This window comes from Salvelinus namaycush, chromosome 12, assembly GCF_016432855.1.
Source record: "Salvelinus namaycush isolate Seneca chromosome 12, SaNama_1.0, whole genome shotgun sequence".
In the NCBI taxonomy this organism is placed as follows: Eukaryota; Metazoa; Chordata; class Actinopteri; order Salmoniformes; family Salmonidae; genus Salvelinus; species Salvelinus namaycush.
Window position 1 is genome coordinate 40,553,841 of NC_052318.1, and position 66,592 is coordinate 40,620,432.

Below are 66,592 nucleotides of genomic sequence, written 5' to 3' on the forward strand. Positions count from 1 at the left end.
GGATTTTTAAGTCTCGAGGCAATTCAAATCAAATCAATCAAATGAAATGTTATTTGTCACATGCGCCGAATACAACAGGTGTAGTAGACCTTACAGTGAAATGCTGAATACAACAGGTGTAGTAGACCTTACAGTGAAATGCTGAATACAACAGGTGTAGTAGACCTTACAGTGAAATGCTGAATACAACAGGTGTAGTAGACCTCACAGTGAAATGCTGAATACAACAGGTGTAGTAGACCTTACAGTGAAATGCTGAATACAACAGGTGTAGTAGACCTTACGGTGAAATGCTGAATACAACAGGTGTAGTAGACCTCACAGTGAAATGCTGAATACAACAGGTGTAGTAGACCTCACAGTGAAATGCTGAATACAACAGGTGTAGTAGACCTCACAGTGAAATGCTGAATACAACAGGTGTAGTAGACCTTACAGTGAAATGCTGAATACAACAGGTGTAGTAGACCTTACAGTGAAATGCTGAATACAACAGGTGTAGTAGACCTCACAGTGAAATGCTGAATACAACAGGTGTAGTAGACCTTACAGTGAAATGCTGAATACAACAGGTGTAGTAGACCTTACAGTGAAATGCTGAATACAACAGGTGTAGTAGACCTCACAGTGAAATGCTGAATACAACAGGTGTAGTAGACCTCACAGTGAAATGCTGAATACAACAGGTGTAGTAGACCTCACAGTGAAATGCTGAATACAACAGGTGTAGTAGACCTTACAGTGAAATGCTGAATACAACAGGTGTAGTAGACCTCACAGTGAAATGCTGAATACAACAGGTGTAGTAGACCTTACAGTGAAATGCTGAATACAACAGGTGTAGTAGACCTCACAGTGAAATGCTGAATACAACAGGTGTAGTAGACCTTACAGTGAAATGCTGAATACAACAGGTGTAATAGACCTCACAGTGAAATGCTGAATACAACAGGTGTAGTAGACCTTACAGTGAAATGCTGAATACAACAGGTGTAGTAGACCTTACAGTGAAATGCTGAATACAACAGGTGTAGTAGACCTTACAGTGAAATGCTGAATACAACAGGTGTAGTAGACCTCACAGTGAAATGCTGAATACAACAGGTGTAGTAGACCTTACAGTGAAATGCTGAATACAACAGGTGTAGTAGACCTTACAGTGAAATGCTGAATACAACAGGTGTAGTAGACCTTACAGTGAAATGCTGAATACAACAGGTGTAGTAGACCTTACAGTGAAATGCTGAATACAACAGGTGTAGTAGACCTTACAGTGAAATGCTGAATACAACAGGTGTAGTAGACCTTACAGTGAAATGCTGAATACAACAGGTGTAGTAGACCTTACAGTGAAATGCTTACTGACAAGCCCCTAACCAACAATGCAGTTTTAAGAAAAAATGAGTGTTCAGTAAAAATAAATAAATAAATAAATAAAAATAACAAGTAATTAAAGAGCAGCAGTAAAATAACAATAGCCAGGCTATATACAGGTGGTACCGGTACGGAGTCAATGTGCGGGGGCACCGGTTAGTCGAGGTAATTAATGCAATATGTACATGTAGGTTAAAGAGTTAAAGTGACTATGGATAGATAATAAACAGAGAGCAGCAGAAGCGTAAAAGAGGGGGGGGGGGGGGCAATGCAAATAGTCTTCTTATGGCTTGGGGGTAGAAGCTGTTAAGAAGACTTTTGGACCTAGACTTGGCGCTCTGGTAACGCTTGCTGTGCGGTAGCAAAGAGAACAGTCCATGACTAGGGTGGCTGGAGTCTTTGACAATTTTTAGGGCCTTCCTCTGACACCGCCTTGTATAGAGGTCCTGGATGGCAGGAAGCTTGGCCACAGTGATATACTGGGCCGTACGCACCACCCTCTGTAGTGCCTTGCGTTCGGAGGCCGAGCAGTTGCCGTACCAGGCAGTGATGAAACCGGTCAGGATGCTCTCGATGGTGCAGCTGTATAACTTTTTTAGGATCTGAGGACCCATGCCAAATCTTTTTACTCTCTTGAGGGGGAATAGGCTTTGTCGTGCCCTCTTCATGATTGTCTTGGTCTGTTTGTACCATGGTAGTTTGTTGGTGATGTAGACACCAAGGAACTTGAAGCTCTCAACCCGCTCCACTACAGCCCCGTCGATGAGAATGGTCTCGGTCCTCCTTTTCTTGTAGTCCACAATCATCTCCTTTGTCTTAATGACGTTGAGGGAGAGGTTGTTGTCCTGGCACCACATGGGCAGGTCTCTGACCTCCTTCCTATATGCTGTATCATCTTGTCGGTGATCAGGCCTACCACTGTTGTGTCATCGGCAAACTTAATGATGATGTTGGAGTCGTGCCTGGCTATACAGTCATGAGTGAACAGGGAGTACAAGAGGGGACTGAGCACGCACCCCTGAGGGGCCCCGTGTTAAGGATCTGCATGGCGGCTGTGTTGTTACCTACCACCTGGGGGCGGCCCGTCAGGAAGTCCAGGATCCAGTTGCAGAGGGAGGTGTTTAGTCCCAGGGTCCTTAGCTTAGTGATGAGCTTTGAGGGAATTATGGTGTTGAACTCTGAGCTGTAGTCAATGAATAGCATTCTCACATAGGTGTTCCTTTTGTCCAGGTGGGAAAGGGCAGTGTGGAGTGCAATGGAGATTGCATCATCTGTGGATCTGTTGGGCAAGTATACAAATTGGAGTGGGTCTAGGGTATCTGGGATAATGGTGTTGATGTGAGCCATGACCAGTCTTTCAAAGCATTTCATGGCTACATGTGAGTGCTATGGGTCGGTAGTCATTTAGGCAGGTTACCTTCGTGTTCTTGGGCACTGAGTCTATGGTGGTCTACTTGAAACATGTTGGTAATTACAGACTCAGTCAGGGACAGGTTGAAAATGTCAGTGAAGACACTTGCCAGTTGGTCAGCGCATGCTCCGAGTACATGTCCTGGTAATCTGTCTGGCCCTGCGGCCTTGTGAATGTTGACCTGTTTAAAGGTCTTACTTACATTGGCTACAGAGAACGTGATCACACATTCAGTCCGGAACAGCTGATGCTCTCATGCATGTTTCAGTGTTACTTGCCTCGAAGTGACCATAGAAGTAATTTAGCTCGTCTGGTAGGCTCGTGTCACTGGGCAGCTCGCGGCTGTGCTTCCCTTTGTAGTTTGTAATAGTTTGCAAGCCCTGCCACATAAGACGAGCGTCGGAGCCGGTGTAGTATGATTCAATCTTGGTCTTGTATTGACGCTTTGCCTGTTTGATGATTTGTCGGAGGGCATAGCAGAATTTCTTATAAGCTTCCGGGTTAGAGTTACGCTCCTTGAAAGCGGAAGCTCTACACTTTAGCTCAGTGCGGCTGTTGCCTGTAATCCATGGCTTCTGGTATGTACGTACAGTCACTGTGGGGACGATGTCATCGATGCACTTATTGATGAAGCCAGTGACTGATGTGGTATACTCAATGCCATCAGAAGAATCCCGGAACATATTCTGTGTTAGCAAAACAGTCCTGTAGCTTAGCATCTGCTTCATCTGACCACTTTTTTATTGACTGAGGCACTGGTGCTTCCTGATTTAGTTTTTGCTTGTAAGCAGGAATCAGGTGGATAGAATTATGGTCAGATTTGCCAAGTGAAGGGTGAGGGAAAGCTTTGTACTGTACGTGTCTCTGTGTGTGGAGTAAAGGTGGTCTAGAGTTTAGTTTTTTTCCTCTGGTTGCACATTTAACATGCTGGTAGAAATTAGGTATAACGGATTTAAGTTTCCCTGCGTTAAAGTCCCCTGCCACTAGGAGCGCCGCCTCTGGATGAGTGTTTTCCTGTTTGCTTATGGCCGTATACAGCTCATTGAGTGCAGTCTTAGTGCCAGCATCGGCTTGTGGTGGTAAATAGACAGCTACGAAGAATATAGATGAAAACTCTCTTGGTAAATAGTGTGGTCTACAGCTTATCATGAGACATGGATTGTGTATATGTGCCATTCAGAGGGTGAATGGGCAAGACAAAATATTTAAGTGCCTTTGAACGGGGTATGGTAGTAGGTACCAGACGCACTGGTTTGGGTGTGTCAAGAACTGCAACACTGCTGGGTTTTTCACGCTCAACAGTTTCCCTGTGTGTATCAAGAATGGCCCACCACCCAAAGGACATCCAGCCAACTTAACACAACTGTGGGAAACATTGGAGTCAACATGGGCCAGCATCCCTATGGAACACTTTCGACACCTTGTAGATGTTTTGTACAGGGATGCTGGTCCATAAAAGGATTTACAGATAGATACACTGCTGTCATGAAGGAATGCACCTGATTGGCAATAATGTCCAGATATCCTGTGGCATTCAAACATTGCTCCACTTTTATCAAGGGGCCCAATGTGTGCATGAAAACACACCCCACACCACCACCAGCTTGCAGTGTCGTCACGCGGCATAATGGATGCACGTACTTGTGGTTTTCTCCATACTCTTTCGTTCCTTACCCCACTGCACACAGTTTCTTGCTTTTTTTAAGGTCACCATCCCTATTTGTGCCAAGGTACGACAAGTTCTTTCTTTTGGGCACCAATGTTGTACTGGACTGTCAGTTGACTAACTGTAGCCCGTCTGTTGCTCTGCACAATTCGTGTCAGCCTCCTTTCTCCTCTTTCATCAATGACCCATTTTCCGACCACTGGCCTTTCCGACCGTTGGCTGGATGTCCTTTGGGTGGTGGAACATTCTTGATACACACGGGAAACTGTTGAGTGTGAAGAACTTAGCAGCATTGCAGTGCTTGACACACTCAAACTGGTGCGCCTTAAACACTTTTCTTTCTCATTCACCCTCTGAATGGCACTCATACACAAGCCATGTCTCAATAGTCTCGAGGCATAAAAATACTTCTTTAACCTGTCTCCTCCCCTTCATCTACACTGACTGAAGTGGATTTAACAGATCAATAACATCAATAAGAGATCATAGCTTTCACCTGGATTCACCTGGTCAGTCTGTCATGGAAAGCGCAGGAGTTCCTCTGAATAGACCTGTTGACAGTCCTCTCACGTCAGAGTTCTTAGAGATCACATTATGGTGTCCAGATGTTTTCAATCTCATTCCAAGAAATGAATCATCATGCTGTTCGTGAAGTGCCAGCCAACTAATTGTGTTAATCTCTCTTCTTCTGTCACACAAAACAGACAGTATGACAGCTTCATTGATTTTCTCAATGAATTGTTTTACTGGATCTCTTATTCTCTGCATAATTCAGCCTTTGTAACTTAGTGTTGCACTGAAGGGTTAAACATAGATCCATCCTAAAGTCATCCAGCTCTCAAAGGGTGTTCAGTCACAGTGAAGCCTCTGTCAGAGCCCTGAGGAGTTGACAGACTAGCAGGATGAATACTCTCCGAAAGATGAATTGTTTAGTTGCATCTTTGATTCAATCTGACAGTTGGATGAGATGACCGAGGCAATGTCATGTGTCCACACCGATAGCGGGACCTGAACAGGGGTGCAGTGTCCTGCCGCTGCACCCGTCCATCTGTCTCCGAGCATCCGTCCTCAAACACTCACCCAAACGACACTCACCCAACCATCAAGGCTTTGTCCTCTACTGTTTATTCATGCGCCAAAACCAGTCAGCGACACGGGCAACTGTCCCTCTTCCAACAATGACAGAACAGGTCACTGTTTTTTTCTGTGTGCCTGCGCTGCGTGTGAATGTGTTTGTGTGTGTGATTGATTCATAGTTTGATGTCGGGTGTTATTATTTCATTTGATTTCTGCAGTTACACAGGGTTTTCATGATTACCTCTGTAGCGTCTAAAAGTAGCCGCTGTAGACATTCCTTGGTCCATACCACTGCAGTAGCCTATACATATTGTACATATTGTAAAATTGTAAACATTTTCAAGTTATGATTTTCTTTTTAAAATGAAAAGTTTGTGAGGATGTTGTGATTTTGGAATGTGACCTCTCCTCTGTCATGGTCTGGCTTATTTCCACTATAATCATCTCTCTATCACTATAACAGGAAGATGCAGTGCCTTCTGAAAGTACTCAGACCCCTTGACGTTTTCCACATTATGTTACGTTACAGCCTTATTCTAAAATGTATTAAATTGTTTCTTTCCCTCATCAATCTACACACAATACCCCATAATGACAAAGCAAAAACAGGTTTTTAGATTTTTTTTTACACATTTCTCAAAATAAAAACTGAAATATCACATTTACATAAAAATTCAGACCCTTTACTCAGAACTGTTGAAGCATCTTTGGCAGCGATTACAGCCTCAAGTCTTCTTGGGTGTGACACTCCAAGCTTGGCACACCTGTATTTGGGGAGTTTCTCCCATTCTTCTCTGCAGATCCTCTCAAGCTCTGTCAGGTTGGATGGGGAGCGTCGCTGCACAGCTATTTTCAGGTCTTTCCAGAGATGTTCGATCGGGTTCAAGTCCGGGCTCTGGCTGGGCCATTCAAGGACATTCAGAGACTTGTCCCAAAGCCACTCCTGCGTTGTCTTGGCTGTGTGCTTAGGGTGGTTGTCCTGTTGCAAGGTGAACCTTTGCCCCAGTCTGAGGTCTTGAGCACTCTGGATCAGGTTTTCATCAAGGATCTCTCTGTACTTTGCTCTGTTCATCTTTCCCTCGATCCTGACTAGCCTCCCAGTCCCTGCCGTTGAAAAACATCCACACAGCATGATGCTGCCACCACTATGCTTCACCGTAGGCATGGTGCCATGTCTCCTCCCGACGTGACGCTTGGCATTCCGGAAAAACGTTCAATCTTGGTTTCATCAGACCAGAGAATCTTGTTTCTCATGGTCTGAAACCTTTAGGTGCTTTTTTGGCAAACTCCAAACAGGCTGTCATGTGCCTTTTAAGGCCTGATTGGTGGTGTTGCAGAGATGGTTGTCCTTCTGGAAGGTTCTCCCATCTCCACAGAGGAACTCTGGAGCTCTGTCAGAGTGACCATCGGGTTCTTGGTTACCTCCCTGACCAAGGCACTTCTCACCAGATTGCTCAATTTGACCGGGCGGCCAGCTCTAGGAAGAGTCTTGATGGTTCTAATGCAACTGAGCTCAATTTTGAGTCTCATAGCAAAGGGTCTGAATACCTATGTAAATCAGGTATTTTTTAATTTTATTTTTTATACATTTGCAAAAATGTCTAAAAACCTATTTTTGTTTGTCATTATGGGGTATTGTGTGTAGATTGATGCGGAAATAGTGTGTATTTAATCCATTTTAGAATACGGCTGTAACGTAACAACATGTGGAAAAAGTCACAGTGTCTGAATACTTTCCGTAGGCACAGTATGATATCAGCATTATCTCATTCCATAAAGCCATTTCTCTAGAATAAAGTGAATGGATACCCTTTGTCCTAAAACATCAGACCTAAAGTTTCCCTGTGATTCACAGTACTAGCATTGTGCTGTACTGTTGAGCACTATTTGGTGCTTAAATAATAGATCCTGTTGTTTATTGAAGCAGTAACTCTGAGATAAGGGATTGAGACAACAACGACCGTTGAGAGCTCCCCCAAGTTAGAAGTTGCTACCAGCTACATTCCAGGAATGTTTCAAGGGGTGTGTTATCTCACTAATTGGCAGATAAAGCTACCAGACACGTTGTTTTCTCTACACCCAACTCTCTCTCTATCTCTCTGTATCTCTCAATCCCTATTCCCATTTCTCTTTTTCTGCACAACCCTTATCCATCATTCTCCTTCATCCATCTCTCATTCTCCAAGTTAAATAAAGGTTAAATAAATAAAAAAATTCAACCTTTCTCTCTTTGTTGCCGTATTCCTCGTTTTGGGCATGGTTGTCTTTGCACTGATTTATTTGATAACGTGACAACATCCTCTAATACTAAAAGCCTATAGGATTCTGTTCTACCCACACAAATACAGTCATACATTCACACAAATTAATCATGCACCAACCCACGTACACACGCTCACACACTACCAGGTGCAGACCATCAAATCTTGACTACGGTGGCAGCCATGTGTCACATACCTGCAGGACTCCTTGCTAGGTTAATTCAGCCTGGTGGCAGTCTGTGGTGATGTCATAGAGAAAGAGAGAGAGAGAGAAGAAAAAAAAGGCCAGGCATTCTGTAAAGTAGTAATCCCAGAGTTGGATGAGCGACAGAGCAAGATAATCTACCCTGGACTGGGCGTGATACCAACCCGAAATAGAGCTGAACCCAAATCCAAATTCCATTAATTACACTTGGATTGAGTCACATTGGATCATTAAATGTGGGGAACCGCAAGTCTCTCTGATTCATAATAACTCACAAGGGCATTTGACCCTTTTACAAAAAAGAGTGATGGACAACTGGACAGCTATTCATTGAGTGAGCCTCTCTTTCTCACAAAATACACAGTATGCAAATCACCTGGCCGATGTCTTGCATACTAAACATCGCTCCTTTTCAATAAAAGGGGTTACACACCTGGACAAATAATATCTTTGTGTGTTTGTTTCTGAGAGGGGTGTATAGCTGTGGGAATTGAACATCTGTGTGTGGAGCTGAAAGAGTGTGTATCAGAGTGTCCTGTGCAGTGGGTATGATGCGCAGAGTTAAGCGTTTGGATCAGGGCCGGCTCCAGGCATACCGACATAAGCAGTTGCTTAGGGCCCCCAAAGCTCTTTTTTCTATATATTTTTTTTGGGGGGGGGGGGGGGGGGGGGGGGACTTAGAATAGTAGAATACACAAGGTGCAAGTTCGAAATTGAGTTGTGCATCAGCAATTTTTATCTTGTTATGTCAGCCACTCAGTTAGCCATGTCAGCTAACAATTTTTTTATTGTTAAATTATTCTTGCCAGCTATCTAAACGTATAGTAATCATGGCCGAATACCGTCACGCAGGACCCGTGCCCAGGGGCCCTGATTTCCAGGTGGCCCCCATTTGATTTTGTTAGTCACTCTCACTCAGATATCATTAACATGGCATAAGTCGTGGCAAAATGAGTGGAATTGCAGGAAATTAACTTTTAAATGGTACATTTGTCTCTCTGCCCTCAAGAGGGGGAGCCACTAAAATGTTTTACCTGCGAGGTGGGATGGCCCCAACCAAATCTCGCTTAGGGCCCCCAAAAGGCTATAGCGGCCCTGGTTTGGATGTGGAGAGCACACTAAAGCCCTGGCCCCTGACTGTTTCCAATCCGTTGCAGTTTCCCCTGTACACCATTGCAGGTAGGCCTGGGCCAGACAGGGAAATCAATACCAAACGTCAGCTCCAAATAAGCCTGGCACTGGACATAATCCATTGTCACACTGGCTCACCACCACTCTCTAACCATGCTTTCATTTTAATATTTCTCCCGGTATTTGTCTTTCCCTCTGCCAATTTATTTTTCTGCCTGCCTCGGGGTGTATTTTCTGCGTCTGTGTTTGTGCCCATCTGCTTTTCTGTCTTCCTCCAATTGATTCCTGTCTTTTCATTTCCAGTCTAAGAGGGTTTATATTTGCTGAGGTTTCAATAATGGGGATTTGTTGGATTATCTCCCCTGAAGGCCGAGTTAGAGGCTGTGGTCTCCCATATTGATATATCTGATGCAATACTGGCCACTCACAAATGGGATGCAGCCTCTCCGTCGTAGATATTCAAAGGAACATTTAAGACGGTTTAGACAATCATCCAAATTCCAGGGCGTCAGCTATTCAAATCCATTCAATTCCAGGGCGTCTGCTATTCAATTCCATTCACTTCCAAGGCGTCTGCTATTCAATTCCATTCACTTCCAAGGCGTCTGCTATTCAATTCCATTCACTTCCAAGGCATCTGCTATTCAATTCCATTCACTTCCAAGGCGTCTGCTATTCAATTCCATTCAATTCCAAGGCATCTGCTATTCAATTCCATTCAATTCCAGGGCGTCTGCTATTCAATTTCAAGGTGTCTGCTATTCAATTCCATTCAATTCCAGGGCGTCTGCTATTCAATTCCAGGGCGTCTGCTATTCAATTCCATTCAATTCCAAGGCGTCTGCTATTCAATTTCATTCCATTTCAAGGCGTCTGCTATTCAAATCCATTCAATTCCAGGGCGTCTGCTATTCAATTCCAGGGCGTCGGCTATTCAATTCCATTCAATTCCAGGGCGTCTGCTATTCAATTCCAGGGTGTCGGCTATTCAATTCCATTCATTTACATTACATTTTAGTCATTTAGCAGACGCTCTTATCCAGAGCGACTTACAGTAGAGTGCATACATTTTATTACATACATTTTATTACATTTTTACATACTGAGACAAGGATATCCCTACCGGCCAAACCCTCCCTAACCCGGACGACGCTATGCCAATTGTGCGTCGCCCCACGGACCTCCCGGTTGCGGCCGGCTGCGACAGAGCCTGGGCGCGAACCCAGAGACTCTGGTGGCGCAGCTAGCACTGCGATGCAGTGCCCTAGACCACTGCGCCACCCAGGAGATTTTAATTCCCGGGTGGGAATTCAATTCCAAGGCGTCTGCTATTCAATTCCATTCAATTCCAGGGCGTCTGCTATTCAATTCCATTCAATTACAGGGCATCTGCTATTCAATTTCATTCAATTTCAAGGCATCTGCTATTCAATTCCATTCAATTCCAGGGTGTCTGCTATTCAATTCCATTCAATTCCAGGGCGTCGGCTATTCAATTCCATTAAATTACAGGGCGTCTGCTATTCAATTCCATTCAATACCAAGGCGTCTGCTATTCAATTCCATTCAATTTCAAGGCGTCTACTATTCAATTCCATTCAATTCCAGGGCGTCTGCTATTCAATTCCAGGGCGTCGGCTATTCAATTCCATTCAATTCCAGGGCGTCTGCTATTCAATTTCATTCAATTTCAAGGCATCTGCTATTCAATTCCATTCAATTCCAGGGTGTCTGCTATTCAATTCCATTCAATTCCAGGGCGTCGGCTATTCAATTCCATTAAATTACAGGGCGTCTGCTATTCAATTCCATGCTGAATAGAAGGAGCTGCTGTTGGAGAGCAGGGGAGGAGTCTTCCCTCAGCCAGCAATGAGGCTGTCAGTAATTGGCTTGGAAAAATTGTTTAAGGGGAGAGGGAGCCTGAGTGTGTCTCTGGGTGGATGGCAGCCAGCAGCATTCATATGGCAACTGGTCCAATGAGTCTGACCCAGGGAGACAGTTGTGCACATCAAGCATTCCCTTTCCTATATATTCAGGCCAAATGTTGGTTTATGGTTTTACAGCAGGCTCATTCAAGGTCAGGCCCTCGTCTCGTCTCCCAAACCCACAGGAGCTCTGTTAGGAGCCTTGGATCCAGCCGAGTTCCAGCATGAGTTTCAAACCATCGCCTTGGAGATGATGACCACACAGAGCACCAGGGAGCATGAGCTCGACCTTCTAAAATGCTAATATGAACACATGAACGTCTACAGGAAAGCATTGACATGTGGAAGTGCACTTTCATATGCTTCTCGTTATTCTATGAGAGAATGATCTAAACAATGTGTTTTGGCAATTGAGCATAATCCATACCACAAGATATCATGTTTTGTTAGAAAAATAGATATCCTGTCAAAATGTTGCACAAGCCAACAGCTTGGAAACAACATGAACATGATAATCTCCCTTGCAAGGGTCAGAGAACTGTGAGCATGAGAGAAAGGCTGAGGGATGAGTAAGAATATGAAATATTGCCAGTTGTATCATACTTTGCTATTCAAAGCACTGGAGCTCTCAAATGGAAAACAGTGAAAGCATATGTATTTGCTTCAGTGTTTAACATGGCACATAAGGGTTTCCAGGAAATGTCCCTACCAATCAGCAGCAAGGACTTTCACAAGAGCAACACAAAGACTGTGACCTCAACATCTACAGTCAGAGAAAAGGCCAATACGAAACAGCCACAGCAGACAGAGACAGCCATAGTGTTCTGTCCAGGAGCCAAGCCCAGTCAGGGTTCAAATTCCTGTCATCACTAACGGCCCAAACTGACTGTCGCTGTAATTGGTGTATTCAAGGATTGGATCTACTGTCTAATTCAGACATAACTTTCACGTGTTCTCTTTGTGCTACTGGGGTAAGAGAAGATTCAAGGTGAGCTGTTAAAGCATTCTAAGAACACTGAGGCAACGCTGGTGGAAGAATCACTGCATAAATACCGAGACACACTCGGTCATAATAATGGATGATCATCATGTTGATGACGATTGAGGAGGAGGATGAAGGTGAAACAGTAATGGGTTTCTACGGGTTTTTGCATTTCTTTATCTTTCTATGATAGTCACTTTCTACAAGGCATAAACTTCCAAAATGAGGATGCCACAAATGTTACACTTTCCCTGACAGGCCAACTGCCGTCTACTCAAAGTGTAATATCGCCTCCAGGTGTTTAGAATGAGCACTGCATGGCAGGCGGAGACATGGCAATCGACATTTTATTTCACATTATCAACCACATTATGACTGTCCATAATATATCTGCTGTATAAGAGTGTGTGTTTGACTAACGTACACTGTGCTTAGTATAGCGAGACCTTGGGACTAGAAAGTTCTATTTGACATTTTTTGGTCAAAAATGAGTTAGTTACATATAATTGATCTTAAGATGGTCCCTCATATGTCAGTGAAGTTTTTTGAAAAATAGAAAGTCTTGTTTGCATCAATCCATTTGAGTGTGGCACTATAAGGTTCTATATGCAATCCAATCACAAGTCTGAACAAATACATCTCCCTTTAAGTATGTTTTAGGCTAGTCTAGCCAGCAATAATGGCACACGCCGTCAGAAATCTTAAAGGAACCTATGTTGTCACATCGTTGTTCAGTGACGACAGTATTTCATCTGATGATCATAATGCATTTCTTAATATAGTTGAAGATGTGTTCTGACTCTATCTTGATAAAATAGTTTCAGTCTATCATTGATGCATTCAAATAGCTACAGTTTTCTTAACTGAACATGTCTAGTTCAGAAGTGTCAGACAGAACCTTATGGTTGAACCCAGATTGACATTTCAGAGCCATAAGGTTCTATCTGTGATTGCACCCCCCTAAAAAATGGATTTACAAATGTCTCAGCATTTTGATACTCTGCACTTCAGGTATCTTTAAGGTGAGGACCTTAATGGGTTATGAAAGAACAATTCACTACAAAACAGTTCTGAGATCTGCGATGTGAAAAGTCTTATGCTCAATATCTCAGAACTATGCTTTGTGCAAATAGAACCTTATAGTCCCCAGTGTGCTGTCAATCTCTATATGGCTGTGTGTGTGTGTGTGTGTGTGTGTGAGGTTTGCATGTGGCATTCTCAGGTTAGATAACATGTAACATGTGAGGCTCTGCATGTTGTCTTCATCAAGGTCTCTTCTCCCTATGTATGAGTTGTTTGCCTGTGTGAATGTGTGGTTAATAACCCCTCGTCTGTGCTGGAGGTCAAGAGTGTGTCTCTATGCTGAAGAGGCTGTTTCTCTCATTTCCTGAAGCATTTGGTATTCTCCCTCCACACACTGCCATGACAACGGCAGCCCTCCAGGCAGCCAGATAATAATGCTTCAGTATGTCACTATACGAGCCCACTGCTAGCGTCTGGACCTCCGCTACTCAAACAGAACACTCTCAACACGTTACATGCAAATGAGGCCATTATTAGGCTAAACTAATTTCCTCTAAAGTGTTCCACTTATCCCTGAGCAAAGTCCTCCTTGGACAATCAAATGTGCTCTCAGACTGTCGTGTCAGACAGTTGATCATTTGCAAAGTTACGTCAAAGATACTGGCAACTAACCCAAGATACACCACCGGTGTTGTTTCCAATTGGGAGCAAATTAATCATAGTGGGCAGAACAAGCAAGGATGTGGGCACAGCCAAGAATGAGCTAGGGAGATCCCATTGGTGCGTTCTAGCATACATTTGCATTTTTCCATTAGGGAAGGCCTACTCTGTGAAGTGTGCGTGTGCAATAACTAAATTCACCCTTGTACTCCTAAACAATTACTTTTTGTTTTTAGTTTTAGAAAAGTAAAAGTCTACAAAAGTCAGTGCAGTCTGTTCGTAACAGATTCTAGTTTTGGGAACAGAAAACTGTATTGAGATCGAATGTTTCATTGATTAGAAAATGTGCAGAATGTCGGCCAAGTTTAATCTAGTTCCATCTCCTCCTACCTCCCGTCACTGGACTTCCTCTCATCACCATATTTGGTGGTGACAAGAAGTTCTAAACGTGGTTATGTCCTGCTGTCTGGGCTGCAACAGAATTAATGTACAGTATGTACAAGTCTTGACTGAGCATTCACTGTTGTCATGTCAAGATTTTGGTATGATGTGGTATCCTGGATACAAACTTCCCATGTATGATGGAACCTTGAACACTAACAACTGAGCGAGTCATGTCATGATGGCATTTTCAGGTTATTTGAAACCTGCTTTGCGTCTACAGTATATGTACTCCTTTATGGACTATGACATATTGAATTTGAATGACTTTCAATTGGAAGGACAATTGAGAAGGGATTAAAGCAATGTGGTGTGACAGGATTTGTGTGTAATCCTTCTCTAGAGGGAAAAATACATCTTAGAATGTCGATTGAAATTGAGGAATAAGGGAATATGTGGAATGGCTTCAAAGTAAAGTGACCTGAATCCCATTTGAATGAATTGACCTTGAGATAGAAATGGAAATTATTGAATTTGAATGACTGGTATAATGAGCCAGCACATTTTTATTTTGGCAAATCAAGTCAATCGGGAAATTAATAGCCAACAATTTGTAACATTATACTCTTGCAATCAAACGTTTGATTGAGTTTCCCTTCTCATTCAAACACCAAAATACTAGATAACAGATAGGCCTAGAGCTGTTCTCAATCCTGGTCCTGGGGACCCAAAGGCTGCGTTTACACATGCAGCCCAATTCGGATATTTTTTAAACTAATTTGTCATTTGCCCTATCTGATCAGAATTGGGCTGTCTGTGTAAACGCAGTCAAAGGGGTGCATATTCTTTATTTTGCCCTAGCACTCACACACTTCGTTCAAATAATCAACTCTAGGGCAAAAACTAAAATGTTCACCCCTTTGGGCCCCTAGGACCAGGATTGAGAAACACAGAGTACTGCAACAGGGTGGAGGTACCATTATTAGAGTAAATTAATTTGACGTTGGTCAAAGTTCAGTTCCCGAAGTCTACGCCCCTTAGTCAGGGATTGGTCAACAGTAGGGATTCTTCAATGAAGTGTTTGTTGTCAATCAACGACAGACGACTAGTTTTCATACACATTTTAGTTCATATTGCACGACTAAGAAAACAGCTAAATTTTCAAAATGAATTACAGATTTCTTGATTTATTTGAACTGTACTTGTTAGTACGGCGTCTCAAGAGGGACAAACAATAATATGGCCACTTTTTTCAAGCAAATGTATTTTAAGGGAGTAGGCGAGCACAGATGTTCACTTTGCCGAGCCGAGTTCTGCTAGGAGCAATTCGAACCTATGTATGCGGACGGCTTAACCCTAACCTTAGCCATAACCCTGACCTTAACAGTTTTAAATTTCAACTTCAATTGGTTGACTTCAGAGTTGGAACTTCCCAAGCATCCTGTTTTCCATTTTAATGTAGTCAATTTTCTTCTTCTTTTGTGTTTGAAAAAAGTGTGAAGCTAATTTTGGTGATTTTCAACAACATGCAGCGCTGGAATCCTGAACCAAATTTTGTCATTCATTTATTATGGCCACTAAATGGCGGCAGTATAGCTTAAAGTAATTTACAAACCATAGGACACAATTTGAAGAAGTTAATGTTCTTCGAAGAAGGAGACAGACAGTAAATGTATTTGTGTTTCGTTGTGTATTTGTACAAAGGTCTGCATAAGGACTTTAGTCTTTGATATTTATCCCTACTTAAAGTATTGTGTGAAGTTTGCCGTGCCTCCCATTAAAGAGCACCTGCATTTAAAAAACAACTTCTCACTTTGAAAATGGCTATGTGGCATCGATATGAGTCATAAACATTTATTCTAGTGTCAAAATTTACTACAAAGTGTAAATAGGATAATTTTGTTCATAAAGTCAGTCTCGTCCAAAACTGAGATTTGCGAGATGATAGGGGAAATTATGTCACGGAATTACAGCTTTCCTTGGATTGGGTTTATTTCAAGCCTGCCTACAAGCTCACAGCTGGCAGCACCCAAGTAAACAGTGCAGCTGCACGTGACCCGATTGCAATGCACGTGGGAAATTTGGTTTGACTTTGGATATCCCTATGGGGCTAGTTGGGGACCATAAGTAAATTACACAATCTTAAAATTCCAATAACTCCAAATTTCAGTGACTTAAAAACCTCAAACCAACTATAGATTGTAGAAATTAATATACAAATATTGAAAGAATTTAATGAGAAATCTAAAAGGTGTGCAACATGAAAATATATTCTAATTTACATTGTGTCATTTATTGACGGTCCCTAACTAGCCCCAGAGATAGGCTATCCAAAGTCAAACCAATTTTTCCACGGTCACACACCAGCCACTGAAGCGAATTGGCAAAGGAATTTGGCTAGCTCTTCGCACCTGTGAACACACACACGACTCGCACATCACACCACATCCAGAAACCAATTAACGTTTAAATTCAGTCATGGCGCTAGCATTTCTAAATGACCCAAATCTAAAATGAGGCCAAATCAGGAAGATCAGCCACCCTTTAAGATTTGCTTGGCCTTTTGAGATACAATGTTTACTTGAGAATTGAATATTGCATGTGAACACTGAATTGTTGCCTTTGTACTGAAGACTTGATACCCACTATTAATTACCTTTTCAAGGTCATCTACATATTCCAAGCACACGAGCTACGGCCCTAATTGAATCTTAATTCTTTGTAATAAAATCTATACTTTGTGATGATAACCATGTGTTGTGAGTGCCTGTAGTACTCAGTTCAAGTCTTAATTTACTCTGCCCAACTAGTCTGTGTTTACACAGGCAGCCCAATTCAGATCTTTTGCCAATTATTTGCACATCTGATACTTATCTGATCTTTTCCAAAATGTGTGATGATAACCATGTGTTGTGAGTGCCTGTAGTACTCAATTCAAGTCTTAATTTACTCTACCCTATCTAGTCTGTGTTTACACAGGCAGCCCAATTCAGATCTTTTGCCAATTATTTGCACATCTGATACTTATTTTATCTTTTCCAAAATGTGTAAACAGCAAAAAACACACTGGCTGTATTTACACAGGTAGCCCAATTCTGATCTTTTGCCATAATTGGACAAAATATCAGAATTGGGCTGTCTGTGTTTAGAGAATCTGATATTTTGACTTCCAATTTATACCTCCTCCATATGACTTTGTTTACACAGGCAGCCCAATCCTGATCTTTTACCCAATTATTGGCAAAAGATCTGATCTGGTTGGTTAAAAAACCAACAGTTGGGCAAAAGATCAGAATTGGGCTGCCTGGGTAAATGCAGCCTTTGTGGATTTAGATCATGATACAAACCCGATCCTCCATATGTCACCTCTGTCTGGATGCTCAGTTCAGATTTTTTTTTACTCTGGAGTGTTTTTGTGTTTCTGCACATGACCTGCCATTACCAGTGGTGGAAAAAGTATCCAATTGTCATACTTGATACCTTAATAGAAAATGACTCAAGTAAAAGTGAAAGTCACCCAGTAAAATCATACTTAAGTATAAAAAAGTATTTGGTTTTGAATATACTTAATTATCAAAAGTCAATCTAATTGCTAAAATATACTTAAGTATTAAAAGTAAAAGTAAAAGTATAAATAATTTAAACTTCCTTATATTATGCAAACCAGATGGCATGATTTTCTTGTTTTTTACATTTACGGATACCTAGGGGCACACTCAGACATCATTTAAAAACAAAGCTTTTGTGTTTAGTGAGTCTGCCAGTTCGGATGCAGTAGTAGTGGTGGAAAAAGTACTCAATTGTCATACTTGAGTAAAAGTACAGATACCTTAATAGAAAATTACTCAAGTAAAAGTGAAATACTACTTGAATAAAAGTCTAAAAGTATTTGGTTTTAAATATAATCAAGTTTCAAAAGTAAATGGAATTGCTAAACTGTACTTAAGTACCAAAAGTAAAAGTAAACTTCCTCATATTAAGCAAACCAGACAGCACAATGTCCTTGTTTTTTTTTAATTTATGGATTAAAAACAACATTATTTTCTTTAGGAATGTAGTGAAGTAAAAGTAAAAGTTGCCAAAAATATAAATAGTAAAGTACAGACACCCCAAAAAATAACTATATAGTACTTTAAAGTATTTTTACTTAAGTACTTTACACCACTGTGCAGTAGGGATGGCCAGGGATTTTCTCTTTAAGTGCGTAAATTAGACCGTTTTCCTGTCCTGCTTAGCATTCAAAATGTAACAAGTACTTTTGGGTGTCAGGGAAAATGTATGGAGTAGAAAGTACAATACTTTCTTTAGGAATGTAGTGTAGTAAAAGTTGTCACATATAAATAGTTAGGTAAAGCACAGATACCCCAAAAAACTACTTAAGTAGTACTTTAAAGTATTTTTACTACTTTACACCACTGGCCATAATCATGACAACCACCCCAAAATGTAAAGGAACAGAGACAAGAAATGAGCATTGTGTCTGTGTGCTACTTCAGAGACTACATCAGTGTGAATACCCAAATCTGATATGGGTTGTTTGAAAATGATCTTGGACAGTCAGAAAAAAAGATTGGGTAGAGAAAGAAAATCAAATTTGGGTTCTTAGGGTGGCTGCATAAACAACCCTCGAACCTTTGGGTGTTACAGTTATGTGTATAGAGTATCTCTAACTATCCGGATACACTATCCAGATACATGGGCCTCCCCTCAGTCTGGTTCCTCTAGAGGAGGGATCATCAACTAGATTCAGCCAGATTTTTTCCTTGAGTGGATGGTCAGGGAGCGGAACATAATTACATATAATTTGTAGACTGCAAATGGACAGCAAGAAGCCCAAACATACACTACCGTTCAAAAGTTTTCGGTCACTTAGAAATTTCATTTTTTTCACTTAGAAATATTTTTTTGTCCATTAAAATGACATCAAATTGATCAGAAATACAGTGTATGTCAGGGTGGTGTATTAGAGGCGAAGTCAAGTGCAGGAGAGTAGATATTATGATGAGCAGGCGCACTTTATTATAGTTCCAAAAACGAGAGCACTACATGAAACAAACCCGCTCAAAAAACGGAACATAAAAGTAGAGCGCGTAAACTAACACCACCTAACCTGAAAACAATTACACACAAAACATGACGGGAAACAGAGGGTTAAATACAAGTAGCTTGATTGGGGAAATGAAAACCAGGTGTGTATGTAAACAAGACAAGACAAATGGATATACAAAAATGGAGCAGCGACGGCTAGAAATCCGGTGACGTCGATCGCCGAACGCCGCACGAACAAGGAGAGGGGCTGACTTCGGCAGAAGTCGTGACAGTGTAGACATTGTTAATTTTGTAAATTACTTTTGTAGCTGGAAACGGCAGATTTTTTTATGGAATATCTACATACAGTTGAAATCGGAAGTTTACATACACCTTAGCCAAATACATTTAAACTGCGTTTTTCACCATTTCTAACATTTAATCCTAGTAAAAATTCCCTGTCTTAGGTCAGTTAGGATCACCACTTTATTTTAAGAATGTGAAATGTCAGAAGTTTACATACACTCAATTGGTATTTGGTAGCATTGCCTTTAACTTGTTTAACTTGAGTCAAACGTTTCAGGTAGCCTTCCACAAGCTTCCCACAATAAGTTGGGTGAATTTTGGCCCATTCCTTCTGACTGAGCTGGTGTAACTGAGTCAGGTTTGTAGGCCTCCTCGCTCATACACGCTTTTTCAGTTCTGCCCAAAAACGTTCTATAGGATTGAGGTCAGGGCTTTGTGATGGCCACTCCAATACCTTGACTTTGTTGTCCTTATGCCATTTTGCCACAACTTTGGAAGTATGCTTGGGGTCATTGTCCACTTGGAAGACCCATTTGCGACCAAGCTTTAACTTCCTGACTGATGTCTTGAGATGTTGCTTCAATATATCCACATAATTTTCCTCCCTCATGATGCCATCTATTTTGTGAAGTGCACCAGTCCCTCTTGCAGCAAAGCACCCCCACAACATGATGCTGCCACCCCTGTGCTTCACGGTTGGGATAGGGTTCTTCGGCTTGCAAGCTTCCCCCTTTATCCTCCAAACATAACAATGGTCATTATGGCACACAGCGTTGTACGAGATCTACAGTTTCTTGGCAATTTCTCGCACGGAATAGCCTTCATCTCTCAGAACAAGAATAGACTGACGAGTTTTAAAAGGAAGTTCTTTGTTTCTGGCCATTTTGAGCCTGTAATCGAACCCACAAATGCTGATGCTCCAGATACTCAACTAGTCTAAAGAAGGCCAGTTTTATTGGTTCTTTTATCAGGATAACAGTTTTCAGCTGTGCTAACATAATTGCAATAGGGTTTTCTAATGATCAATTAGCCTTTTAAAATTATAACCTTGGATTAGCTAACACAGCGTGCCATTGGAACACAGGAGTGATGGTTGCTGATAATGGGCCTCTGTACACCTATGTAGATATTCCATTACAAACCTGCCGTTTCCAGCCACAATAGTAATTTACAACATTAACAATGTCTACACTGTATTTCTGATCAATTTCATGTTATTTTAATGGACAAAAAATGTGCTTTTCTTTAAAAAACAAGGACATTTCTAAGTGACCCCAAACTTTTGAACGGTAGAGTATAATATTTGACTAAAACAAACTTATTTCAAATCTTGCTTACATTTGTATATAATCAAGTTGTGTCTCTCTACTATGTGTGGGAGTACTTAGGAAGAGCTTTCTTAAATTAAAATCACTTGGAGCTGATTTCCTGTTTCTATTTTACAGTCTTATGTCCAACAAGGAAAATTCCACACACTAAAGTACTTAAGGGGCCAAATAAAATCGCCCTCGGGCCATCAGTTTGCGAACCCTGTTCTAGAGGTTTCCTCCTTTCGTTATTCCTTGGCACTGCTGTTAAGGGATCTCCGCCTAGTTGCTGTAAAGCCCTTTGTGACAACTGTAAATGGGGCTTCATGATAACATTTCTTTAACTTTGTCTCATCTGTGGACACGTGAAGCGCCACAGTCCTTATTTGGGGAATTTGACAACATCACCGCATGTCTTCTTCAAAATTCCGTGGCCCTTTTGTTCTGTTTCCTTAAGAGTGACAGTGCCAGCGTGCATCGTGGCACGAGCTGTATCTCGTCCACTGAGGACAGTAGGAGTAGGTGAATTCTGCGCCATAGACGGGGGCGTTCGTATTGAGTGGCTCCCATCAGTGGCTTTACAACTGCGCAATAGGAAAGCTGAATCACTCATCCCGACTGTTTCGCTACTCAGAATGTTTTCCATCTTTGTTTGTCAGAGGTAAGCTGGAGGGACAGTTATCGATAGCTATACTCTGCCAGGCTGTTTGTTTGAAAGGCTATTTGTTTTCTATTTAAGCGACGGACCTTGTCTAGTAAACATTCTAATTCGGAAGCTTCTCTCTGCGCCATAACTTGATTATTGAAAAGCTTACATAATGCGGTTGAAAAGCCAACGATCAATCATATTTCACTCTTAATGTGCTTGAGAAGGGATATATAGGTATCTACAATCAAGCTATAGACATGTATCCTACTTATTCAAGTTACATAAAACTATTAATTTAGACTATAATGCACATGTCATTGTAGTCTACTGGGCGATCCACCTTTGTGGTTTTATTTTAGTATGTGAATTTAGTTAACCAAGTTCCCCCCTAAAAATATAACTTTTAGAGGACATTTCCATAGGTGGTCATGCTATAGTGTTTTTTCTTTAATAAATTATTTGGCTATTACTTACTCATTTTATGAATCATTACCATTCTCAATATGTCCACTTGGTTCTGTAAATATGGTGTCGCATTATCACGTTTAAATGCCACGTGAAGTTGCGGCGGGAATTGGGAAATTAACTGAATGCCGAATTGGCATATTCCCACTCAATCTCACACACGCACACACACAATATTCCCAATTTGTTTCACTAGTTTCTGTGATGCAATATGGATTATTGTCCACAAGGTGGCGATATCTGTACATGGATGATATAGCTGACTACTTTTGTGTGGAGGTCTATGATTAATTTTCGTACAGTTACCTGTAGGTCTGTTTAGTGTAGATGATTGAATGTGTTATGGATTATTGTCTAATGTAGATTATTACATGTTTATTCTCAATTAATGGTTGTAATTCACTAGTAATTAACTACATTTCTCAGGGTTTGGCTATTGGCCAGTTGAGCCATAATTAATTTTCTGAATAAGATACTAGATCATATACCTTCAGTCAGTACCAATCGAATCAGGTCTCAATTTAGTAGTTCTCTATTTGTTTGTCATATAAAATGGACTCCGGGGAGGTGATCAGTGGGGTTACAGAACGTTCAGATGAATGGTACATGGAACAGACATGATGTATCTGTCATGTAGAAAGTGTGCCCTCCTTAACATGAGCCAGCTCTCAATCTGTGTTACTCTCTGATTTAAATAATCAATGCAGTGTTTGCTCTAGTCAGTTGCATGCTATTAACACATGCTAATCGGTTTTTCATTTCTCTTGACAGTGGGTGGTGGCAGGTAACGAGAGGTGAAAAATGGCACCGCCTTTGTAGACACCCTATCAGACACCTACAATTGAGTAGCACTTTCTGTTGGCCAATAGCAGAGAGCGATGCATCCACACCTAGGACAAGGGTGGGCCATAGGAGAAGAGGACAGAAGATGAAGTGTCAGCTGTAGCCAATGGAAGGCATGGTTTGATTGACTTGCAGAAGATGAAGTCCAACGAAGCCAGTAGCCTCCAAGATGAGGTGGGTTTCCAAATCTGCTCAGCCAATGGGAAGGGAAATATTATCACACGTTAAAGAGATAGCTCAACCAAATTATGAATAATTCAAATAGTCTTTGAGCGCGAAGAGATTGTCTGGTCCACATTCCTGTATACATAGCCACAGCCACTATTTGCATCCTTTAGCATAGATAACCAAAATAAAGGAACCCATGATAGTAAATCGAACATGCTCTTATTTGCATTCACAAATCATCTCTTGCTACAAGTCTCAATGCTTCGATTACAATCGAGTCCCCGCCACAGATTCTTAATGTTGTATCTGAATACACAGCACTGTACCATCCACATTATGCAGCCACAGCACACGCCATGTCTGCCATTATGTTGTATGCAGTATGTATAGCGTATACAAATAAGTAGGCAGTGATTTGCTTTTCAAGATGCCCCAGTGGTAGAGAGGGGCACACAGCATTCAAGCTGTGTGTATGTGTGAGAGCCAGGGTGAGTGTCCATGTTACACGACTCGTACATGGAGGGTGTAATGTTCAGTTTCCATGGTGAAAATGGAATCCAGCTCTGTGGCAGTGCCTGCTGATTGGCTCACATGGCCACATGGGGTTGTGCTGTGAGCAGATGGTTGGCCAATGGGGTAGAGACAGCATTGGGGCTGTTGCTAAGGAGAGTCAGCTGGACTCTTCTCTCTCTCTCTCTCTCTCTCTCTATCTCTCTCTTTTTTTCTCTCGCTCTCTCTTTCTTTCTCTCTCTCTCTCTCTCTCTCTATCTCTCTCTCTCTCTCTCTATCTCTCTCTCAGATCTGTCCTTCAGACTGTCTGTGTCTATCCACTGTCTCTGGTGTATTGGTTGATTAAGGGTGAAGTGAGGAGAGGGGGCCAGTGAGAAGCAGCTCTACTGGGTGTGGGCTTTGAGTCACGTAGGCAAGACCCTCCCCACATAAACCCAATGCCCCCCTGCCCCACCTTCCCCAGCCCATGTAACAGCCAGCTGACGTCCTGTGGGTCCAGTGCTGGGGTCCAGTGCTGCTGGCCTGGTTAGTTGTCCTCTACGACCCGTTGGTCATCCCTCATTCTAATGTCTGTCTGTCAGAGCCTCGTACATAATCACCACTGTCCTGATTAATCACACAGATATCAATTATTACATACGTCAGGGCACAGTCTGTGCAGCATCCTACTTTACCATTATGACTCTATATTCCTCCAATATATTATCATTAAGAGGATACAGTCTGACATGTTTCTGTCTGTTTTCTGCAAATGATTTATCACACATGTAATGTCTTACCCTCTGACATAATTGAAATCCCAGTCATTCCATGGCACTACTTTTCTCTTGTGGTGCTTTTAAACTGCAGGTTTTGTGAGCTCTTGCCAAATACAGGGCATGTCAGTTTAATGTCTGTAACAAAGTGCTTGTTTCATACAGTATGGAAGGAGAGAGTCAGTCCGCCTGATTGGAGCACAATGCAACTGATTCCAACATTTTGAATACGGTAAGGGAGTATTTAGTAGGAGTATTACTGTCAGTGCTTAGAGTGCAAGTTCATAACTATCAAGCCATTCCTGGAAACCTTTACAGTTGCCAGTACTAAGTATGGAGGATGCAGTACGATTTGGGGAATATCTGCCACAGAGAAAATGGAGTCTTTGCTACCTCACTGTGGTGGTTTAAAAATAGCTGCTAGTTCTGTTGGCTTTATTCCAACACACACACACACACACACACACACACACACACACACACACACACACACACACACACACACACACACACACACACACACACACACAGAGGGTCGGGTGTCTCTATCTTTCACTCTGTCTTTGTCCCCTCCTCCTGTTTAGCATAGGAGGATTGACATGAGACCCTCCTCCCTTATTGGCTGGTGTGAATTAAATGGCGGTGTGGGGGCCCGCCCCTTAGGTCTCTGCACGTGGATCAGTCTGCTGTTAGAGCCTGAGTATCAGAGAGGAGAGGAAACCAGGAGCAGAGGAGAGGGAAGAGAGGAAGAGGAGAGGACTGGGGGAGGAGAGAGGAAAGAGGAAAGGGAGAGGAGCCAAGGGGTGTGTGGAGCAGAAAGAACGAATAAAAGAAGAGAACAAAAGGAGAGTGCAGGTAAAACAAGGAGAGTGTGTCTGTCTGTTTCTTTGTGTTACTGTACAGAAGGGGTGCAATTGTGTACACATTTGTGCAAATATTGTTATGAGTCATATATCAGTGCATGTTAGGACATGTCTTTTGTGTTGATATATTACTACTGCACATACTGTACTATGCTGTATGTCTGCAGATTGTGTGGCACAGTTATGCACTACACACACTGTACATAAACACAGTCAGCTGATTTGTGCTGAAAGATTTTTAGAGTAATGGTTATTCCTGTCGTGTTAGTCTCTTTAAGCCTCTGTTTAGACTCAGGCTTTAACTTGTGCTTTACAGCAACGCAGTGTTTGGTCCGTGTTGATGTGTGTGGTTTGGTTGCTGTGATACAGTAGTAAAACAGAGAGTAACCTTACATTTCCGTGCTGGAGCGAGTCCAGTGATTGCAGCGCGTGACCTTGCGTAGGTATTGATAAACATTGTGTCAATAGAAAGTTTTCCGATAGGGAGTGCTGCTTGTCAGTTTAAAAGATGTTATTGTATTCCGAATTTTTTTATTTTATGTATTGAATAAACCCAGTATATTGTTCCGAATTTTTATGAAAGTGCAGGCCTTTTAGATTGAAGCTTGCCAGGGGTTTTCCTAGTGTGCAGAGCCCAAACAGGGAGCCTGGTAGTGGGCTAACTTGTCCTCCTTGTGCTAAAAATGGCCGAGCATTTTTGACCCACATTTAGTGCTGTATTTATACAGTACAGTGACTCACTCTGGCAGCTGCAAATAGAAGGAGTAAAGAACAGCCTTGTTTGCCCTTGCTAAGTTACAATAACACACCCATGTGGATACAAACACATACTAACACCCTAACACACACACACTCTGGGCATCAGGGTGTATTTCTTCTGTGGTTCACCACTGTTCACCAACCAGTACACCCAACCACTTGACCATGCTGATTCTATGATGAAGTTAATGTTCAGTACACACAGCAGCTGCCTGTTTTCCTCCCAAATAGGTTCCAGGTGGTCGGATTGGTCCGTGTGTTTCATTGGAGCAATTTAGTGGTAAATATTTCTTTGTTATGAGAGACTCAGCAGTAGGCCAGGGTTAGAGGTCAGGGGTGAGGGGTCAGTGTGACAGCTTTCTGATGAGGTCCCTGCCCCTCCACCGCCCTGCGGGGTCACAGATCATAAAGTTCCTGCCCTGCTGATGCACTTGCCTAGTGATGATCTCCATGACAACCAGTCCTCTGCACATACTAGCACAGACAGGCTCTCTCTGACACACATTAACGCAGACACGCGCAGACACACACTCACACTCATTCACTAACACACAACCACACACACACACACTTCTTCATTGCTGTCGTCTTTGAAATGCCACCTGGTCTGTCGGTATTGTTTGCAAGAAAAGATGCCCCCCTCGAGCCCCCCTGTTCCAAGCCTGCAGTGGTACATTCCAGTACTTGTCTGAGGTCTGTGCTTTCTGGAGCATACAGAGGGAGAAGCCTCCATTTTGGAGAGAGAGAGAAGGTAGATGTGGGAGAGGAGGGGAGGGAGAGCAGGGCTGTGAGGTTATAAAAAGTTATTTTTAGAAAAGCTATATATATGAATCTCATACGTTCTGCTTGGTGTCAACTCAGGTCAGCATTTTACATTGTCTTACAGACATTGAGTACTTACAGTAGGCTACATACGCATCAGTGTCTCTGTCTGTTAACCTGTGGATGTGAGGCTGTATGTGTCAGTGTCCGTTTGTCTGTTTGCTGCCCTGTCAGTCTGTATTCCAGGTTGATTTGTGTAGTTGTGTTTTGTAGGTGTCACTGAGAAGTGACGTCTCCCTCTTCGCTCAGTTCTCTTTCTCTATTTTTCTCTATGTGTCTAAATGCTCCACATGTTGAACTGGGAATGGGAGTTGGGTATCAGAGCCAGGTCTGGTGTGGTATGGTGGTACAGCCCATCCCCCCCATATAAGATAGGATCAGTATGCTTCCTGCCTCCTCCTCCACTAAGCAGCTTAGTGACCTCTGTCTGTCTGTGTGACTGCCCTGATTGTAGAGGCTCCGCCATGTTCACCCACACAGAAGGCTGCACATCTGCACTGGGTTACTATGCCACCAGCAGGCAGATACAAACACACTGTTCAATGTGTGTCAGTGTAGCGCAACATGGCGAGCATTATTTCTGTATTGGAATCTGTTGTCTCTGCCTCTTTGATTCAGGGACACTACTGTTCTTGTGTCAGTTGCAGAGAAGTTTTTTACATTTACATTGAACCTTTATTTAACTAGGCAAGTCAGTTAAGAACAAATTCTTATTTACGATAACGGCCTAGACCGGCCAAAACCCGGATGACGCTGGGCCAATTGTGCGCCGCCCTATGGGACTCCCAATCACGGCCGGTTGTGATACAGCCTGGATTTCGAACCAGGGTGTCTGTAGTGACGCCTCAAGCACTGAGATGCAGTGCCTTAGACCGCTGCGCCACTCGGGAGCCCCAGTTGAAAGGCAGGGTTTGACAGTGCAAAGACATTCTGCTCTAACATCAACATTTCTGCTAACTTCAACACTCTAGAGACCGCAGAAGGATTATAGGATGATGTATGCTTCTATTGAGGCAACTCAAATTGGAGAATTGTAAAGCATATGACTCCCATTGTCAGAAGACTATTGCGCATGGTATTATTCTGCACCTTTTCAAGCAGGCTGGTTAATCACTGAGGAAAGCATGTCTGCTAATCTGGAGAGGTTAGTAACTTCCTGTGGAGTGTAAGGTCGTTCTGGGGGAGAGGAAGGGGCAGTTTACTCTATCATGGTTATTCAGTACAGGAACTAGAGTTGAGTGGTATCCAGATGTTCATACTGTCATACCGTTTCTGTACCATACCGGGGTACAGGGTATTAACGGAAGTGCACACAAGGGGCGCAATTTTTTGTTGTTGACGCACAAAACAATTTAGGCAACAGGGATCTTCCTCCAGGGGATTCAATGTCTCTGCTGTAACCGAGAAGCTTGATCTTGACGTCTAGACACTTAGCTAGCAGATTAGCAAACCAAATGCATAGCTGGAGCCCTGGGCTGGATGTCATTTAGATTCCTAATAAAAAAATACCTCGGTATACGGTATAACCGATACATCGCACCAAACTAAAATGAACGTAACTAATAAGTCAGTGGAGAAGCAGGGCTTCTTGTTTTTAAGATGTGCAGCAGCGGGGATCTTCAACTCTTTATGAACAATTTAAGGCCCATATCACAGTTTAGAGGTGACTTATTCTCTTAGATGTTTTTCTTCCAAAGCAGATGTTAAAAAGAGATGTATTATTAATAACAGATTTTAGTGTTGTTTCCCTTCACACAACCCACAGAACAGGTTTTAGACTTGTTTCCCTTCACACAACCCACAGAACAGGTTTAGACTTGTTTCCCTTTCACACAACCCACAGAACAGGTTTTAGACTTGTTTCCCTTCACACAACCCACAGAACACAGGTTTTAGACTTGTTTCCCTTCACACAACCCACAGAACAGGTTTTAGACTTGTTTCCCTTCACACAACCCACAGAACAGGTTTTAGACTTGTTTCCCTTCACACAACCCACAGAACAGGTTTTAGACTTGTTTCCCTTTCACACAACCCACAGAACAGGTTTTAGACTTGTTTCCCTTCACACAACCCACAGAACAGGTTTTAGACTTGTTTCCCTTCACACAACCCACAGAACAGGTTTTAGACTTGTTTCCCTTCACACAACCCACAGAACAGGTTTTAGACTTGTTTCCCTTCACACAACCCACAGAACACAGGTTTTAGACTTGTTTCCCTTCACACAACCCACAGAACACAGGTTTTAGACTTGTTTCCCTTCACACAACCCACAGAACAGGTTTTAGACTTGTTTCCCTTCACACAACCCACAGAACAGGTTTTAGACTTGTTTCCCTTCACACAACCCACAGAACAGGTTTTAGACTTGTTTCCCTTCACACAACCCACAGAACAGGTTTTAGACTTGTTTCCCTTCACACAACCCACAGAACAGGTTTTGGACTTGCTTCCCTTCACACAACCCACAGAACACAGGTTTTAGACTTGTTTCCCTTCACACAACCCACAGAACACAGGTTTTAGACTTGTTTCCCTTCACACAACCCACAGAACAGGTTTTAGACTTGTTTCCCTTCACACAACCCACAGAACAGGTTTTAGACTTGTTTCCCTTCACACAACCCACAGAACAGGTTTTAGACTTGTTTCCCTTCACACAACCCACAGAACAGCATCAGAATTCATGAATGGGTATTGAGTAGTAGTAATGAGAATTCCATAATAACAATGGCATTGACACTCATATATCTCAAGGGCCATTCACACACACACACACGCACGCACGCACGCACACACACACACAGTCTGAGAGAGCGAGACATGCACAATCAAACACTCAAATCCACATGCTGTGGTAATTGATCTAATTGAAAAACAAGTCAGTCGCCAGAAGGGATACAAACCTTCCTTATGCTTTAATTTCCCAACAAGCTGATGTATGCATAAACATACACACAAACGTACAAACAAACACAAATACACACATAGCAGGGGAATGCAGCTAGTCAGGTGCAGCCCTCTCTCACACACACACACACACACACACACACACACACACACACAGTGAAGAAAATGTGTCTCGGTAAGGGAGAGTCTTGCTCTTGGCTCTGGGGTAAAATATATCATTGGTTGCCAAGGATACAGGACACAGTGTGTGAGTAAGAGAGGGAAAGAGAGAGACAAAGAGTGAGTAGCAGACACGTGGAGAGAGATAGTAAGTGGGAGAGCGAGAGAGAGAAGGAGGGAGCTGGAGAGGAATCAGTCTTGTTGAATTGGGTCTGGAGGAGGAGAGGTGACGAGGCGATAGGGGAGGGGCCAGAGAGAGGAAGGCAAAAATAAATTAAATCCGACTGGCTGGTCAAAGGGGGCTGGGCCATCCTCTCGCTCTCCCTCTCTGCTTTCTCTACTGAGCCATTCGTTCCCTTTCTTTGTCTATCTGCTGAGGGGAGAAACGCCAGAGAGAACAGTGTGTGTGACAGAGAGGAAAGAGAGGGGGGAGAGGGGAGGACAAGAGAGGAATGACAAGATGGCAGAATGGAATAGAGATACCTACTTTCTTTTTAAACAATAACCCCCTTTCATGTCCTCACATCTGTGTCCTACCTGACAGTGGTTTCTCCTCCCTCTCTCCTGTGTTTGTGGATGTGTGTGTGCTGGCTAGCAGAGGGAGAGGACGCCTGTTCTGTTTAACAGGACTTCAGGCTGAAGCTGAAGTGGGCTGCTGCCTCTGTCCCTGAGTGAGTGGCGTCTTCACACCGAGAGCACACAGACGGTGTCCCCTCCTCCCTCTCTCTTTCACAGCACTCAGCAGCAAGGTAAGACTAGAATGATCCTTTACCTCTCTCTCTCTCACTCACACACACACACACACACACATGGGCAGGGGGTCACAGTAAAAAACAGGTTTCCCTGGAGAGGAATATGCGTAAGTGAGGGTTATGTGTTTCCCTGACACCGGTTACCAGGGAGATTTAGTGAGTGTTGAGGACAGTGATTTCTCTGGTGACAAAGAGCGTCTGATGACAAAGACACCGGTCTCCTTGGTGATAGAGACCGATAGAGGGCTGCAGTTCCGAAAACTGAAGGACATGTCTGCTCAGAAGCGACTGACTGACTGACTGACTGACTGACTGACTGACTGACTGACTGACTGACTGACTGACTGACTGACTGACTGACTGACTGAGCTAGTAAAGATGAAATGTGGAGCCACCCTCTTCCTCCACCCTCTACTAACACAGCTACACAGCTATACAATCTCCATTTGTCTTATGAAATGTCCATTCTCTCTCTCTCTCTCTCTCTCTCTCTCTCTCTCTCTCTCTCTCTCTCTCTCTCTCTCTCTCTCTCTCTCTCTCTCTCTCTCTCTCTCTCTCTCTCTCTCTCTCTCTCTCTCTCTCTCTCTCTCTCTCTCTCTCTCTCTCTCTCTCTCTCTCTCTCTCCTACTCCCCCTCTGTGCGTTGGAAATCTGCTGTAGGATTGCCTCTGTTTAACATAGCATATTTGTTTACTTAAAGCAATCTTATTCATTGTTCAGTGTCATCATACACACACAAGAAATGTCTACATGTGTGTGTTAGAGGTGGTGTGTGAGACACAGCTTGGGGTAGAAATGTAGTGAGGGGTGGGTGGGGGGAGTGCGGCTTTTGTGCAGGAAATGGAATCATTATCGATTGCTATGGTGATCTCAGGCACCAGGCAGGCACCACTAGAGGCACACAGATCATTACTACTCTGTATACTGCACTGTGTGTGATGTGGTCTGGACAGAGAGGATGTAAGATGAGATATGATCTGTCTATCTAGCATGGTTTCATAGGAGCAATAAATTCTCCATTATTGTAAGTGTGTGTGTGTTTGTGTGCATGTGCGTGCATGCATGCTTAATGTTTCTGTCAGAGAGTATGCACAGTGCTGCATACCGGTATCTGGGTGAGAGAGGGTTAGTGTGTATACAGTGTTTGCTGTATTTTGGCCGTTCTAGTGGATGAGTAAGCAAAAGTCTATGCTCTGCCTGTGGACTGTGTGTGTGTGTGTGTGTGTGTGTGTGTGTGTGTGTGTGTGTGTGTGTGTGTGTGTGTGTGTGTGTGTGTGTGTGTGTGTGTGTGTGTGTGTGTGTGTGTGTGTGTGTGCACGTGTGTATGTATGTGTAGGGAGGATGTCAAAATATTTCTCCCCTACACACTCTCACCCACAACCCCGTGAATGAGTGCAATTTCCTGTGTGCTGACATACTATAATCCATCTGCGATCTCACACAAACACACACACACACAGACATACACACATACACACAAACACACACACACACGTGCACACACACACAGGGCTGATATCATGTAACCCTCTCTCAAGGCCCCTCTATCACCTGCCCTCCCTGTTGTCCTAATTCATTAAAGGTGCCTGGAGGCAGACGTGTATATGTACTCACTAGATCTGACATACATGATGGTGGTGCATGCAGGCCATGGAGCATAGATCTGCAAGTGCTAGATTGGATATGCAACTTGGAAGAACCCTATAGAATCGAGAAATTAATGCATGGTTTCAACCTTCACAGATATTATGTATCATCTCTCTGGCGAAATATTTAATAGCTACATCTCATAGCATGAATTTTCTGGGTTCTTGTTTTGCCTAAATTCTTTGACGTCTTTTTTTGTATTCTCATTGGATGAGAGACCTGTCTGTCCTCACATACACAGAGGATCACTTTCCCCATACCCACCCCCATCCATCCAGGACCCCTGTTTGAAAGAGTGATTGTCCGTTCTTCAGGAATGAAGTGCACAGAGGAGGGGCGAGGGGTGCGGCTGAGTGGCCAGACAAGTGAAGGAGGGGTGAGGAGGAGGGGGGAGGGGTGTGTGTTTCTGGCTGCTCTACACGCCGAGCACAATGTGTGCTTGTACTCTGATTCACTGGGTCACAGGCCAGTCCCATGGGTCGGAATATTTGGGTTTGACTGAATATAAAATGCCGTGTTTACCTCAATTTGACTTGATCCCCCCCCCCCCCCCCACACACACACACACACACGCACACACACACACACACACACACACACACACAGTCTGAGAGAGCGAGACATGCACAATCAAACACTCAAATTCACATGCTGTGGTGTGTGTAGAACCTCTTATTCTTTGGTGATCTCTTTCTCATTACTCACACATCTTAATCAACCCCAGCCCTCTCCCCTACCCGTACTGGCACCCAGGATCCTATGGATGGGCTAAAAGGTTATTTATTCAGTGTATAGGGAAAAGTAGGTAACTGAAACCATAACAGGCTAAACTGATGTTTTAGTTTAGCATCATAGTATCTCTATAGCAACATATTTAGCAGAGAGGGAGAGAGAGAGGGGGATGAGGATTAAAAGAGGGAAAGGTTAGTCTCATTCATAGGTAGGTCAGACATGGCCACACACAGCTGGTCTAGTTTTCACCTGTCACTACTACCACGCAGCTGAATGAACTGGAGCTGGTTTGCATATTAGACAGAGAGAATTTAGGGCCTGAAATGACCTGCAATGTACAGCTGTCCTTATGGAACATAAGATAAACATTCTTGTCCGTATGTGTGTTTGCATTGTGCTGTAGTACACAGCAGTATTCTAACATTAATATAAACAGCCTGATGGGAAAGTCCTCTTTCACTGTCTACTTAAAATACATCCATACACACAAGCACACGCTCTCTCTCCATCTCTGTTGCTGTCACACACATCCATTTCCCTGATCAACAGTAGAAACAGCAAATCAGCTCTGCCCCTCTATTCTCTCTCCATCTCTGCTGTCTGTGTTGCCTTTCTGTTCAGACTAGAATGGTTGGAGAAATAGAGCAGACAGGCCTTTATCAGTGGCTGGCCACAGGCTGCAGTTGCTGCAGGGAGCTGGTGATCAGAGAGGGGTTGGATGCAGGGTGCAGCTCTGGCTGACTGGTGATAAACCACAAACAAACATGAGTGTTCCAGCAGATTAGGAGGCAGACACAGAGAGAGAGAAAGTGAAACAGAAAAGGGGAGAGGAGAGTGTTGTGTGTGTGTGTGTGTGTGTGTGTGTGTGTGTGTGTGTGTGTGTGTGTGTGTGTAGTTGCAGTGAATTGTATTTGTTGTCATTATAGGATCTTAGACCGGTACCTAAAGGTTATCTATTGTAGGTGTGTGGGCAGTGGCAGTTGTCTGCTGGTGTAAGGAGTTGTAATGCAGTGTTGGAGGTGCATTAACATGTACAGTGTAGCGAGTCTGCAGAGACTGTGAACGTCAAGCATGATGTGGTTAGTGGTTGATATTTTGGTGGTTTAGCAACTGAACACTAATCTCTCTCTAGGTTGTGGTTGAGAGTTATTGAAGGAAAGACAGATTGGTGTTGTCGTGTAACCCTCTCAGTTCTATAGTAGAGGGCTTCACAGACACAGACCAAGTGTGGTGAGTATTTCTACCTCTGTGTTCAGTACTGTTTGTGTCCATGGCAACCATTTACCGTCATGTAGACTACAGTGTGTGTTCATGTATGTATGTTTGCTCATGTTCTATCCTAGTCCAGTAAAAAGTGTTTTTTATCCTGTCTCAGGCTGAATGTATCACCCAGCAGAGCAGTATCATGGACGTAACACCAGGGACTCCTACCCTGCTGGAGGACCTCACAGAGGAACATGGGCCCCCGTCAACAGTCGCCCCTGGGGCCCTCCAAACAGGTGAGCCCTCTTTTTACACCACAGTCTACTGACACACTCTTCCTGTGATGGAGTCTGTGCTGAGCCAATGGTAACCCTCCTTTATCTACTGTAGGTACAACGGAGGAATCAACCAATCCCAGCACATTAACAAGATTTATGACAGGTGAGTGAAACATCTCAATTGTTCACATCTTACATTGAGAGCAGCGCACATCTTTGAAATGTTAGTCCACTGTCACCTTACTGCAGTGATCCCTTAGTGATCTCCACTTTCTCTCTGGAACGTAGAGGGGCCAGTCCCTCCTTCCATGTCCAGGGAAGGGGCCCTCAAAGGGACCAGAGATCAGGAACACGACCCTGGGCCCAGAAAGACCAGGCTTATGAGACCCAGGGCTGGCACCAGGACTCCCCACGGTCATTTCAAAACCATGGCCACAGCCAGGGGGGCTACCAAACAGGACCGGGGGAACCCTACACCATCTGGAACTTTTACAACAACCAGCCTCCCAGGGTGAGAGGGGAAGAGGGCAGCCCATTCTATACTCTACATAACTCATTATTTATTACATACAGTAGTTAGGTTTATGTTTTTTTCTATTGATTGCATGACTTTAATGATGATAATTGTCTCTCTCAGTATGGGGGTCCCCACCAGCACCAACGGCCCAGAGATCCCCCCGGAGACCTGGGCTCCCCAGCAGAGAGGTGGGCCACCTCAGACCGCTCCAGGGCCTTCCCAGGCAGGATGATAGACCAGGGACCAGGACCATGGAAGCGCCCGCCCCCCCACAAGCACCACCGTGGCCAACCTCCACACCGCTCCCCGCACTCACAGCACTCTCCGCCCCCCAAGGATGACTGCCCTGCCAAGAGGAGCAGGAGCTCCGGCCCTGAGCAGGTCAGTCATCACTTGAGCTAATGATCTTGTTTTCCAGGAGTGGACGGTCCCACACCACAGTCAGTCCTGCTATCAATGCTTGAGGAAAATGTCTACTAACCTAATCTAGGATCAGATTTCTCTACTGCTAGTCTTAACCATTATGGTGATATCTGATCCTGGAACAGTCGTCTGAAGTCACTCGTGTAGCTGTGATATTTATACAATAGCACCACCTTCTGGTAGGGATCAATACACATCACCAAGACACTTACTGTTTAGTACTGTTCTCTCTCACCAGCCCTCTCACCGTGGCTCAAAGCATTTATCTGGACCAGACCAGCCACACTCACCACCCCACTACCTCCCTCCCAAACAAGGTTTCTGGAACCAATCATATGACAGACCTGGTTCTCGCACCCATGCTGACAGGAGGAGCTCGTCTACCGAGTTACAAGTAAGTCGGTTAATAGTCAATGTTCTTCAAGAGAACAGTGCTCTTAAGACTACTCATTGATGAACAATCCTTTCTCTCTTGTTATTTCAGGAATCCATCAAGTCAAGATTAGGGCGTTTCAACTACAGTACACATCATTCTACCCATAGTCCAGTTCCCCAGGTCCCCTTCGATGGTCAAGGCCCCCCTCCTTCCTCCTATCCCCGCCACCCTCCTCCTTCCCAGCCCTGTGGCGGCAGCAGACCCCCCCACCATGGATCCTGGGCGGAGGTGGATGGCCAGTCCCAGCCCCCCTCCTCACCAGCAGAACACACCGGCGTGCCTTACAGCCAGCACCACCAGCGCCCCCCATCACCCCCCTCAGTACCTCAGCACAGCCCCCCAGCTCCACGCTCCCACAGACAGAAGAGGGATCAGACTCCCTCCCAGCCCTCTGCTACAGAGCCTCCCCACCGCAACAGCAGCCACAGAGTTTTAGGCTCCACAGCCCTGAGCTCCTCCTGCCCCTCTGGCCTCTCCAGCTCCACCACTCCTAGTAAGGCCAGTGGGAAGAAAGACCCTCCACCCAATCAGAGGAGTCCTGACACTGGCGCTGGCACACCCCATAAACGGGGACCAAGGACCCCCTCACCCAGTCCCACTCCTCCCCCTCTCTCTGCCTCCCGCACAGGGCTAGGCTCAGAGCCCCAGACCCCACCCAGCTCTCCCCAGGACAGACCTACTGTCAACAACAACAGACCTACTGTCAACAAGCCAGGGCTGCAGCCTCATCGACACAAACAGACAGAGAGGACCCATAAGGATAAAGAAAGTAGAGCGGAGAGAGGCGAGGTGGGAAAGAGGGAACCAACGAGGAAGATGGAGAAGAAGAAAAGGAGAAAGGAGAAAGAAGAGAAAAGGGAGGATGGGGTAAAGAATAAGTTGAGGGACAAGGTGGAGAGAAAAAATAGGAAAGAGGAAGGTAGGAAGACGGAGAAAAGGGAGGAGATTCTTAGGGCTAAGCAGCTGGAGAAAGCAGAGATGGGATACTCAAAGTACCCACATGAATCATCCCTCCCTCCATCAGTACGGCCTTCCTCCCCTAAGACTCAGTCTGGATCTAGGGTTCCAGGGAAGCCAGGTCAACCCTCCCAGACACCATCCACCGCTGGCAAACACAGACACAGGGAGAAGGGCCAAGGAAGAGGTGGAAAGTCCCATGACCACAGCTCTCCAAATACCTCAGAGACAGTCCCACCTGCTGGCCCGCTTGCCGCCCATCCTAGCCAACCCTCACCACATCCATCCAAACACAAAAAGTCAGGGAGGGGAGGGACCCTGTACAAGTCAAACCCAGCTCAACCCAAACACCCCGTCAAGGGCTCACCACTGCCAGCCTGTCCCCCACCCACCACCACCACCACCACCATTAACAACAACATCAGCAGCACCAGCAAGACCAGTAAGACCAGTCCTCAGCCCACCAGCCCTCCAAAACCTTCTAAATGCAGCACAGAGGGGAAGGCTGATTCTACCCCCTCCACACTCTCATCCAAAACCCCAGCAGCTCCCACTGTGGCTGGGTCAGGGGGGTCCATCCCAAGCCAGCAGGACCAGACAGAGACAATGGGTGTGTGTCCAGAGGGGGGGGTCCTACGGGCCCCAGATCTCCAGCCTGCGGCGGGGGTGGGCAGTGTGGAGGAGCTGGGAGACAACCCCCCCGCCAGCCCCCCTGTGCTTAGCTGGCAAGGCTCCCCAGCATCAGCCCTGAGTGAGGAAGAAGAGGAGGAAGAACAGGGAGGAGTGATGAGGAGACCCGTCCTGCAGCCCAGCCCCACCCACAGCCCGTCCATCTCACCCCCCCATGGGAACTTAGAGGGGCTCAATGAGAAGGCAGAGGGGGTCAGTGAGGGGAGGGGTGCTGATGAGCTTCGCCATAGCGACCTGGCCAAGCTCTATGGCCTGCCTGATACTCCCAATGGAGTGGAAGAGGAGGATGAGGAAGAGGAGGACAGTAGTGGGGATACGTCATCCAGCTCTTTGCCTCCCCGTCGGCCACACCTCCACCAGACAGGAGTGGCTGATGTCTTCAAGTCTTTGGCCTCGTTCCTGGGGGGCCAGAGGTACACATATCGGGGCGGTCCATTTGGGCGTCCTCCTCCTAGATCCATGGGAGGAGTGAAGTACTCTTCCTCCCTCGCCATGGATCCGGAAACCAACTGTCAGGACCAGCAGTGTCCCTCCCCGACATCCGACTCCACCACGCCCCCAAGACTCACTACCCAATCACCCACTCACACTACCTCAGATCCGCCTTCCAAACCCCGTCCTCCCTTAGACCTCAACCAACCACAACTCTCTGTGGGGGAGCGCACGAAACAGAAGCACGCGAGATTGGAGGAGATTCAGAATGAGAGAAAGAAGGAGAGGACTAAGGGTGTAGACAGCGGGGAGACAGCCGGGTCTCTGAGCGCTGAGCTGAGATTGACCACCACACACCGGCTCCCTGCCACCACCAAGGAGGAGCGGGGGCAGAGGGAGGTATGCAGGCGGACAGGCAGGAAGAGGGTACAAAGAGGTGCAGATGGAAACAGGGAAGAGGATGGGAAAAGGAAGAGAAGGAAACAAGATAGCAGTCATCAGAGGAGTGGAGGCAATGAAAAGAAGAAGATGGAAGAAAAGAGAGACAGAAAATCAGCCTCCTCCATTACGTTGTCCTCATCTACATCACCCCCCAGTAGCCCGGTCAAGCAGCTCAAAGACAGTAAGAAGAGCCGTCCTATTCAGGGGAACCTTGGCCTCCAGAGCAACCTCGGCCTCCAGAGCAAAGACATCCAGGGACAGAAAGACAAGGCGCACACAGGAAACACTGAGCAGGGGGCACAATCGACAGTGAGGAAGGAGGAGAGGTGCAGTGAGCCTGAAACCATGACGTCCACACCAGGCAGCAACACAGACCCAGTGGCAACCGCAACTAGCACCATCAACACCCCCTCTACTGCTACCCCGGCCCCGCCTGCTGCCCCAGTGAGGAGGACCCCCTGTCCCCTGGCTGCTGCTGATTTCCTGAAGCTGAAGGCCCTGTCCATGGGCCCTCCCAAGGAGCTGAAGATCCGTCTGATCAAGGTGGAGAGTGGAGACAGAGAGACGTTCATCGCCTCCGAGGTCGAGGAGCGCAGGATCCCCCTAGGAGAGGTCAGCATCAGACACACAGCCAGCGAGGTCATCAGGGCCTGCAAGTGAGTACACAGTACAAAGAAAAGTGGATTAAAGGAAATCTTATTGAATTCTAGCTCTTCATCTGTCTCTTTCTGTGTCTGTTTCAGGGGGGCGAAGGTGAAGGGGAAGTTTCGGGAGTCCTATCTGCTCCGTGCTTTCTCTGTCAAGCCTGTTCTCATCACCGACCCACCCATCCCACGAGAGAAGCTTAATCCCCCCACACCAAGCATCTATGTGAGTCCACACTCCAGGGGCGCTGCCCTGCAGTTGACCCTATGCTTCAAGCTGTCTTGGGGGGAGGGGGGATAAAGCAACAACCAACAAAAAAATACATCTCAAGTTGATCTTCTCTCTTCCTATTTTCTTCTTCATTCTCACATATCAGTTCTGTATTTGTGCAACACGTTGTTGATGTATTTCTGTATCGTCTTGTGTGTCTGTGTCCAGTTGGAGAGTAAGAGAGATGCCTTCTCCCCAGTCCTCCTCCAGTTCTGTACTGATCCCAAGAACCCTGTCACTGTCATCCGAGGCCTGGCTGGATCCCTCAGACTCAGTGAGTTTGTGTATTTCGATGTTTCTCAGGGCTAAAACTTAAAGGGCAACTCCGTCACTTTTCAACTTCAAATTCTGTATCTCCGGCACAATACCAGTGTCTATATACCGATCGCTGCCTGCACCTGCCCGCCTGTCCAACATCACTACTCTAGACGGCTTTGACTTAGAATATGTGGACAACTACAAATACCTAGGTGTCTGGTTAGACTGTAAACTCTCCTTCCAGACTCACATCAAACATCTCCAATCCAAAGTTAAATCTAGAATTGGCTTCCTATTCCACAACAAAGCATCCTTCACTCATGCTGCCAAACATACCCTTGTAAAACTGACCATCCTACCAATCCTCGACTTCGGTGATGTCATTTACAAAATAGCCTCCAATACCCTACTCAATAAATTGGATGCAGTCTATCACAGTGCCATCCGTTTTGTCACCAAAGCCCCTTACACTACCCACCACTGCGACCTGTACACTCTCGTTGGCTGGCCCTCGCTTCATACTCGTCGCCACACCCACTGGCTCCAGGTCATCTACAAGACCCTGCTAGGTAAAGTCCCCCCTTATCTCAGCTCGCTGGTCACCATAGCAGCACCTACCTGTAGCACGCGCTCCAGCAGGTATATCTCTCTGGTCACCCCCAAAACCAATTCTTCCTTTGCTCGCCTCTCCTTCCAGTTCTCTGCTGCCAATGACTGGAACGAACTACAAAAATCTCTGAAACTGGAAACACTTATCTCCCTCACTAGCTTTAAGCACCAGCTGTCAGAGCAGCTCATAGATTACTGCACCTGTACATAGCCCATCTATAATTTAGCCCAAACAACTACCTCTTTACCTACTGTATTCATTTATTTATTTTTGCTCCTTTGCACCCCATTATTTCTATCTCTACTTTGCACTTTCTTCCACTGCAAACCAACCATTCCAGTATTGTTGTTTTTTACTTGCTATATTGTATTTACTTCGCCACCATGGCCTTTTTATATTTTTATTTATTTTTATATATATTTTGTTTGCCTTCACCTCCCTTATCTCACCTCACTTGCTCACATTGTATATAGACTTATTTTTCACTGTATTATTGACTGTATGTTTGTTCTACTCCATGTGTAACTCTGTGTTGTTGTATGTATCGAACTGCTTTGCTTTATCTTGGCCAGGTCGCAATTGTAAATGAGAACGTGTTCTCAATTTGCCTACCTGGTTAAATAAAGGTGAAATAAAAATAAAAAAAATATGTGAAAACGGTGCGTTTCGATGGTCTGTGGTTAAAAAGACAAGGACCTAAATAATACTTCTTTGTGACATCAAAGGGTAGGAATAAAAGTTTTTTTTTTTAATTGCCAGAGGGAGGGCATTTTCTTGCTCCCCACGTCACTTTAAATGTCATATTGTTTGAAGATCACCATTTTAAAATGTTTTCACTTTTGATGATGTCATCGGGTAGAACTTTTTAACTCTGTTTTTTTTTCTACAAAACGTTCAAATCTGCCGTTTTCACATATGTAGGCACTGGTATTGTGCCGGAGATAATGAAAATGAGATTGAAAAGTGGTAGAGTTGCCCTTTTTAAAACAGCAACATCATTTCAAATTGACTCACTATACCTCTCTTCTCTCACTCCCTCTTTCTCTCCTTCCCCCTCTCTTTCCCTCTATGTCAGACCTGGGTTTGTTCTCCACTAAGTCTCTGGTGGAGGCCAATGCGGAGCATGCTGTGGAGGTGAGGACCCAGGTACAGCAGCCTGCTGATGAGAACTGGGACGCCACTGGTTCAGGCCAGACCTGGCCTTGCGAGAGCAGCCGCTCACACACCACCATCGCCAAGTACGCCCAGTACCAGGCCTCCAGCTTCCAGGAGAGCCTCCAGGTTGGGGATGAGCACATACACACGGTTCCATACATTTCCCCCCATTTCCTCTCTTTGCCCAGTTAAGTTCATGTGTACTTCTATGTGTCTACAGGAAGAGAAGGACAGTGAGGATGAGGATAAGGAAGAACAAGAAGAGAAGCAGGCTCCGTCCTCTGACCCATCAACCACCGCTGCGTCTGGCGCCAGCAAAGCCAACCCTACTGTGGTTGCTAGCAAAGTCGGCCCTACCCCTATTGCTAACACACTGAGGTCAGAACATCCTTAATAATCTCTTTAATAAGCCAAATGCAATACATTTAATCAAAACAATATTCCGACGTTATTAAAGATGTTTTATTGAAATACACTTCCCCTTTCCTATAGGCCAGAGGCAAAATCGACTGGAAATATCATCAAATTCGGCACCAACATCGACCTCTCTGATCCTAAGAGGTGAGATTAGCTTTACTCGTGACAGATTGTTTCTAAGGTCACCGTTGGAGAGGAAGTAGAGTGTTAATGTACGTGTGTTACCAGGTGGAAGCCCCAGCTGCAGGAGCTGCTGAAGCTACCAGCCTTCATGCGTGTGGAGTTCAATGGAAACATGCTGAGCCACGTGGGACACACCATCCTGGGCATGAACACCGTCCAGCTCTACATGAAGGTCCCCGGGAGCCGCACGCCTGGTCAGTGTTACACGGGTGTGTTTTTAGGTGCGTATTGCACGCATCTGAACACGGGCTTAAATATCTATGTGTATGTCTGTTTTCAGGCCACCAGGAGAATAATAACTTCTGCTCTGTGAACATCAACATCGGCCCGGGGGATTGTGAGTGGTTTGCAGTCCATGAGCACTACTGGGAGCACGTCAACAACTTCTGTGAGAAGTGAGTCATGAAGCGTTCTTTATGTGTGTGAGGGTTTTGCATTTAGTTCAGAGTTTGAGCTGTTCTGCTCGTTGAAAAAAGGCATAGTGGTGACCCACAGGGGATTTGAACCAGAAACTAGCCACTTAGATGCCATCTCTCCTCCCTCCTTCAGGCATGGAGTAGACTACCTGACGGGGTCCTGGTGGCCTGTTCTGGAGGATCTGTACCGCTCCAACATCCCGGTGTACCGCTTCATCCAGAGACCAGGGGACCTGGTATGGATCAACGCAGGGTCCATCCACTGGGTGCAGGCTGTGGGCTGGTGCAACAACATCGCCTGGAATGTTGGACCTCTCAACTGTGAGTTACTAACAGTGTCCAGCAGGGGAAGCCATAGATTGGAAAGGGGAGCTGGGTCATACACAGTGCAGAACAGCAGAGAAGAGTGTAGCTTGTAGTTGGCTGTACACTATTCTCTACCTCAGTCAAATTATACTGAACAAAAATATAAATGTATCAATTTCAAAGATTTTACTGAGTTACAGTTCATATAAGGAAATCGGTCAATTGAAGTAAATTCATTAGGCCCTCATCTACTGTGTGGATTTCACATGACTGAGCAGGGGCGCAGTCATGGGTGGGCCTGGGAGGGCATAGGCCCACCCACTTGGGAGCCATGCCCAGCCAATCAGAATGAGTTTTTCCCCACAAAGGGGCTTTATTACAGACAGAAATACTCCTCAGTTTTATCAGCTGTCCGGGGGTGGCTGGTCTCAAACGATCCCACAGGTGAAGAAGCCGGGCTGGCATGGTTACACATGGTCTGCGGTTGTGAGGCCGGTTGGATGTACTGCCAAATTCTCAAAAACAACATTGGAGGAGGCTTATGGTAGAGACATGAAAATGTTCCACAGCCCCCCCACCCAAATGTAAAGGCCTTTGAAGCCCCCTTGGCTTATCCCTGTCCAGAGGTTATTACAATACAGTACCCCATGGATATTAAAAATAATGACGTTGGAGGCTTATGAACATTTAATTCTCTGGCAACAGCTCTAGTGGACATTACTGCAGTCAGTATGCCAATTGAATGTTCCTTCAAAACTTGAGACATTTGTGGCATTGTGTTGTGTGATAAAACTACACATTTTAGAGTGGCCTTTTATTATCCTCAGCACAAAGTGCACCTGTGTAATGATCATGCTGCTTAATCAGCTTATTGATATGCCACACCTGTCAGGTGGTTGGATTATCTTGGCAAAGGAGAAATGCTCACTAACAGGTATGTAAACAAATTTGTGCACAACATTTGAATGAAATAATTTTTTGTGCGTATGGAACATTTCTGGGATCTTTAGTTTCAGCTCATGACACATGGGACCAACACTTTACATGTTGCGTTTTATATTTTTGTTCAGTATACTATTAAAATCCCTCTCCAAATGTACTCTATAGAGTCTGAACACTGCCATTATTTGGCTTTAACACTGCTAATGTGAGCATCGTGTGTCGTCTTTGCCCTTTCAGCATACCAGTATCAGCTGGCTCTGGAGCGCTTTGAGTGGAACGAGGTCAAGAAGGTCAAGTCCATCGTTCCCATGATCCATGTCTCCTGGAATGTGGCCCGCACTATCAAGATCACAGACCAAGAAACCTACAAGATGGTCAAGTGTGTGTGTGTGCGTGTGCGTGTGTGTGTTAGTTATACAAGACTGTGTGGGCGCCTCGTCACCTATCTAGTATGCATGTTTATTTCTTGCTACACCTTACCTTTCTCTTGTTCTCTCTCTCGCTCTCTCTCAGACATTGTCTCCTACAGTCCATTAAGCACATCCAGATTCTGAGAGACCAGCTGGTTGCTGCAGGGAAGAAGATCTCTTATCAGAGCCGTGTGAAGGACGAACCAGCCTACTACTGCAACGAGTGTGACGTAAGTCCCTCCCAACAGCCTGTGGATGTATGCCTGAATCAGACCTGCTATGAACTACCATGACCCAAGTATCTTACCAACAGAGTGTTGGTGTATGGCTTTGGTTCTTTTCTGCAGTGAGTGATTGTGCTGTGTCTGTGTGCAGGTGGAGGTGTTTGACCTGCTGTTTGTGACCAGTGAGTATGGCAATAGGAAGACCTATATGGTGCACTGTGAGGACTGTGCCCGGACTGTGTCCAAGAGCCCCTCGCTGGCAGGAGTTGTGGTGCTGGAGCAGTACCGCATGGAGGAGCTGATGAGAACCTACGACAGCCTCTGTGTGGTGAGAGACACACACACAGTTTCTCTGTGCTGTGAGGTTATGTCCACCTTATTTACCCCCCTTTAAGACTTTCATTCATTCTCTTCCTCTTTCTCTCTCTAGACTCCATCACCCTGCTCCAAGTGAGGCCTCCTTCCTGTTGTGCAACAGCCATAACCAAAACTCCTACACAGTGGTAGCACAGACGGTGTCTTCAAGGAATACTACTACTGCGAACACTTGGTGAACAGCCAACCATGTTTACTCAGTATGTTTACATCACAGTAAGATATCGTCCGTCAGCCAATTGAATTCCAGCTCACTGTCTTCCCCTCCTACCAGCTGCTGATTGGACTTGAGTCTTGAGATAGAATGACTAGACTGGTACTACTACTCGTTAAAAACATGTCAGACAACTACAGAAAATGTGAACATAGTTAGCACTGAAAATCAGGTCTTATTTAAAACGGACACTGCTGTGATTCAAAAGCGTCAAGTAGCCGGTATATGGTGCATTAATTCAGGTACTTTTATGCAAATCCAATGGAACTTTTTTACACCAATCTAGTTATTCTATGTCCATGAATTTACTGTGTTGCGACGCTAACAGCAGGGGAATCGCTTCACTAGCAAAGTAGCCAATAGTCTCAATGAAATGACATTGTTTTGGTTATGTTTTCTATTCAGGTGAACTCTGACATTTATGATTCCTGTCTGTATACTCTTTGGGGTGCTATTTCCATTTCATTTATTCTGACCTAGGTATTTCAAAAGTTTAACCAGCCTAGAAGTACACCTCATTGGCCTTGCGAACTGTATTTAGATGAAATGAAAGGAAATAATGCAAACATGCAGATAACGTTTTCGAAAGCATTAGGAATATTCATTTAAGAAATACGGGTTTACTAGAGGACTAATCTGGTTTCACTCTTTGTTGGAAATCGAGTCTGTTTTATTGTGATTTTTGTTTTTGCATAATAATCCTAAATGATGTTTGGTAGAGAGAGATGTGATTGCTACAATATACCCTAAAGAGGATCCCCTTCCTTTTTCTTTTGATAAATGGTATTGTTCTCCCTGTTTTTATACCTCTTTTTTGGTTGCTATCTCCTTCTTTTCTGGATTACAGAGAAAATTAAGAATTGTAAATTGTTACTTTATTTATACATGTATATGTTTTTTTTCTTAAATGTATTTATTGCATATTGATGGTGCTTCTCTGGGGACACCAGCTATTTTTAAAGTTTCCTATTGTGTGTGGACAGGGAAGGGCCAACAGGGGGAGGTTGGATTTTAATGGTGCTCAACCCCCTCTTGCCTCGCCACCCCTCACTAACTGTGTATAAATGATCTATGAATATAAGTAAATGAATATAACTGAAACCGACAGGTTGGTGCTTAGAACCCGCGTCATTACGCTTACTGGTAAATGAATAGAATGATGTCTTTGTACTGTATCTAACTGATAAAAACAATACCTTTTTCAACTTTTTTGCATTATATGAAATTCATAAAATTGTGACGCATTTGTGATTTTATGATGGACATTAGCAGTATTTGTAGTTTTAGCCACTTTTGAACGAGACTTTTAGGGATGTATAGCGAGGTGTGGGTTTGGGTTCCTTCAGTGTTCTGTCCTCATGAGTATCATTTCAAGGTTGTGATCTTGCTCTCCTCTGACTGTTTATTGAAGCTGCACTGTTTTAAAAGAAAATAACTCCTATTGAAGGAGGCCTGATCCAGACCCGTCTCAAACACTCTGTGATGTTTCTGTGACATTATTGTGAGTAATATTAATCAAATAAAATCAAATGTTTTAAGAAATTCTTTGAGTAAAGTTTGTAATTGAATTGGTTTCCCGGTATTGATAAGAAGCCTTGACAATTTCACAGAGTACGGTCTGATTTATGTCTGAGCTGCAACATTTCTATGGAGGGAGATGTATTCCATCCCTGGGATCTACCCACTCTTCATTCCCTGCTGATGTTAATGTCTAGCAGCATTTAGCCATTATTTCTTCTGTAATATCATTACCCACGTCCTGCACTTTGCCTGCTTTAATACAGTACGTCAACCAGAATCTCCTTCATTACACACATGTTAGTGTTTGGATTAGTGGTGACATAAGAGTGACTTGAATGGTTCTACTCCCAGTTATTAAGGAAGAGATAGAATGCTAGTAGCGTATTGTTTTTGATGTATCATTGTTGGGGACATGGGAATAGAAAACCTTTAGTTTAAAGAGGATGCAGGGACAACTCATCCTAGACCTACGGATAGAGCAGGATATCCTGGTTCCTAAGACAGGAAGACTGGTCTTCTTCTTCCTCTAGCAACCCTACACCTCTCAACATACACAAAAGGCTGTATTATCACCTTTCTTTCTTCTCCTCAGCCCCCTCCTTTATTCAATCGCTCCCTCTCATTCCAGAGGGAACTCCTATCTGCCCACTGAAGAAATAAACAAACTTGCCCAGACTGAGATGAAAAAAAAACGAGAAAAACATCCAATACTAATTCTCACTCTTTGAACTAAACTCCCACTGGTCTCTTATCAATCTGGTGATCCTCTCCTTCTCCTGCCACATCACTCCGTTCTACCCCATCCACATTTCCTATTCGTTTTCTGAACCTGGTGTTCTGTTTTTCATCAAGACAGCAAGCGCCAGTCCCCTTTCCTTCTTGACCTTCAACACAACATTAAAACAACTATGTCTTGTATGGCCCAGGCAGCCACTGTCCCTACCTACCTTCTACATAGTTAATTTGTTCAGTTCCGTGTTCTGTCTCGGGGTCTGTATACTATAGTGCTATTAGAAGCTGCGTCTTATCTTTGTGCAATCAGTGAGTTCCCTCCCCCGTCATCTATATCTCACTCAGTAGTAGATAGGAATGTATGGATCTTATGTAAGAAACGATACATGTTCTGAACATGTATAGCAAATGTAAAACAGATGTACTGGATCGGATTATCTTGCAATGGAGACACATTACAAAACTTTAACAGTTTATTTCCGTCTTATCACCATCTCACTAAATTACACATTCCTTTTTTAAATGCTTAAATGTACTTATTTCAGAAAGTTCCACTCTACTGTTTGTTCTCATGTGTTTAGGATTTTATTATCCACACATTTTCAATATTAGAATACAGAAGTTAGTGGTTGTAGTGACTTCAGCAGCGGGGAATGGTTAGTGGTTGTAGTGACTTCAGCAGAAGGTAGTGGTCAGTGGTTGTAGTGACTTCAGCAGAAGGTAGTGATTAGTGGTTGTAGTGACTTCAGCAGAAGGTAGTGATTAGTGGTTGTAGTGACTTCAGCAGAAGGTAGTGGTCAGTGGTTGTAGTGACTTCAGCAGAAGGTAGTGGTTAGTGGTTGTAGTGACTTCAGCAGAAGGTAGTGGTCAGTGGTTGTAGTGACTTCAGCAGAAGGTAGTGGTCAGTGGTTGTAGTGACTTCAGCAGAAGGTAGTGATTAGTGGTTGTAGTGACTTCAGCAGAAGGTAGTGGTCAGTGGTTGTAGTGACTTCAGCAGAAGGTAGTGGTCAGTGGTTGTAGTGACTTCAGCAGAAGGTAGTGGTTAGTGGTTGTAGTGACTTCAGCAGAAGGTAGTGATTAGTGGTTGTAGTGACTTCAGCAGAAGGTAGTGGTCAGTGGTTGTAGTGACTTCAGCAGAAGGTAGTGATTAGTGGTTGTAGTGACTTCAGCAGAAGGTAGTGGTTAGTGGTTGTAGTGACTTCAGCAGAAGGTAGTGGTTAGTGGTTGTAGTGACTTCAGCAGAAGGTAGTGGTCAGTGGTTGTAGTGACTTCAGCAGAAGGTAGTGATTAGTGGTTGTAGTGACTTCAGCAGAAGGTAGTGGTTAGTGGTTGTAGTGACTTCAGCAGAAGGTAGTGATTAGTGGTTGTAGTGACTTCAGCAGAAGGTAGTGATTAGTGGTTGTAGTGACTTCAGCAGAAGGTAGTGATTAGTGGTTGTAGTGACTGCTGGAGTTTGGCCCTCACCCCTGACTCCTAATCTATCTAAATAAACACTCTCTCCCTCTCTGGAGTGACTGCCTTCCCATCCCTCCCCACCCCCTCGCTCCCCACTGGGTGCAGGGGTTATCAGTGTAATCCCTCCTGTGTTCCCCCGCCCTTCCCAAATACCATCACCAACCCCTAACACACCCCAGCTGCCTCTGTACCCACCAGCACCACAGCAGCCCACAGACACGCACCCAGCAGAGAGGAGACAGGCAGGAGACAGAGGGGAGACTCAGTGACTAACCAAACTGGAGTAAAAGTGAGGAAACGGCACGGCAGGAAATGAAGAGCCAGAGCCAAGCAGGAAAGCAAAATTTGCCTTAACTGTGCAGAACATCGAATTCAGCACAAAGCAAAAGAGAACGATAGTCACACTGACTGAGGGCTGTGAGGACACAAAGCATCTTCTGAATACCTGGAGTTTACCTTCTGAAAGACCAGGATACAGCAGAGAAAGGTCTAAACCCTTATCATAAGGCTATTAACCTCCACCTGATCAATACCATCACTCTGACCTCTTGATCTGGATGTTCATGTAGTGGAGACCGACCTCTTCTTCTCTCCACGGGCGTTCTCAAAGTGGGAGGACAGCTTAAAGAACAGAGTACATTCTCATCGTCTCACCGCTACTGTGAGAGGAGAGAGAAACAGATCCTCAGAACTACTCCACCAATCACACAGTGAGTAAACACATCTCACTGTGGTCGTTATGGGTGTCCAGGAATGAAGGAGGGACATGGAAACTAAAACTGAACATCCTAACAAAGATCATGGTCAACTCTCTTGCAGCGTATAGTGTTTAGGCTGCTAGTGCATGTTTGGGTGTGATGAGACACTTAGCATTTGGCATTGTATTACAGGACAGTTGAATAACTTTATTTGAAGGGTTTTAATTCACCCGTTCATTGCTAGATTCATATGGAGACTGAATGGAAAATGAACTATTTAAATCCATGATCCTTTTTACCATTATGTTCTCAGAGGTCATACATGCTACCTTCATCTCAATACCAACAGTCTAGTATTAGATTTGTGACCATTACACATGGCTGAGGTACCACCCCACTTCTAAAGACAACTGGAAAGTTGGGTGAAATATATATTTTTTAAAGTCCATTATAATGATCCGTTTTCATTTAAAATCCAACTTAACTAAAGGTTGTTGACTGTTAAAATTAGTGGTAGAGGGTTTCTCAGAAGGGGTGTTTGAGGGGGGGGGCTTGTTCCTGGCTCATTGTTCTGAGACTGTAGTCATCCAGGAGACTGGGGGTGGGGCCAAGGGAAGTCTATTTCCTACCTCCCCGAGTTGCGTAGTTATCTGTGTTTTCTTTCCGCAGCTCTCACCAGTGTACTTTAGGAAACTTTGCTACTCTCACTTTAATGGAGCGACATTCAGAGGCTTTTTTCACTCTGTTATGTAAAAACATGGGCATGCCAAACAGATTCCTTTCTGTAAAGGGGATTCATTATCAGGCTCCCAGTCTATGTAACTGCAACTACTAAGGCACCCTAACAGAAGAGCAGTAACAGGCCCTCCCAATACCACTTAACCCATAACCAACTGCACTGCCACTAGTAATAATGATTATACAATTGTACTGTATGATACGCACATTAATTAATTCATTAATTAAACAACCCTAATCATTTTGTTTTCTGAAGGCCCAGGGAGGATGAGTCTGTCGAGAAACGGGACCCTGGAGAAGGGCATCACCCAGCTGAATCACATTCATAATGGGGAACCTCTGTCATCACTGCCATCCCACCTCCAGCACACAGGCTCTGTGACCTCTGTGCCAAGGTCACCCACGGGGGGGTCAGGAGTGGTGGTGCCACCCCCGTACTCAGTGGCGGGCAGCGCATCAGGGGGTACGGACGCCCCTCTGGAGCTGAGAGGCTCTCTGGACTGCTGGGCGTGCTCAGTACTGGTGACGGCTCAGAACCTGATCATCGCACTGGTCAACGGCACACTGGCCAGCATCGTGTTCGGCACCATCTTGACCCCAGCACTGGTCATGGTCGTGTTTGGCTTCCTGTGTCACTCCACGGTAAGACTGCCATCCAGGAAGGAAGTCTGTGTGTCTCAGAGAGATAGAGACAGAGAGGAAAGAGTCAAAGACACGCGGGGAGAAAGAGCATGAGTCACCACCTGAACATTGCAGTGTGACACATGAGTGGTTTTAATATGTGTATATGTCGTCCCCAGGTGCAGCCCAATGGCACGTCCCTGTACTGTTCAGACCTGCTGGATGACGGTGGCTGTGTGGCCCTGCTGGTGGTGGGCTTCATCCTGGTCACCCCCCTCCTGGTCCTGGCTCTGGCTGCCTACTGCCGCCTGGCCCGCCACCTCCAACTGGGCCTCTGCTTCATCCCCTATAGCAGGGCCGTATACAAGAACCTGCCTGCCTCGAGCCACCGTGGAGGGGACTGCTGCGGCCAGCATGGGGCCTCAGAGGGGGAGGGCAAAGGCAGTGTGTGGGTGTGAGTAGAGTAGATGTTGACCCAACCACCGATGCAGGGTCAGATAACATTTTCTTCCTCCTTATGGTTAAGGTTAGGATTGGGGGTCAAGTAATCTGATCCTAGATCTGTGGATAGGGGCAACTTGTATTTTGAGCTGGGAGGGGAGGAATGTGAAGGAATGGAGAAAGAAAACAGAGCATGAGGTGTGGAGATTATGGACAACTTTCATATGTCTGTAGGTCTGGGGGTGGTGTGGAGGTGGATCTTACAATACACTGGTTCTTTTATAAGTAGAGAGCAAAGGTGAAGCTGTAAAAACACACAACTATGCTACATGAAGTACTATCAAATATCCCTGTAACTATGCTGTAATTCAATGTCACATTATTACATTCGTTTTTTAAATATTCAATAATGCTGTACTTTTATTATGTTATGCTTGTTTAGAATAAAATATTCCATCATATCGAAAAAGTTGCTTAGTGTGTTAAAGAAATAAAGAAAAGGGAATCAGGTTCTGTTGTGGACTGTCTGGCAACATCTCCCTCTAGTGGATCACAAGTTGTCCTCTACCATGACATCACCTCACAAGCCTGTGGGTTACCATTACATTTACATTTAAGTCATTTAGCAGACGCTCTTATCCAGAGCGACTTACAAATTGGAAAGTTCATACATATTCATCCTGGTCCCCCCGTGGGGAATGAACCCACAACCCTGGCGTTGCAAGCGCCATGCTCTACCAACTGAGCCACACGGGACCAAGGCTACCATCTCTCTGATGCCATTTGGCAGCTGTCAAATATTGACTCTTTAATCCAAGTTTTAATGGAGTTTTAGTCACAAGTACATCATATAAATGGTGTACAGAATCAATCAAAAAGCTTTTTATGACATCACTTAACTCAGTAACTGTAAGGGTTTACCTGTATTCCCTTGTTGGGCTTGTATAGAATGATGACATTCATAGAAAACTGTTGACAACCTATACTCATATTTTGTGGATAACAAAAAGAGTTGTCATGCAGTAATAAATACATGAGTAACTTGCCAAATGTGTTTTTTTAAGTAAGCTAAAACAATCAACTTCTGTCATGTTTATATAATCATGGCCTGTGAATAGCTGTTGTAACGTAATTGAGAATACTTGGAAAAAATACTTTATATTAGTATATTACAGGCTTTCTAATTGCCCATTATAGCAATAGAATGGTATTAAAAAGCTATGCCAATTTCATATAAACAACTACAAAATAACCTATTTTCTCCCTGCCAGCTGTTGTGCTCTATGTCAGCTGTTGGAAAGTTCACTGCTCAGGGTCACCAATGGTCAGCGTTGTTCTGCCTGTCATTCAAAATAGGTTATTCAGAAACAGGCAGGTAAGGACATCTTTCAGACATGATCAACGTTATGGTTGCCTTTTGTGTTGGTTGCATGCACTGGTGTCCTCGTGTTGATGATGGACAAGATAATAACAGCATATGTTGACCTTTAAAAAAAGAAATTAATTTTGTATCTTTGTATCTCTATGTGGAGGTACAATATGCAGAATAAAGTGTTTTACATATTAGTATAGGTAAACACACCATCTTGACTAACATTGCATCCCTTACCAATTAGATCACCATTCATGTCCTTGTTTTTAATCGTTTTTTACAAGGGAACATAGCACTTCACTTGAAATCTATTTACTGACAACACTAAGTTGCCAACACACAGTGTGGGGACAGCGTCAGGGGAAGCATGTTTTGTTTTGTGGCCACACGCTGAGGGATTAGCTATTTAAAGACGCAGAGTCGACAGTGGAAAATTTCCATGCCCTCGTTGTATCAATGAGAGAGTGATAGACGCTCTACCAGGGACAAGACAGGTTGCATTTACAGCATCAGTGGTCAGAGGAATGAGCTCTGACTGCCTCGTGACATCAAATCAGAAGATCAGACATCAAAGAGCAAATGATACAATTATCTAGAGAACTCCAACCAAACCTACAAACTAAACAAGTTCATACCATTTTGATATTTGATTTACAGGTGAGTTATAGACTATTCTATTCTGTTGGCTATTCAATAGCACCATGACATACAGGGATATTTCAATGTTTTGTTTTCACATTTCGTATTAGGTTGATGTAACCTTCATACAGTTATTGATTGGTTGTAGGGTATGGCTACATTTGACTATTGTGATTTTTTACATTTGAGTAATTGGGTTTGAGAGGGAGTAAGAGGACAAATATCTTAATGGCCCAATGCAGTCATTATATAAATATAATTTCTGGGTACCAATTAAATATCTTAGTGTAGTCTAATAGTTTTCCATTAAAATTGACAAAAAAATGCTTTTTTAGCAAAAAACTATTTCTCAAGCAAGAAAACTGAAAACTAGCCATTGTCAGAGAGGTTTGGAACGCTTTTTGTTATTGGTCTATTAACAAACGTACAAAACTCCTGCCCATGCAAACCTGCTGAATAGAAGGTCCTGTGTAGACTGCATTTTCAACCAGCAACTATCAGAAAATCAAACAATGATCAAATTTGTTCACACTTTTACAGTGTTAGTTTCATCAGCTACTGTACAATATGATACAAAACACAAGAAAACATCATTGGGCCTTTAAAATATTTGAAAGGCTATTGAAATTCAGAATTATTGCTCTTACATGATTTCTTAATTTGCATATAGCCCAGGCCTACTTTAGACATGAGCTATTTTGTGCATAACAACACACAGAATTTCTCATTTTAAGATCAGAATTTAGAGAAATAAAAATGCAGTCATTAATTTCTGCATTGAATTCCGTTATGGGATACTGAGAGATCTGTCTGCCTTTGCGTAAATTGCTCTAGTTTCAATGGCAACAACAGATTATGCTACTGTCGGTTTATGTAACTGTCTTTTCAGAGAACGCAGTGTATCAATAGCCTACTGTAGCTTACCGGTTGACAGCAACAAGTCTGGCATGTGAACAAGTGTAGCACCCTCTGGACAGCACCTTGATACAGTAAGCAAAGTAAGTGCACTTGCCCTGTAACCTTAGGGTTGCTGATCTCTCCACTTATTTGCTACACTGGTGGCAGCAGCTCACCTTTGTAGTGCACCTGCTGTGCACTTCTTATCCACCATTGGGGTTTGTCCTGCAGGTCTGCCTCACAAAAGACTAGCCTACAGTGTTTTGTCCCTGCACAGAGGTTAAGTCTGCACCCCCTAAATGTCTATACTTGTATCAGGTAGGACTATGTGAAATCATTGATATGGAACCTCACATTATTTCAGAATTGTGGGCACAAACTGAAATAGACCTAGGAAAACACACACAAGCAATAACAGCTTAGTTGGGCATGTGGGGATCACCATGTTGAGGTTGCCTTGTCCTGTACTGTAAAGGAGAGAGATCTGAGATTAGATCATCTTGTTGGCAGTGTTTTCCCTTGTTCTCACAATTCCCTGAAGAAACACGCTAAGCCTCCTGGGATTTGCTGCTCGCCATAATTTAAGGTTACTTTCGTAACCACGGTTCTCAGATAATATGAGTGAGACGTACAGTGCCTTGCAAAAGTATTCATCGTCCTTTGCATTTTTCCTATTTTGTTGCATTACAGCCTGTTATTTAAATGGATTTTTATTTGGATTTCATGTAATGGACATACACGAAATAGTCCAAATTGGTGAAGTGAAATGAAAAAAAGAACTTGTTTAAAATATATATATTTTTTAAACCCGGAAAAGTGGTGCGTGCATTTGTATTCACCCCTTTGCTATGAAGCCCCTAAATAAGATCTGGTGCAACCAATTTCCTTCAGGAGTCACATAATTAGTTAAATAAAGTCCACCTGTGTCCAATCTAAGTGTCACATGATCTGTCACATGATCTAAGTAAATACAGTTGAAGTCGGAAGTTTACATACGCCTAAGCCAAATACATTTAAACTCCGTTTTTCACAATTCCTGACATTTAATCCTGGTAAAAATTCCCTGTCTTGGGTCAGTTAGGATCACCACTTTATTTTAAGAATGTGAAATGTCAGAATAATAGTAGAGAGAATGATTTATTTCAGCTTTTATTTCTTTCATCACATTCCCAGTGTGTGAGAAGATTACATACACTCAATTAGTATTTGGTAGCATTGCCTTTAAATTGTTTAACTTGTGTCAAGTGTTTCGGGTAGCCTTCCAAAGCTTCCGACAATAAGTTGGGTGAATTTTGGCCCATTCCTCCTGACAGAGCTGGTGTAACTGAGTCATGTTTGTAGGCCTCCTTGCTCATACACGCTTTTTCAGTTCTGCTCACAAATTGTCTATTGGATTGAGGTCAGGGCTTTGTGATGGCCACTCCAATACCTTGACTTTGTTGTCCTTAAGCCATTTTACCACAACTTTGGAAGTAAGCTTGGGGTCATTGTCCATTTGGAAGACCCATTTGCGACCAAGCTTTAACTTCCTGACTGATGTCTTGAGATGTTGCGTCAATATATCCACATAATTTTCCTGCCTCATGATGCCATCTATTTTGTGATGTGCACCAGTCCCTCCTGCAGCAAAGCACCCCCACAACATGATGCTGCCACCCCCGTGCTTAACGGTTGGGATGGTGTTCTTCGGCTTGCAAGACTGCCCCTTTTTCCTCCAAACATAATGATGGTCATTATGGCCAAACAGTTCTATTTTTGTTTCATCAGACCAGAGGACATTCCTCCAAAAAGTACGATCTTTGTCCCCATGTGCAGTTGCAAACCGTAGTCTGGCTTTTTTATGGCGGTTTTGGAGCAGTGGCTTCTTCCTTGCTGAGCAGCCTTTCAGGTTATGTCGATATAGGACTCATTTGACTGTGGATATATATACTTTTGTACCTGTTTCCTCCAGCATTTTCACAAGGTCCTTTGCTGTTGTTCTGGGATTGATTTGCACCTTTCGCACCAAAGTACGTTCATCTCTAGGAGACAGAACTCGTCTCCTTCCTGAGCGGTATGATGGCTGCGTCCCATGGTGTTTATACTTGCGTACTATTGTTTGTACAGATGAACGTGGTACCTTCAGGCATTTGGAAATTGCTCCCAAGGATGAACCAGACTTGTGGAGGTCTACAATTTTTTTCTGAGGTCTTGAATGATTTTTTTTGATTTTCCCATGATGTCAAGCAAAGAGGCACTGAGTTTGAAGGTAGGCCTTGACATACATCCAAAGGTACACCTCCAATTGACTCAAATGATGTCTGACCCACTGGAATTGTGATACAGTGAATTATAAGTGAAATAATCTGTCTGTAAACAATTGTTGGAAAAATTACTTGTGTCATGCACAAAGTAGATGTCCTAACCGAATTGCCAAAACTATAGTTTGTTAAAAAAAAATTGTGGAGTGGTTGAAAAACGAGTTTTAATGACTCCAAAAGTGTATGTAAACTTTTGACTTCAACTGTATACACCTGTTCTGAAAGGCCCCAGAGTCTTGAACACCACTAAACAAGGGGCACCACCAAGCAAGCTGCACCATGAAGACCAAGGAGCTCTCCAAACAAGTCAGGGACAAAGAAGAAAGATCAGGGTTGGGTTCTAAAAAAATGTCTAAAACTTTGAACATCCAATGGCGCACCATTAAATCCATTATTAAAAAATGGAAAGAATATGGCACCACAACAAACCTGCCAAGAGAGGGCCGCCCACCAAAACTCACAGACCAGGCATGGAGGGCATCAATCAGAGGCAACAAAGAGATCAAAGATAACCCTGAAGGAGCTGCAAATCTCCACAGCGGAGATTGGAGTATTTGTCCATAGGAGTATCTGTCCACTCTTCCGTAGAGCTGCTTAAAGAATAAAATAAGCAAATACGTTTGGTGTTTGCAAAATGCATGTGTGAGACTCCCCAAACATATGGAAGAAGGTACTCTGGTCAGATGAGACTAGAATTTAGCTTTTTGGCCATCAAGGAAAGCGCAAACCCAACACCCTCCATCACCCCGAGAACACCATCCCCACAATGAAGCATGGTGGTGGCAGCATCATGCTGTGGGGATGTTTTCCATTGGCAGGGACTGGGAAACTGGTCAGAATTGAAAGAATGATGGATGGCGCTAAATACAGGGAAATTCTTGAGGGAAACCAGTTTCAGTCTTCCAGAGATTTGAGACTGGGACGGAGGTTCACCTTCCAGCAGGACAATGACCCTAAGCATACTGCTAAAGCAACACTTTAGTGGTTTAAGGGGAAACATGTACATGTCTTGGAATGGCCTAGTTAAAGCCCAGACCTCAAATCATTTGAGAATCTGTGGTATGACTTAAAGATTGTTGTACACCAGCGGTACCCATCCAACCTGAAGGAGCTGAAGCAGTTTTGCCTTGAAAAATGGGCAAAAATCCCAGTGGCTAGATGTGCCAAGCTTATAGTGACATGCCCCAAGAGCTGCAGCTGTAATTTCTGAGCTGCAGCTGTAATACTTTTGCAAGCCACTGTACACTACATGACTAAAAGTATGTGGACATCTGCTCGAACACCAAAATCATGGGCATTAATATGGAGTTGGTGCCCCCTTTGCTGCTACAACAGCCTCCACTCTGGGAAGGCTTTCCACTAAATGTTGGAAAATTGCTGCAGGGACTTTTTTCCATTCAGCCACAAGATCATTAGTGGGGTTGGGCACTGATGTTGGGCGATTAGGCCTTGCTCACAGTCGGCATTCCAATTAATCCCAAAGGTGTTCAATAGGGTTGAGGTCAGGGCTCTTAGCAGGCCAGTCAAGTTCTTCCACATCGATCTCGACAAACCATTTCTGTTTGAACCTCGCTTTGTGCACAGGGGCATTGTTATGCTGAAACAGGAAAGGGTCTTCCCCAAACTGTTGCCACAAAGTTGGAAGCACAGAATCGTCTAGAATATCCTTGTATACTGTAGCGTTAAGATTTCCCTTCACTGGAACTAAGGGACCTAGCCCAAACCATGAAAAACAGCCCCAGACCATTATTCCTCCTCCACCAAACTTTAAAGTTGGCCCTATGCATTGGGGCAGGTAGTGTTCTCCTGGCATCCACCAGACCCAGATTCGTCTGTCGGACTTCCAAATTGTGAAGTGGGATTCATCACTCCAGAGAACGCGTTTCCACTGCTCCAGAGTCCAATAACGTCAAGCTTTACACCACTCCAGCTGATGCTTGGCATTGGCATGGTGATCTTCTATGCGGCTGCTTGGCCATGGAAACCCATTTCATGAAGCTCCCGACGAACAGTTCTTGTGCTGATGTTGCTTCCAAAGACAGTTTGGAAATCGGTAGTGAGTGTTGCAACTGAGGACCCACTTCAATTTGCTTACCGCCCCAATAGATCCACAGACGATGCAATCGCCATCGCACTGCACACTGCCCTATCCCATCTGGACAAGAGGATTACCTGTGTATTCCTGGGGCGGCAGGTAGCCTAGTGCGCTCCCAAGTGCGGATAGTCCAAATGAACCGAACTAAAGGGGGAAACGCGCCAGAGTTCGGAAAAAACACACCAAATCAATGTGTTGTGAAGGCCCCATTAGAGTAGAAAATGAATTCTACTTGAAGCTGAAACTTTCCTTTCGGTCAGTTCTTCAACACAGGAACAAGAGCTAAGGTCCTACCTTTGGGAGCGTTAACCTTGCGGTTGGCCTGAGAACAGTTAAGAATGGAAGACAGGGATCAAGTCACGCTGAGGAGAGCTTCAGGAGCTTCCGCTAGGAAGAGAGGCGAGAAGGACGAGTGTTGCCTTGTAAAGAGGGAGGGGATCTCTGTCTGCGACAGACATTGTGTGATTGATTCTTCCTAGTAGTCATCTGACTGGAGAAAATCCCATTGTGATACATCAAAATAAGAATTTAAAAGAGAACATCCATTGAGAAACACTTACCTGAACAGACCTGAAGCTTAGGAAACTTTACCAGTGGAAATCAACTTTCATAAGAGGATAACTAGAGTTTATTTGCTCTATAACATGTACTTTGTACTGTCACAACATAGTTGGATAATGTAAACAGAAACGTATGAGCTACGTAACTTACCACTGGGCAAAAATTGGTTGAATCAACGTTCTTTCCACGTAATTTCAACAACAAAAATTCTATGTGGTGACGTTGAATCAAAGTGGAAAACTGATTGGATTTGCAAAAAGTCATCAAAGTAAAGGAATGTCGTCTTTTTGTCACTCAATTTTGAACCTAAATCCAATGCCATGCATAGCCATGGGAGGTAGGGGTGCTGCAGCACCCCCTGAAAAATCAGATTTTTTTTTTTTTTGTAATAAACATTTTGGGGGGGTTGAAACAAAATACAACATTCACAAAAGTAGTGCACTGGGCCTTTAATAGTCCAATATTAGCCCGATATAGCCATCTGCCGCGTGGGAAAAACCCAGAAAAAAAATCGCACCACCCCCAAACTACTTCCCGACAATATTGTGATTTGTTTTGTTTTTACGTTACTTGATAACTCAACCAAATGTACATCAAAACCAGACGTTGAACTGAGGTCTGTGCCTAGTGGGTTATTTCATTTAAAAGCTCCCTTTGATGAATTGTCTGTTTTTAAGCTATTCGATCTTCTGTCATAGCTGGAAGTAATCATTTAAATGGTTCACGACCTCCAGGGTCCAAAATATTAAGAAAATACCATTAAGCTATCACACTCTCTCTCTTTCTCTCTCTCCTAAACATAAAAACTATCAATATATTTTATTATGATAGTCCTAAAACCAAACCAGAATGACACATTTAGGGAAAGTTTGGAGTGTGTCAGTTTTAGAAATGTATAACAACCCAATTTTGCTGGTGCAATTCATATAGAGGGATGAGTAGCTCTTAAATTCCCTGAAAAAGGCTCATTATTCATTTGCAATATGGTTGTTGAAGTTTTCTCAGTTTTCAGGTTTTGAAAGGTATAGAGTGCCGAGTGCTAATGCTTCTTTTAAATAACAAAATCCTTGTTCTCTTTTCAGACTGGCTCCTCGAGCTGCTGCGCCCATGGGTGTGAAGGTTCTCCAGTGTTTTCCCTGGTACAGGAGGTGTAAAGACAGAGGCAAGGGCAGACACTGCCCCCCTAAAGCAGGTAACAACACCAACTACAGTTTTTGCAGGAGTGTGATGCCTACAGTGGCTTGCAAAAGTATTCATCCCCATTGGCATTTTTCCTATTTTGTTGCCTTACAACCTGGAATTAAAATCCATTTTTGGGGGGTTTGTATCATTTGATTTACACAACATGCCTACCACTTTGAAGATGCAAAATATTTTTGGGGTGAAACAAACAAGAAATAAGACAAAAAAACTGAACTTGAGCATGCATAACTATTCACCCCCCCCAAAGTCAATACTTTGTTGAGCCACCTTTTGCAGCAATTACAGCTACAAGCCTCTTGGGGTATGTCTCTATAAGCTTGACACATCTAGCCACTGGGATGTTTGCCCATTCTTCAAGGCAAAACTGCTCCAGCTCCTTCAAGTTGGATGGGTTCCGCTGGTGTTCAGCAATCTTTAAGTCATACCACAGATTCTCCATTGGATTGAGGTCCCAGTCTCAAATCTCTGGAAGACTGAAACAGGTTTCCCTCATGAATTTCCCTGTATTTAGCGCCATCCATCATTCTTTCAATTCTGACCAGTTTCCCAGTCCCTGCCAATGGAAAACATCCCCACAGCATGATGCTGCCACCACCATGCTTCGTTGTGGGGATGGGGTTCTCGGGGTGATGAGAGGTGTTGGGTTTGATCTTTCCTTGATGGCCAAAAAGCTACATTTTAGTCTCATCTGACCAGAGTACCTTCTTCCATATGTTTGGGGAGTCTTCCGTAAAGCCCAGCTCTGTGGAGTGTACGGCTTCAGGTCCTATGGACAAGTACTCCAATCTCCGTTGTGGAGCTTTGCAGCTCCTTCAGGGTTATCTTTGGTCTCTTTGTTGCCTCTCTGATTAATACCCTCCATGCCTGGTCCGTGAGTTTTGTTGGACGGCCCTCTCTTGGCAGGTTTGTTGTGGTGCCATATTCTTTCCATTTTTTAATAATGGATTTAATGGTGCTCCGTGGGATGTTCAAAGTTTCAGACATTTTTTTAGAACCCAACCCTGATCTGTACTTCTCCACAACTTTGATCCTGACCTGTTTGGAGAGCTCCATGGTCTTCATGGTGCCGCTTGCTTGGTGGTGCCCCTTGCTTACTGGTGTTGCAGACTCTCGGGCCTTTCAGAACAGGTGTATATATTCTGAGATCATGTGACAGATCATGTGATACTTAAATTGCACACAGGTGGACTTTATTTAACTAATTATATGACTTCTGGAGGTAATTGGTTGTACCAGATCTTATTTAGGGGCTTCATAGCAAAGGGGGTGAATACAAATGCACGCACCACTTTTCAGTTTTAATTTTAAAGAATTTTTTGAAACAAGTAAAAAAAAAAAAACATTTCACCAATTTGGACTATTTTGTGTATGTCCATTACATGAAATCTAAATAAAAATCAATTTAAATTACAGATTGTAATGCAACAGAATAGAAAAAACGCCAAGGGGGATGAATACTTTTGCAAGGCACTGTATTTGTTTCGATTTTTTCAATTGGCCACTATTTGCAAAGAGAAGAACACTGTGTTCATTAAAGTGGAACTGACAGCATTTTAACTAATTTGCAGATATGAAACAAACAGACAGTTGTAATATCAGTTAAAAATATGAAATTCCCAGTTTATGCTACAAAACCAACTTTATAAGAGGTTTTGAAAATAAGTTATATTTAAGTCAAAGTTCCATGACGTACAGTAAGGCATAGTTCAATGCATGATTAATATAATTCTTGGTTTTCCCAAAAATATTGCTATCAGGTTGTAAATAACAGCTGGCCTGGAAAATTGTTTGTTGCCTCCACCCATTCGGGATGCACTGTTTCATTTTCAATTACTACATTTTTTGAACAAAAACAGACGAATGTAACTAAGGCTGGGAATGTCAATACAATCAAACTAGCAAGGGCAATGATCACAAGTCAGTCATAACGTGGCTAATAGGCTAGCATATCTATTTAATTAGGTATTTATTTAGCAAGCTAAAAACACAGAGCCTAGTGTTTTATTTTTTATTTTTGTAGTTTTTATATTCTTTTTTTAATTAATTTTTTATTATTGCAACAATAATAACAATATTACACATCAATATTACCCCCCCCCCCCCTCCCCTTTTAAGTTTCACAAGTTTGAGGGATTTATAAGATTGTAACAGTTCAATGAAAAAAAACTACAAAATAAGGAATTTTTCCACCCCATTTACATTTGTGAATATAATATTTGGCCAAGAGAATAATAATGTTAATAAAATAGTTATGATCGGAATTACAAGGATAAGCATAATGCCATTTGACATCATCAAAGGTAACATAGGTAATTCTGGAGATTTTATACACAACCATTTATGAATTTCAATCCATAGTTCACTAGAATGGTGGCATGAAAAAAATACATTCTCTATAGATTCTGAATCAGAGGAACAAAAAACACAAGGCATTTTGTCAAAATTGAATCTTTTGTGCAATAAATCATTAACAGGGTAGATAGAAGAAAACATTTTAAAATTAGTTTCTTTAACTTTTGGGATAACTGGACAAGTAAGGTAAAAGGTAGTCACTTTTTTACGTTGCTGGCAGGATGTCATGTCATTGGAGGAGTGGTAAGTGACCGACTTTTTTCACTTATATAATTTTTCAGTGGCTATAGCTAGAGATGCTGGTGTCATTTGGTAACCTAGCAAGAAATGTGAATCGCTTTGCTAGCTAGTTATGCTTAACTTGAACAACTGTTATGGCTATCTACTCCAATTTCAGAGCACTCTCCTTGTCTGAGTATGCCAGAGCGCAGAATAACTGATGAATTTACGAACACTTAACACGGGCTGAATATGACCGGTGTCAGTAAACGTTGGCAAAAAAAAGTTATTAAATTGTTGCCATCAGCACAGTTAGTCACTAAGCTCTAGATAACATGTAAACAGCCTTACCAGCTCTGCTAGGGCAAGTAAAATGGTCAGAGCGAGGTGTTCTCTCATTTGTGTCTGGAAGTAGCTAGCAGGTTAGCCAACTTTAGCCACTTAGCTTGGCCGTTGTGAGGAATGCTCGGATCAACCATACTCCATGGCCAGTGTCCAGTATCAATAGTGCAGTGTGCGCTCGGGGGGCGAAACACTTTGAATTTACCAACAGACAATCTGACAGCACTCTTGAGTTTACGAACGACCCAGAGTGCACTCTGAAACACTGAGTGATTTTATTTGTAAATCAAATGTTTGTTTTTTTTGTGTTATTTTTTATTGAACATACAATATACTTGCAGTGAAGCCGCTCAACAACTACATCACATTAGTCACCTAACAGACTCCCATCCAGAACGACACACAGAAGCAACCAGGGTCAACACCCTGCTCAAGGGCATGTCGACAGATCTCCCACAAGGTCAAAAACGGGGACCCAAACCAGCGATCCATCAGCCACCGGCCCAAGCTCCTAACCGCCAGGCCACCAGCCATCCAAGATCCCCCCCACAGTTCCACAAGAGCTGCCCTTCGACCATCCGAGACCCCCCCCCACAGTCCCCCCTCCCCTGAGAAAATAAGATAAAAATAAAGTTTAAAAAATATTCCATTCCCCACCCCCAAGACCCCCCCAATAACCAAGAAAGTGAACAAAAGAGAAAAAAGAGAAAGACAAAGGAAAACAGAAAACAACAATGCAAAAAACAAAAGACATCAAGGACAACTGAATATGTTTAAGTGCATGTATGGCACTATTTACATGTGTGTGTGACCATGTATGTGCACCTGTGTGCATTTGAATGAGTGTGTGTGTATATGCATGTGTACAAACACCTGCACAGCATCAGCCTCAGGCAAACAGACATTAGCTGTAACAACACTGCCCCTCAGTGTCATTCAAACTTACTTTTTGTTATGTTTTATTTTGACTTTATTTATTATACTTTTATCTTTGACCGTCATTCTATCCCCCGCCCACTCCCACTTGTCTCCAATTCCACATCCCAACCCTCAGCTTCCCTCAGCTCATTTAATCTCTGCTGGCCACCCTCTTCGGAATTCTATGCACCATATATCTTTCAGCTATGCTGTGATGTTTAACATACAATTTCAATCTATCTAATCGAATAGAATCCACAGATTGAAGATAAATACTTTTACTAAGAGTATTAGTATATTAGCTATTGACTGACCCGGTCTCTCCAGATCTCCCAACAGTACTACTTCTAGGGTCAATTTTAGATCAATGTTAAGCATTTTCAGCCATTCCTGAACCTGAGAGCAGAAACAGGCACCCTTAGTTGTCAATGAAATGTATTTGGCATTGATCAAATGGGTTGGCAGGTAAGTTCCCATTCAGTTGTCAAAACGTGTGTTGGAACATGCATGCATTGGCAGGCAAGCAGGCTACTATTCCCCATCGTTTATCAGTGGAATTTTGACGGCCAACTAGCTGAAAAAGTTTGAGGGTTTATCTAATGTTCCCTCATTAGATTTTAGTTTATCTTGCTCTGGCTAGCATTAGTTGTTGAGGTTGTTGTTGTTGTTGATGTGCATAACTGAAGGGGAGACTACTTTTCATGGTTGTTTGATCAATAGGTATGTAAAGTTCCCAAATGTAAGAGTCCTCCCATGGTATTTACTGATTTGCAGAAATCCATTCAGATGTATTTTGTGGCTTTTGGCGAATGCTTTCGAATGATCTAAATTGTGCTGTTGCTACTGCCTGTTAACACACAGTCCAGTTCAAAGTGAATGATGGCAGGCCCTTGTGGCAAATGGCTTATTTGCATATAAAGGCCTACTGTAGCTCTTATTGGCTATGGCGCACCGGTCTGCGTAGACTCCGGTCCTGGACGAGACAGATGTTTTTATTTGGTTTTATTTAGTGCAGTGTCTATTAATAGTCCAAATGCACCGCCGCTTTCCCCACTCTATATTGATATATAATTTCCACAAATGCCTTACTCTACGTCATTCCCAAACATTCTATGAATTTATGAAAACGTGAAAATGACCATATCTAAGTGCTCGCTTGTCATCGTATTTGTATTTATTATGGATCCCCATTAGCTGAGCTACTCTTCCTGGGGTCAAGCAAAATTAAGGCAGTTATACAATTTTAAAAACCTTACAGTACATTCACAACAGATTTCACAACACATTAAGTGTGTGCCCTCAGGCCCTTACTCTACTACCACATATATACAACACAAAATCCATGTGTACGTGTGTGTATAGTGCGTATCTTATCGTGTGTGTGTGTATGCATGTCTCTGTGCCTATGTTTGTGTTGCTTCATAGTCCCCACTGTTCCATAAGGTGTATTTTTATATATATTTTTTAATCCAATTTTACTGCTTGCATGAGTTACTTGATGTGGAATAGAAGTTCCATTTAGTCATGGCTCTATGTTGTACTGTGCGCCTCCCATAGTCTGTTCTGGACTTGGGGACTGTGAAGAGACCTCTGGTGGCATGTCTTGTGGGGTATGCATTGGTGTCCGAGCTGTGTGCCAGTAGTTCAAACAGATAGCTTTGTGCAATCAACATGTCATTACCTCTCACAAATACAAGTAGTGATGAAGTCAATCTCTTTGAGCCAGGAGAGATTGACATGCATATTATTAATGTTAGCTCTCTTTGTAAATCCAGGGGCCAGCCGTACTGCCCTGTTCTGAGCCAAAAGTCCATCTTTGTAGCACCTGACCACACGACTGAACAGTAGTCTAGGTGCGACAAAACTAATGCCTGTAGGACCTGTCTTGTTTTTAGTGCTGTTAAGAAGGTAGAACAACGCTTTATTATGGACAGACTACTGTTGTATCAATATGTTTTGACCATGATAGTTTACAATCCAGGATTACTCCAAGCAGTTAGTCCACTCAACTTGTTCCACATTATTCATTACAAGATTTAGGGTTTAGTGAATGATTTGTCCCAATTACAATGCTTTTAGTTTTTGAAATATTTAGGACTAACTGTAGCTCTTTGTTAAATGCTGCAGTAACTTCAGTTGCGGTAGTAGCTGACGTGTATAGTGTTAAGTCATCTGCAAAGCCAGTGTCGTTAGTAAAGATTGAAAGAAGTATTCTTCCTGGGGTGTATATGAATAGATTTTTATAAGATTTCATGGTGCTAAAGTGCTGTCAGTTCCACTTTAAGGCTATTTACAATTGACTTGGAATGTAATTTTGGACTGACACACCTTTGACAGTTCATCATCATCAACAGTAGTACAGTCTGGGAATGTGACTTCCCAAGAGAGATTAATGTCAGTATTAATGTAATATTAATGGGGTTTTAATCCTCTCATCTCTCCTTTTCCTGTTTAGTTCCATACATTGAAGCGGAGCCCCAGTTTGCCCCGACAACCTATGCCAGTGATGGTGCTGGAGGTGGAGTTGTCTACTTTTCCCACAAGGCAAGAGTGGCCTACAGACATCAGATGGAAGACAACGTTATAGATGCCACCTACTGACCCCTAGCCTCATCCTACAGCCCCTGCTGCAGAAACACCCCTCAAAGACTGTCTGCTCAGAATCCTCTGTCTCACAACAGACTATATCCCAGTTCTTCAATGATCTTGTTTGTAGTTGAGCTCAGTTCATCTCAATGTTAGAGATAGTTGCTTGAATGAAGATGGAGGCTGAGTAGCACTTTTGAGAACAGTCTGATAGGCATACGCCATTTTTTGACAGAATTGGAAGAAAACACTTTTGTAGATAAGGGTAAATAAACTTTGTTTACGCTATTACCTTCAAGTGCATTCTTCTTGTTTTATCATTTGTCA

The 66,592-nt window shown here is 43.6% G+C and overlaps 2 protein-coding genes across 4 annotated transcripts; both read left to right on the forward strand.

Annotated features, from left to right (window-relative positions):
* Window positions 1-24,849: 24,849 nt before the first annotated feature.
* Window positions 24,850-46,094, forward strand: LOC120057216 (lysine-specific demethylase 6B-like). 3 transcript variants are annotated; one of them, XM_039005743.1, is made up of 20 exons: window positions 24,850-24,982; window positions 30,239-30,392; window positions 34,149-34,272; window positions 34,367-34,417; window positions 34,543-34,765; window positions 34,892-35,152; window positions 35,433-35,588; window positions 35,679-38,806; window positions 38,894-39,020; window positions 39,234-39,339; window positions 41,009-41,214; window positions 41,309-41,466; window positions 41,581-41,649; window positions 41,734-41,882; window positions 41,969-42,083; window positions 42,238-42,425; window positions 43,590-43,731; window positions 43,866-43,992; window positions 44,138-44,314; window positions 44,417-46,094. In XM_039005743.1, exons 3-20 carry the CDS (start codon window positions 34,154-34,156, stop codon window positions 44,438-44,440), a joined length of 5,526 nt encoding a protein of 1,841 aa, XP_038861671.1. In that variant the 5' UTR covers window positions 24,850-24,982; window positions 30,239-30,392; window positions 34,149-34,153; the 3' UTR covers window positions 44,441-46,094. The 3 variants fall into 3 exon arrangements, with proteins under 3 accessions (XP_038861671.1, XP_038861672.1, XP_038861673.1); XM_039005744.1 differs by having other exon boundaries at window positions 30,242-30,392; XM_039005745.1 differs by lacking the exons at window positions 24,850-24,982; window positions 30,239-30,392 and adding an exon at window positions 33,904-34,003.
* A 2,387-nt stretch (window positions 46,095-48,481) lies between these two features.
* LOC120056587 (transmembrane protein 88-like) lies at window positions 48,482-51,783 on the forward strand. Its single transcript, XM_039004777.1, has 3 exons — window positions 48,482-48,993; window positions 49,976-50,361; window positions 50,520-51,783. The coding sequence occupies exons 2-3, from the start codon at window positions 49,987-49,989 to the stop codon at window positions 50,796-50,798; spliced, it is 654 nt and encodes a 217-aa protein (XP_038860705.1). The 5' UTR covers window positions 48,482-48,993; window positions 49,976-49,986; the 3' UTR covers window positions 50,799-51,783.
* The last annotated feature ends 14,809 nt before the right edge of the window (window positions 51,784-66,592 follow it).

What these genes read in the sequence shown, in the direction of transcription:
- LOC120056587 (XM_039004777.1), top strand. Translation starts at nt 49,987, where the DNA reads ATGAGTCTGTCGAGAAACGGGACCCTGGAGAAGGGCATCACCCAGCTG. An exon ending in GCTTCCTGTGTCACTCCACG is followed by an intron (nt 50,362 to 50,519) that starts GTAAGACTGCCA and finishes TGTCGTCCCCAG; the next exon opens with GTGCAGCCCAATGGCACGTC.
- LOC120057216 (XM_039005743.1), top strand. Translation starts at nt 34,154, where the DNA reads ATGTATCACCCAGCAGAGCAGTATCATGGACGTAACACCAGGGACTCC. An exon ending in GACCTCTCTGATCCTAAGAG is followed by an intron (nt 41,650 to 41,733) that starts GTGAGATTAGCT and finishes GTGTGTTACCAG; the next exon opens with GTGGAAGCCCCAGCTGCAGG. An exon ending in CCCCGGGAGCCGCACGCCTG is followed by an intron (nt 41,883 to 41,968) that starts GTCAGTGTTACA and finishes GTCTGTTTTCAG; the next exon opens with GCCACCAGGAGAATAATAAC.